A 72089-nucleotide genomic window follows, 5' to 3' on the forward strand; every position below is an offset into this window, starting at 1 on the left:
CACTAGCCTTTAGTATGAAGGTTTAAAAGACCACATTATTGAAAACAATAATGTTGTAGTAATTGATTAAAGAGTACACCTTATAAAAAGATGTGAATAATGACCCAAAAAAGGTACAATGTGGAAGGAAGTGGGCTAAACATTTTTGTTAGTTTTTAAAAATTATTTTGAAAAGTATGGAAACAGAGACAACAAGTAAAAAGTAGAAAGATCACAGTTCAGCATGAAGATTTATTTTATTTATTTGATGATAGCAACAGCAGAGTGGCGGGGCAGAGTGGGGAGAGATCTTCCATCCTCTGGTTCACTCGCCAAATGGCTGCAACAGCTGGGGGTGGGCCAGACCAGAGCCAAGAGCCTGGAACTCTGACTAGTCTTCAATGTAAGAGGCAGGAGCTCAAGTAGTTGAGCCTTCTTGCATTGCCTTTCCAGGAGCATTATCTGGGAACTGGACTGGGAGCAGAGCAGCCAAGACTTGATCCAGCTCTCAGATACGGGATGTTATCACCACAGGTGGTGGCTTAACATACTGTGCCACAACTCTGGCCTAGAATACGCTTTCTTCTCCAAAGCACATGTGATACACTAGGCTATATCACATGTTGGGCCACAAAACAAGTTTCAAAAAATTTTTTAAAAATTTAAATCATATCAAGTAACATTGCCAACCAAAATGGCATGAAATTTGAAAAAAGAGGAGGAATTTTGGAAAATTTACAAATACATGGAAATTAAGCATATCCTCCTCAAGCATAACCAATAGGTAAATGAAGAAATTAAAAGAGAAAGTAAAAATCTCTTGATACAAAAAAATATGGAAATACCATACATGAAAACTTATAGGATTCAGCAAATACAGTTCTAAGAAGAGAGTATATGACAATAAATGTCTACATCGGGGCTGGCTCTGTGGTGCAGCGGGTTAACGCCCTGGCCAGAAGCTCCAGCATCCCATATGGAGACCTGGCTGCTTCACTTCCAATCCAGCTCTCTGCTGTGGCCTGGGAAAGCAGTGGAAGATGGCCCAAGTCCTTAGGCCCCTGCACCCACGTGGGAGACCCAGAAGAAGCTCCTGGCTCCTGGCTTCAGATGGGTGCAGCTGCGGCCATTGGAGTCAATTGGGGAGTGAACCATCAGATAGAAGATCTCGCTCTCTCTCTCTTCCTCTCTCTCTCTCTCTGCCTCTCCTCTCTCTGTGTAACTCTGATGTTCAAATAAATAAATAAGTCTTTAAAAAAAAAGTCTACATCAGAAAAGAAGAACAATCTCAAGTAAACAATCTAACTTCATACCTTTAAGAACTAGAAAAACAAATTGGGTTGGGCATTGTGGATCAGAGGATAAAGCTGCCACACTTGCAATGCTGGCACCCCATAGCAGAGCACTGATTCAAGTCATAGCTACTCTTCTTTTGATACAGCTCTCTACTAAAGTATCTGGAAAAGCACTGGTAAATGGCCCAATTACTTGGGCCTCTGCCACCCACATGGGATACCCAGATAGAGTTGTAGGTGCCTGGCTTCAGTCTGTCCTGCCCCAACAATTTGTAACCAATTTGGGAATAAATTGGAGAATGGAAGATGTTTTTATCTCTCTGTCTCCCTCTCTCTGTCATTCTGTTTTTCAGATAAATAAAATATACATTTAAAAAAACTACAAAATAAACAGTATGCACATCCCTGGAAACCATCAATGGAGCAAAGAGACAACCTATAGAATGCAAGAAATTATTTGCAAACTATACATATGATGATGGACTAATGTTCAAAAATATATACAAGAACTGAAACAACTCAATAGCAAGAAACAACCCAATTAAAACAAATAACCCATTTTAAAAATAGTCAAAAGACCTAAGTAAATATTCCTCAGAAGAAAAAAATGTAAAAGGCAAACAAATAAAAATGTTTAACATAATTATTGAATAGAGAGATGCAAATTAAAATCACAATGAGATAATTCACACCAACTAGAATGGCTAAAAATATGTTAGTGACAATGTGGAGAAATGAGAACCCTGTGTACTGCTGGTGGATATTAATTGTAAATTATTACAGATATTATGGCAAACAGTATGAAGTTTCCTTAAAAAAATTTAGAAATAGAACTGCTATATGATCCCAAAATTTCACTATTGCATGTATTTCCTAAGGAAATGAAGTCCGTATATCAAAGAAAGATATTCAACTCCCATTCAATTGACTGGGATGAGACCAACAGACTGGGACCATAAAGAATTGCCAAAATGGATTTAGAGTTCATGGTTAGCCAAGTCAAACACAACGGCGCTCTCTTGTTTCAACTCTAAGCTCTCAGTATTTGGAAAGACCTGGATTGATCATGGGAATTGATCGCAGGGATGTGCTTGATAATAACCACCCAGTGCCAAGTTTGAGAGAAACTGATTAGATCCTCTCTCTTCCCTATGTAGTATAGCCAAATTTTGGGGTTCTGCTTCCTCCATTGTGAGTCTACATTGCCTTTTTTATTTGTTTGCTCTTTTACTGTGTTATGGGGTTCATATTACATTAATTGATAGGAGAAAAGCCAAGGAATAAATGCTCTTTTGTAGCATTATTCACAATGGAATCAACATAAATGTCCGTCAATAGGTGACTGGATAAAGAAATTGTGGTACATTTTCACAGTGTAATACTGTTCAGTCTTAAAAAGGAACAATGTAGATGAATGTAGAGGGTATTGTTATAAATGAAGTAAGCCATACACACGAAAACAAATATCACATCATCTCACTTATATGTAGAATCTTAAAAAAAAATGTTGAACTCACAGACATAGAAAGTAGAATAATGGTGGCCGGTGCCGTGGCTCACTAGGCTAATCCTCCTCCTGCCGCGCCGGCACCCCAGGTTCTAGTCCCGGTCAGGGCGCCAGATTCTGTCCCAGTTGCTCCTCTTCCAGTCCAGCTCTCTGCTGTGGTCCAAGAGTGCAGTGGAGGATGGCCCAAGTCCTTGGGCCCTGCACCCACACGGGAGACCAGGAGGAAGCACCTGGATCCTGGCTTCAGATTGGTGCAGCGTGCCAGCCGAAACGCACCGGCCTTAGCGGCGTCTTGGGAAATAAACCAACAGAACAAGGAAGACCTTTCTCTCTGTCTCTCTCACTGTCTAACTCTTCCTGTCAAAAGAAAGAGAGAAAGAAAGAAAGAGAGAAAGAGAGAAAGAGAGAGAGAGAGAGAGAGAGAGAGAGAGAGAGAAAGAGAGAAAGAGAGAAAGAGAGAGAGAGAGAGAGAGAAAGAAAGAAAGAAAGAAAGCAGAATAATGGTTAGCAGTGGCTGGGTGGTTGGGCGTTCAGGGAGATGTTGGTCAAAGAATGTAAGATTCCTATGTGATAGAAGGAATAAGCAAGATGTGTTTTATGACATGGTGACTGTAGTTAATAATAGTGTATTATATTTTGAAAATCTCTTTCAGAGTAGGTTCTAAGTTCCTCATTGCAAAAGATGTTAAGGATGTGAGGTAATAACTATGTTTAATTAACTCCACTGAGTTACCCTCCATGTGTACATAATTCAAGACATCATCTTGTATACAACAAACATGTACAATTATTAATTATCAATTAATAAAATTAAATTTTTAAAACCTCTGTGAGGTTTTTGGAAAAAGAAAAGCAAAAGTATCATCAGTTAATAGCATGAACCACTTCAAAGAAGTCTTTGATTTTTATAGATAAGTCCTAGGGAATAGAGACCAGTAGAACAGATGCTTAGCCAAGCTACACCCAATCTTCTAAGTGAAAAAAAAAAAAAAAATCACACATACAAAGGAAAAACAATGACTCATCCAAATACAACATGGTGTCTTGCTCCCAGGAATTTCAGTGATAGATAGATCCAAAAAATCTTGTGAAAGAAAAATAGATTTCCAAGACAGTTGCTCAATGGGGACAGATCAACAGCGCAGTCACAGGCCTAACTTGCCCCCACGGGGTCCCCCTGGGCAGAATTAATGGAGAACAGCAGAAGCTTTTCAGATTAAGCCAGAGTCCTGTGATTGAGCTGGAATGGAACCATAAAGAAGCTGGAACAGAAGCTGTTTGTTCATTTGCCAACACTTACCTCAGCATGAAACTGCCAAATAAAAATATGCCAACAAAATTTTTAGAAAATTATCCTTAGCTGTACAATAGTAAGAACTGAATGCAGATTAAAATGTATATATTTATAGTGTCCTTTTCTGAATGCAGTGTATTGAATCTTAATGTCTGAAAATAGTTAATATCTTTCACGAGTTTTGAATCATCAACTCCAAGAAAAAACTTTAAATCAGATCACAAAGAGCTGTTGAGGCCATTTCCCACATATGCATAGCAATGCTGGAAAAATGTGAATGTGAAAAGGAAAGAACAGCAATTTGCAGGACCTAAATCCGGAAAATATCAGGGTAAAAATGCACCTTCACTTACATTTCAACTAAATGCCTTCTTAAAGGAATGGTGAAGTTTGGTTACTTGGTTCTTGGCCATAAAACAAAATGGAGTTTTCCACATAAATTTATCTTAAAAAGAGGTCTCTTGGGATAGTGACTCAGAACTGGGTGCAGAAGGGATTTCAGGAGAGGTGCCTTCTTTACAACATTACAAGAAATATCTACAAGTTAATCAAGTGAAACTTTTCCTTGATAATCTATGCAACCAACACTGCATTGGCAAATCATCGGTGCTTAAATTTACAGACTTCAAGCAAGGGAAGTTTGTTGACAGGTACAACACAGAGCATCGTAATAGGAAAACACCCTTGAAAGCAATTTTTCATCATGTTCTCAATATTCTCTTTCCCGCCCTATGCATAGAGCCCCAAACTGCCAGCTCTACAGTGATGACACACAATCAATTAGCTTCAAACACTAAGGACACTAGACAGGGGCTGTCTTCAGACATAACTACGTTATCTGTCTGCTGTGTGTCTCTTTACTCATGCTATATCGTGTCCATGTACTTTGCTGTCCCTTTCGAGCACACTTGCTTATGTGTGTATTGGCAGTGAGTGAATGAGACTTGATCTGGGAATTCCTCCAAGCAGCTTCTTTGTTGATTTTGACCAGTGCTACCCAACACAACCTCTAATTTTAAAGCAGACCAGAAAAAGGCAGTATGTCCTGGGCAGTCGAATTTCTTTGTTATTTCAGCACATTATGTTCTTTTTTCATATTTTTTTTGTCCTTCACTCTTATTAAACTTAATTATGTAACACTATATCTGATTCTTTTAATTCTATGTATATACAAAAAAAAATTGAAAGTTGAGGGAAGAGGTCAGACGCACAAAAGTGTGATATCTCCATTCAGAGCCAAATTCCTAAAGGGTTAGCCCATTAAATGGCCAAGGAAAATAAGACACAATTGGTGCTAACTTCATTTTCAAAAGTTCCCACAAGTAGGTTTATAAGTGCCTAGAGGGATGAGTTAGCCTCAATTGTGCCTTGTTTAATTTGGCCATTTAAAGGACTAAACCTTTTCTAACTTGGCTCTGACTGTAGATATCACACCTCTATATGTCTGAACTTGATTCTTAATTTGGCTTTTTCAATGTGCATTAAATGTTTCTGATTTGGTATCACTCTAAAAGAATTTGTGAGGTTTCTACTTACTAATGTCTGGACCAGTTGGGGTCAGGTGGGCTGGTGAGTTTCCACTATTAAATTATTTCACACTCCCTCACTCCCACCTAGTGGCTACAACTTCAGAGTTCATCTTCTGTATGGGAGGCCAAAATATTCTTTTGAAGCCCTAAAGAAGATAAATCTATGTGTTTCAATTATGACAAGAGAAAATTTTTGTATTGCATAGTTGAATAGATGCATTCTTCTGCCAAGAGATTCTGATTAGCACTTTTAACTCAAGAAAAAATTGAGAGAAATTGCCTAATCTAGTAGATAGAATTCAGACATTAAAATCATTATTGCTGAAAGTTTGTGCATTTATTAAATGGATCCTGTACTACTTATCATAGAATCACCTAGCATATGATTTAATATAAAGAAATACAACTGGAATAAATTTGAATTCCTTCAGGGAAATTCATTGTATTTGTTTCTGTCCTCTCTCCCCAAAACTTAAATCTATTCTATAGAGATACAAGATAACCTGAATCAGAATAAGTGAGAAAGGAGAAAACTCACATGAAGGTTCATAAATGGAATAAGAGTGGATGGACTATGAGACTCAGACAGCTGTGTCCATGTCCTAAGCTACTGGTTTTATAATCAGCAGTAAGTCATTCAATATTACTGAGCCTCCATTTTCTTCTATGTAAAATGGAAATTCTAATACTACCTCACTGATTTTGAGGATATCACATGAGATTATGGATATATAAGTACTCTGTAGAGTGCAAACCCAACAAGATGTTTCCATTAACATTATAAAAGAATTAACAAATAATTAAATGCTAAATTATGGTGGGCTATAACTATAAGAGTCCCAAGAAAGAAGATATTTGTATGACTTGGAGATTAGAAAGTGTTCTTTGGAACAAGTGCAATTTGAGGTGAACCTTAAAGGATCTACTCCATTTGAGAAAGTATAAGGAAATAAAGTCATCCGTGTAGGAGGCAAAGGAAAGGAATTCAGGGAGGGAAAAGGCTGGTGATGCAAAAACATACAGGTAGAGCACACTGTGTATGGTGGAAGAGTACTGGCCGTAAGAAAAATAGGGATGAGAGGCCACGCCAAGAAGTAACAAATTATACCTGGAAGTTTGGAGAAGCCCGTTCCAGAGTAAATGTTTGTGCCCCACCACTGCACTTCATTAAGTTGAAGTCCTAAAACCCAGTGTGATGGTATTTCAGAAGAAATTAGGGTTAGATGAGAATGAGACTCTGGTCTGATAGGATAAGTGCCCTTATAAGAAAAAACACCAGAGATCTTTCAATGAATGCATTGTCCTCTCTTTTTTCCATATCCATCTCCCTCCCCCACTCCATGCCCCTCTCCTTCACCCCCGCCCCTCATTAAGCATACATAAAGAAGTCATTCTAGCACATAGCAAGATGGTGGCACTTACAAGCCAAGAGAAGAAATCTCAGAGTGAAACCAGCCCTGCTGTCACCTTGATCTTGAACTTTCCAATCCCTAGAACTGTGAGAATAAATTTCTGTTGTTTAGGCCATCCAGTCAATGGTATTTTGTTACAGCAGCAACCAGAGATAAGACAAACCCCATATACAAAAAGTCTCAAAGTCTGGCAGAGAGATTAGGATGAATGCAGTGGGTTCTGGGGAAAAGAGACAAAGAGAAAGAGGTATCCTGGGGTGGTGTCCTGGTAATCATATGCAGAGTGGCATGAAAAGGAATGAAGCAGAAAGCAGAGAAGTAGGCTAGGAAGCTGTTTCAACAGTCTTTGTGTAGTGTAATGAAAGCAATGATTGAAGACAACAATGAGACTGGAAATGAGAAAGCAAAACTGGTGGACATTTCTAAAATACAAGTTCCTGGTGATTAGGGATAAAGAAGAAGGAAGAACCAACTTGACTCCTAATTTTAGCTTTCACTGCTTGTCTGTTTTAAAAAATGGATGAGGGACTTGGAACAAGCCAGCTGAATTGTTCAAACTAGGAAACTCATGAACTAGTATTATGATCATGTGCTTCATTATTAATATTGAGCATCAAGTTGTTACTCATGGGTTGGCCAAAGATTGGGAGATGAGAAGAACTGTGTTCACTTTTGGCTGAATTTCATGTCCTATCTCTAAATTCAGTTTCCAAGAGAGTTGCCATACCATTGCTTTCACATCTAACACGATAAGAATAAATAACAAAACACTACCTCGTTTTTCTCTTATAAGTTTTTTTGTGAAGAGGGGAGAGAGCATTTGTGAATAATTGGAGAATTTCAAAGATACCACCATGCAAACTTAAGGATTACTAGGTGAGACATAAGAGGGCTTTTCAAAGAATTCATGGAAAATGAGTATTATGAAAAACAACTCATGACTTTTTAAATATTTGTACCACAAGAAATATATTTTAATTCCATTTTCCTTGAACTTTCTTGAAGCACTCTTCTATAACTGTTACTATTAAGTACCCAGGGCCAGTGGTACAGTAACTTTTAGAAATTAAAACTTTTCGGGGCCGGCACTGTGGCACAGGGGCCTGCCCAGAAGCGCCAGCATCCCATATGGGCGCTGGTTCGAGACCCGGCTGCTCCACTTCTAATCCAGCTCTCTGCTTTCCACTGGGAAAGCAGTGGGATATGGTCCAAGTGCTTGGGCCCCTGCACCCTCATGGGAGACCTGGAAGAAGCTCCTGGCTCCTGGCTTCGGATCAGCACAGCTCCAGCCATTGCGGCCAATTGGGGAATGAACCTCTCTCTTTCTCCCTGCCTCTCCTCTCTGTGCAACTCTGACTTTCAAATAAATAAATAAATCTTTAAAAAAAAGAAAGAAATTAAAACTTCAGGAGCAAGCATTTGGCCTGCTGCTTCAGACACTCACATCACATCAGCATATCTAGGTTTGAGTCAGGGCTCTAATTTCCAATTCCAGCTTCCTGCAAATGTAGACCCTGGGAGACAGTAGGTGACAGCTCAAGTAGTCAGGTCCATGCCACCCATGTGGGACACCTGGACTGAGTTCCAGATTACCAGCTTAGGCCTGGCCCATCCCCAGCCATTGAAGGTATTTGGAGCAGGAAATAGCAAACGGGAGAACTCTATCTCTCCTTTTCCCTCTCTTTACCTCTCTCTTTCTCCCCCCCATCTCCCTCTCTTTCTCCATCTCCCTCTCCCCCTCTCTTTTTTTTCCTCTCTCTCTCTCCTCTTTCCCTCTGCCCCTCTCTCTGCTCTGCCCTCTCTCCCTCTCCCTCCCAGGAGGAGGAGGGGGAAGAAAGGAAGAGAAAGAGAAAAGGAGAGTCAGAACAAGAATTCGTTCCCATTTAACCCAGGATGTGCAAGTTTGTCGGGCCACAGATCCCTGTGCTTACATAACACTTCTCAGAAATAATGTTCTGTGAAATGCATTTGGGGAGATTTTGCATGGAAATCTCGATGCTGTCATTGAGTTAATATGCTACTTGTCCCCGGTAATGTATTTGTAATTTAAGTTGAACTTCTTACAAATATACCTTAACCAGGGAAACAGTCCCTGGAGGCAGCATCTTCTACAAATGGCAATCCCTTGGCGGGGAGAAGAGAGGCCCACAGAATGTCTTCAGGAAATGAGTCAGCTCGCACAGACACCCTCTGTGCCCAGGCCCACGGTGAACACCCACCAGGGATTCGGGAGTCTCAGGGGAAGAGCTTTCTTTAACTGTATTTTTCTACATAAAAGCATATGGTTATGAAATCCCTGAGGAGAAAATTGAAATGATACGTTTTATCACACAGTTTCCTTTCCTGCAGCATTTATCACAGAAGGCATTATCACTCAGAATCCCTTTGAATTGCGTTTGATTTTGTAATTTTATTTATTCATGGTTTCCTGATGTCAAGGCGTTGTGAGAGTTTAAAATGTGATTTCAGATCCACCTAATTGTGTTTGAAAAGATCTAGGAAAGCAAGCCCTACTCTGAGGACTTTCTCTGCTCTCGGTGCCCTGGGAAAGGGCTCTCCCACAGCTTTCCAGGGAGCCCCATCGCACTCCTCTTTAAAACTTACTCAAACTGAGCCTAATAAGTACTGATCTACATTCCTTTGAACATCTATCTCCCTTCATCTGTGCTCACCAACATCTGTTGCAATAATACCGCTTCCAGTGTTTTCTTTATGATCAATGCTGAAATAACCAAAACCCCTACTACTCATTACTTTCGCTTCTCCTCCTACATTTTGTTGTCCACCTCCTCAACCTCTCAGATACCACTGCATCAGTTGATAAGCTATGGAATAAACAGAGGCTAACTTTCTTCTAATAAAGTCTCATCTACAGTCACACTAGGACAGGGAACTGACAATAGACTCTTGAGGCTCATGGCTTTTTTTTATTTAAAGATTTATTTATTTATATGAAAGTCAGAGTAACACAAAACGAGGAGAGGCAGAGAGAGAGAGAGAGGTCTTCCATCCAATGGTTCACTCCCCAATTGGCTGCAAAGGCCAGAGCTGTGCCGATCCGAAGCCAAGAGCCAGGAGCTTCTTCCAGGTCACCCACGTGGGTGCAGGGGCCCAAGGACTTGAGCCATCCTCTACTGCTATCCCAGGCCATAGCAGAGAGCTGAATCAGAAGTGGAGCAGCCAGGTCTCGAACCTATACGCATATGGGATGCCGGTGCTTCAGGCCAGGGCGTTAACCCACTGTGCCACAGCGCCAACCCCAGCTCGTGGCTTTTCTACCAGCTTCCTTCTTAGTCATCTAACATTCATTCACTCATCAAAACCTGAAGGCTTGCTTTGCCTGTGATGAGGTATGATGATTAATTTTACTGCCATCTTGATTGACCAGAGGGATGCCCAGCTTGCTGGGAAAACTTTGTCACTGGGTGTGTCTGTGAGGGTGATCCAGGAAGAGCATTCTAGATTCAGCATGTGGCTCAGTAAAGAAAATCTGCTCTCACCAGAGTGGGTGCACTTCAATCCTTTGAGGTCCTGGATAGGACAAAATGGTGGAGCAAGGTCAAATTCTGTTTGAGCTGGGAGCTCCCCCCTCAGACATCAACACTCCTGGTTCTCAGGCATTTGGACTTGGACTTGAACTTACACCATCAGACCACCTGGGCCTCTGGCTTTCAGACTCAGACTGAACCACACCTCACCAGTTCCTAAGGTTCTCAACTTTGCAGATGGCACATCGCTGGACTTTGTGGCCTCCATGACCATGTGAGCCAATTATCAGAATAAATTTCTCCTATTTATGATATATACCCTACCATGTCTGCTTCTCTGAAGAACTCAGAGTAATACAGATAGAGACTTGAAAATGACAACTCAGCTTTTTCTCACAAACTTCCAGTATAGGTGGCTCCTGTATCACAAACAAAACATGAGGAATAACACAGGTGTAAAGCAACAGGGCGAGCAATGTCCCACTGATATTTTACTGAATACAATCACTTTTAATTGACATATTCACTTTCTCAAAGCATGATTTAGCCCCTGCTGTGTGCCAGGCAATATACCTGGGGCTAGGCATGAACAGATGTGAGGACAGCCCTGCCATTGAGGGGCTCACATACGGTCCAGCAAAGGGATAGAAAAATTAACAAGCAGCTACAGGAGAGTGGGACAAGCACTTTGACAGAAGAAGCATTTCAGAAAGGCTGTAACAAGGCAGAAATCCCAGCGTTGGGGATTTGCAGCCTAAGAAGGAGATGCAGAGATTGAGTTTTGAAGTTGAAAAATCCAGCATGGGGATAAAGGAGTAACAGCATTTAAGTCAGAGAGTGCACAGGAAAATTAAAGAGGCTCAGAAGTGAGAGGGAAAGCGCTAAGTTCAGGGAGCTGGGACTACTTTGCCAGGGTTGGAGCATTAGTTACACAAGAGTTGTCAGGGACAATGATAGAAGAGGTGACAGTCCAGCCACAGAGTCTGGTATTTCCTACAAAGGAATTAAGACTTTACCCTTAGGTAATGGAAAGGCATGGCAGCATTCGGGACAAGGAAATCACATGAGCTAACTGAACATGTCAAAGATCATTGCAGGATGAATTGAGTAATCACTAGGAGGAAAGCAGAGCTAACCCGACTGAATAGAACTAGAGAGGAGGCAGCAGTTTGGCCTGGTGATCAAGATGCCATAGCCTGTCCTGGAGTGACTGGATTCAATGCCCAACCCGAGCTCCTGATTCCAGCTTCCTGATAATGCAGACCCTGGAAGGCAGCAGTCACAGCTCAGCTGGTGGGGTTCCTTCCACCCACATGGGAGATCTGGACTGAGTCTCCTGGGCCACAAGGGGAGTGAACAGCAGATGGGAGCCTGATTTCTCTTTCTTTCTCTCTGCCTCTCATAAAAGTAATTACTAGTTTTTTTTTTAAAAAAAAGCTGACCACCTACAAACAAATAGTAATAGTGTCTACCTGTGATTGTTACAATGATGATTATTTGATAACAAAAAAAAAAAAAAGCAGAGGATGGAGCTGACATTGTGACATAGCTGGTAAAGCCAGTGCCTGTGACTCCAGTATCCCATATGGGTGCCAGTTTGAGTCCCAGCTGCTCTACTTCCAATCCAGCTCTCTGCTAATGCACCTAGGAAAGCGTCAGAAGATGGATCAAGTACTTGGGCCCCTACACCCATATAGGAGACCCAGAAGAAGCTCCTGGCTCCTGGCTTCTGCCTAGTCTAGCCCTGACTCTTATAGCCACTTGCGGAGTGAACAAGTGGCTGGAAGTTTCTCTTGCTCTCTCTCTCTCTCTCTCTCAGGCTCTCTAACTCTGCTTTCCAAATGAGTAAAATTAATCTTTAAAGAAAAAAAAAAAAAAACAGAAGGTTGGTGTCCCAGCTCCTCTTCTTATTCAAATTTCCACTAATGTGCACCATAGAAGGCAGCTGAAGATGGCTCAAGCAGGTGGGTCCCCACTATCCACACAGGAAAACCAGACTGAGTTCCAGACTCTGACTTTGGCCTGGCCCAGACCCAGATATTGCAAGAATGTAAATCAGAAGATAGATCTGTGTGTGTGTGTGTGTGTGTGTTTCTCTTCCAAACAAATAAAATATTAAAGGTAACAGTATAATGCTTCTCTTTAAAAGGAATAAAATAAAAATAATTTTAAAAGAAGCAATGAGAAAGCAAGGGAAGCCGTGAGAAACCAGGGGTGACTTCCAAACTCCTGGCTTCAGAGAAGGAGGCCAGGAAGGTTGCATTCATTGACATAGAATATGTTTGAAGAGGATTGAGTTTTGTGATTGAGTTTGAACTGAACAAATTCTGATTTCTTAAAAGATATTAACACAGATTCCCATTAGGGCATCAAGGCTATAGGTATAGGCTAGAGATTAACATGAATATCTTCTGCATTTCCATGGACAATGGTGGGAGATCATGAAAAGGTGAACTTACAGAGGGAGGGGTGAAACCTGAGACAAAAATGATGCCAGATCTCTAAAGAACCCTAGCATCCGTCAGCTAGGTAGAAAGGAAGAGCCAAAAGCCACCGTGATGCAGTCCGGAAGACAGCCAAAGAACCAGAGAGAAAACAGTGCTGGCAGAGTGGCACTCACAAAGCCACCCGAGCAGAAGGGCAGAGTAGAGACTTCTGGTTTCTGCAGTGGTCCCTAGGGGACAAGGGCATGAATTCAGAGACCTAGTATACTCTGCTGTCCTCAGTGCTGGGTATCTCCTTTGCTCTGCTTTTCTGCTGCTTTCGTGATAAACCAAAGAGAAAATAAATTGATTCATCAGTGTTATGCATCCTCAAACTGGGAATCCGTGCTCTTTCCAGCCTGTTTAATCACCACTTTACTTTTTTAAAAAAATATTTATTTATTTGAAGAGTTACACACACACACACACACAAAGAGAGAGAGAGAGAGACAGATACAGAGACAGAGACAGAGACAGAGAGGTCTTCCATCCGCCGGTTTACTCCCCATTTGGTCGCATATGCCGGAGCTGTGCCCATCCAAAGCCAGGAGCCAGGAGCTTCTCCTAGGTCTTCCACATGGGTGCAGGAGCCCAAGGACTTGGGCCATCTTCTGCTGCTTTCCCAGGCCACAACAGAGAGCTGAATTGGAAGTGGAGCAGCCGGGTCTCAAACTGGCAGCCATATGGGATGCCGGCACTTCAGGGCAGGGTGCTAACCTGCTGCACCACAGCGCCAGCCCTACCACTTTTCGTTCAGACTAAGGAAAAGGAGGCAGAGATTGGACTAAGCAGTCCAGGTAATAATAGTGGCTGCCAGGAGTAAACTCCCCCTTGACTTCAAATCCAATCATTCTCTACAATATTCCACTGGTTCAGATGACATCCCCATTTGCACTTTTGTCCTTTCAAATATGTTCTTCCAAATGGATCTTATAAAACTGGAGACTGTTTTTGAAATTTGACCTTGCAGCCCTCACATAAATGGTAATCTCATTGCACATTCTGAAAAGCAGCTTATGAAAAACAGAACAGCAAGGATTTTCCATTGTTCGTACTGCGTGGATGCTGAGCACTTCTGTCCTATTTACCCTTCTGCTATTTGGAAAAAAAACAAAAACAGTGAAGAATGAATGAATGAAAACTTAAACAGTTTTCTATCAGATCTTACAATAGCAGTAATCAATTACATTGATCATATTTTAACTTGAAAGTAATTTGAGCATGAAAAAAATTAACACAAGTGCATGTATAGGAATATTCTACAAATTACATATAAGTAGAAATTCGTGACCATGTAGCATATCTAGAAAAAGTCTCCCCAAGCCCTAAAATACCACTGATTTCAAAGTTGATGTCATAGTTTGTGAGTCAGGATCACTATGTAATCTTGAGTAATGTGTTCTGTGAGAAAGGGATGCTGTGTAAAACTCGGTCAGATTAAGAAGGCTACTTTTGTTTAATCTAGGAAAATTATTTTAAGCATCAGAATACATCCCCAGTGATTTACATTATTATACGAGGAAAAAAACTGGGTCAGCACTCATTATCAAGTGGCATTTCCACAAGTAGCAAGGGAATACGCTGTTTCCTATCAGACATTACATCCAGAGTCCGGGTAGTTTCTTTCCTGAATCTGAGCCTAAAATACTACTTCATTTCCTAGCCTTTCCCCATCCGTTCTAAGGATCCGAGTTTCAATAGTGATTGTGAGCAGTAGACAAACTGCTCCAATTCCCCATGCTGTAAAACTTACTTTAAAAGGCAACTTGTAAATTCGGCAGCTTGCTTCACTTGCTTCCTGTCAACCAATAATGGTCAACTATCCTCGTTCTTAGGGACAGACCGAGAAAAACTATCACAGCCAAAAATAATTTTCTATTTTTTAACTATAATATTTTACTTTTGGCACAACCTTGCTTCCATTTCTTCCTCTCTGGAGGATCATTACAGAATTTCATACTCTGGACTTGAATTATCAGCTTTAGTTTTTGCTTTAGGGCCATAAATGTAAGTTACTGAGAGCATTAGTTCTTTGTTCCACTGGCATCTTTCTTCAAAGAACTCCAAGCAATACTCTTTAGTGTTTTATCTCTTGAGTCCTCACAGACGTCCTGGAAAGTGGAAATATCATGATTCAACCACTGGTAAAAACTTGAAGCTATTTCTTTCATGTGAACAATTCTACCCAGTAAAGCAACATGCCTGCCTATGTATTACTTCATAATTTACTAAGAATTATAGTTTACACAGAGGCTGGCACTGTGGCGTGCTGGTGGGACCACCACCTGAAATGCCAGCATCCCATACGGGTACTGATTTGAGTCCCAGCTGCTCCACTTCCGATGCAGCTCTCTGCCATGGCCTGGGAGGGCAGTGGAGGATGACCTAAGTCCTTGGACCCCTGCTCCCATGTGGGAGACCCAGAAGAAGCTCCTGGCTCCTTGCTCTGGGTCAGCCCAGCTCCAGCCATTGCAGCATTTGGGGAGTGAACCAAGGGATGGAAGCTTTTGCTTTTGCTTTCTCTCTCTCTCTCTCTCTCTCTCTCTCTCTCTGCCTCTGTGTAATTCTACCTTTCAAACAGATAAGTATACCTTTTTTAAAGAATTATAATTTATTCATGATATTTAGGCTTTATGAGAGCAGCTACTTTCTATTGTTTGCTGGATGGATGGATAGATAGATGAACAGATGGTTGGATCAATGGGTAGTTATATTCCATAATCTTGTGTATCTTATCCTTCCTTCCATTTTTTTTTACTTCCAACAAAGATAGGTAAATGGAAAACAGGTGAATGGGAGGTGAGTGGATAGGTGGAGGGTATATGAATATGAAAATGTATGAATGGGTGGTAAGTGAATGGAATAATGGATGGGTGTAAAGGAAAATAGATGAGAAAATATAAGACTGGCCCTGCTGGTCTTGACCAAATACACCATGTTATGCTACAAATAGGTCCAGAAGAATTTTAAATGGCATCTAGTAGGAGCTTTAGCCAACAGAAAGTCCATAGAGACAAAAGGAAGAACTAGGTTGGATTGGAAGTGAGTAGTGTTGGCTGGAAGAAGACTTGAGGCTTCTTGGTTGCCCAAGTTTAATATTAAATCAAAAATGCAGGGGCAGGCATTAAGGGACAGAGGGTTAAGCTGCCACTTGGCACACTCTCATGGAGTGCTGGTTTGAATTCTAGCAACTCTGCTTCCCATCAGCTTTCTGCTAATGCCAGCTGGGAGACAGTAGGTGATGGCTCATGTGCCACTCACACAGGACACGTGGACTGAGTTCCGTAGTCCTGGCTCAGCCGGACCCCGCCCAGGCTGTTGCAGGGCAGTTGTGGAGTGGATCAGTGATGGAAGATCACTCTCTCTCTCTCCTTCTCTTTCTCTCTCCCTCTCCCCCTCTCTCTGCCTTTCAAGTAGATGAAAAACAAATAAATCTTCTAAAAATTAATAAATAAGTAAAAACACCTGCTTTTGTATTACTCTAGTTCTACAAAAGGACCTCAGGGTTTGTTGCAGGATGATGTAGGAGAAAACAAGGGACAAATCAAAGGAAGTTGCTCTCTCGGTCCCATGCATGGTTGAACCAGAATAACTATGCTGGTAACACTTCTATATATTGTTTTATTGAAGAGACAAATAAAAATGAAGAATGAATGAACACTTCAATAAATTTCAGTCAGACCTTAGAATAGCATTGATCAATAGCATTGATCACTTTTTAACTTCACAGTAACCTGAAGGAGAAAAAAAATCAATCAGGTGACCATTTATAAATGTCCTGCAAATAATATGCAAACAGAATTTTCACAACCATAAAGCACCCATAAAACTCAAGGAATTTTTCAACGCAGTTTCTAAAGCAGGAGGAATAATGCTGTGCCTACTTAACAGAATTGTTAAAAGAATCAAATGACTTACTGCAAGTGAAAAGGCTTTGAGAATTATGAGGAGTTGTATAAGTATAAAGACAAAATGATAAGAACTAAGAATCTGTCTGCAATTCAGGAAAGAGCCAATTCATCTTAATTATGCTTTTCTTTTCCCTTTCTTCCTTCGTCATCCATCCATCCCACCCTGCGTTTTGCAGGTTCAATCTGTCTGTAGAATCATGGTTTTGGTATCCTTATCCTTACTTACATTCCTTTTATTTCTGACAAAGACTTACACTGTGAATATTAGAATAAGGAAAGAAGAATATGTGTGTAAGGATGAGGGTTAAGAAACACAAAACATGGTCAGACAGACTTGATTTTGATTTCTTAGGCCAATCTACTGGGACGGAGTGGGAGCAGTGCTAACCAATCCTTGATGCCTGAAATATACAGGTCATTTGAGGGTTCTTGGGAACTCTTAGAAACAAGTCATTGGGTCTTTGCAATACAAGCTTTACCTTAAATCAGATGAACTGGGTTTCTAACAGCCTCATTTTCCCCAATAGCAATTTGAGTCCTCTGGGAAGCCAAAAATCCAATTACTTTTTAAGAATTTTCTTGATCAGAGATTTTATGATATATTTTTTATATATTAGTACTATTTTGGTTATCCACTGCTACATAGCAAGTTACCTTACTTACTTTAAAAAAAAAAAAAAAACAAAAAAAAACAGTAATCATTTACTGCCTCTTACAATTTAGTGACCAATCGACCAGGGGATTCTTGTGATGGTCTCTCCTGGAGTCTTTACTGAGGCTGTAATTGGATGTCACCTAAGGCTGGAGTCATCTGGAAGCTTAATGGGAACTAGGAGACCAGGCCTCTGTTCCTCTGTCTAAAGGCTCAGGCTTTGCACATGGTCTCTCCAGCAAAATAAGCCAGACTTCCTACCATGGTGCAGGTGTCTCAAAAAGCTTCTATACCAAGAGGGAGGGAGCACAAACTGACAACCTCTTAAGAGATAGACCCAGAAACAACACAGTGTCTCTCCTATTGCATCCCATAGTTCACATGAGCCACAGACCAACCCTGGAACAATGAAGGAACAAAATGTACAAATATATAAATGTCCTAAGGCAGAGTTCACAGGGAACCATATTTGGAAACTCAAAGATTCTAGAGAGTATAACTTGAAAAATATTCCTGTTAACCAAATACATTCATATACAATCATTCTTCATAACAATAAGAATCAACATTATGTGCCTGGAGGTTTTGTTTCCAGTGACACTTTCGGTGCATACTACACAGAAATCTCTGCCTGTAACTAAGACTTAAAACACTATGCAATCTCAAACTAATTTCATAGCCTTGAAATTTTATTTGCTGCCAAGAAATAAGTGAAAATGTAAACACACATGTGATTCAATGCCATTGCTGAATACAGTCTCTTCTTTAATTTGACTGATATTAGGTCATTTGGTTTCCAATAGTTTACTGAAGTAGACCATGTTGCTTTACATGTGTTTGTCAGTCCTGGGCGATCCCACTGCCCATCCTTATTAGTTATCTTATCGTTTTCATTTAAGGTAGCGAAATTAAAAATCCTTATTTTGGTTTCTGTGAACAGTGCTGCTTTGAATATGGTAGAACAAGTATCCCTTCGGTACAATGAGTCATGCCTTTGGGGGTATAAACCCACTAGTGTGATTGCTGGATCATACAGCAGTTCCGTTTCTAGTTTTCAAAGACATCTCTGTACTACTTTCTATAGTGGCTGCAATAATGTACATCCCCCCCCCCCCCGAGCTGTGTGTGTGTGTGTGTGTGTGTGTACACCTGTGCATACTTTATGGCCATTTGTATTTCTTCTCTTTGACAAGTATCTACTCGTGTCCTTTGGCCATTTCTTAACTGGATTGTTTGTGGGGTTTTTTGTTGTTGTTGCTGATATATTTTTTTTTGACAGGCAGAGTGGACAGTGAGAGAGAGAGACAGAGAGAAAGGTCTTCCTTTGACGTTGGTTCACCCTCAATGGCCACCGCAGCCGGCACACCGCACTGACCTGCTGGCAGGAACCAGGTATTTCTCCTGGTCTCCCATGGGGTGCAGGGCCCAAGCACTTGGGCCATCCTCCACTGCAGTCCCGGGCCACAGCAGAGAGCTGGCCTGGAAGAGGGGCAACTGGGACAGAATCCGGCGCCCCGACCGGGACTAGAACCCGGTGTGTCAGCGTCACAAGGCAGAGGATTAGCCTAGTGAACCGCGGTGCCGGCGATGATATATTCTGAATATTAATCCTTTGAGGGATAAGTAGTATGCAAATATTTTCTCCCATTCTGTCAGACGTCTCTTCACTCTACTGCTTGTTTCTTTTGCTGTGCAGAAGCTTCTGATTTTTGTATAATTCCATTTGTCTAATTTTGCTTTTCTTGCCTGTGCTTTTGGAGTTTTATTCATATATGACATTCCTAATGGTATTTCAGCAAAATATTGCTTTTAGTAAACCCAAATTACAAGCCAAATCACTTTTTTAAAAAAGATTTGTTTATTTATTCGAAAGTCAGAGTTACACAGAGAGAGAAGGAGAGGCAGAGAGAGAAGAGGTCTTCCATCTGCTCATTCACTGCCCAGTTGGCCGCAAGGGCCAGAGCTGCGCCCATCCGAAGCCAGGAGCTTCTTCCAGGTCTCCCACATGGTTGCAGGGGTCCAAGGACTTGTGCTGTCTTCTACTGCTTTCCCAGGCCATAGCAGAGAGCTGGATTAGAAGTGGAGCAGCCGGGACTCAAACTGGCACCCATTTGGGATGCTGGCACTGCAGGCAGCAGCTTTACCCACTACGCCACAGTGCCGGCTCTGCCAAATCACTTTTTAAGAATGTTATATTTAAGATTATAGTTTTCAAAATAATATATTATGTAACTTAAAGAGAAGAAAGAAGAAAAAGTGTTTCCCACCTTGGCTGCTGTTTTGGGATGGCATCTAAAAGAACAACTTGAAAATGGCCACTGCAGAATGTCAGGGTCCTTCATTCACTACCCCCATCCTCATCTCAGTACTCCCTCTGCTCCAGACACAATGACCAATGGCTCCTGCTTTTAAATATTTTATAATCTGCCAAGGAGGCAGACAGACAAGCAAGAAAAATATGATGATTGGTGCCACAGTGAGATATATATGTATGGAGAGGACATCCTGGAAAGCCACTCTCAGCCTGCACCAGGATATCAGGAAGACATGAACAGAAATAAGTGAAGCCGGAACAACACTGGAAGGGGGAGTGATTTCCCGTTCTCATTAGCAGTGCAGGAGACTACTGGAGAGCATGGAAGGCACAGATGGATGGATGCAGGGATGTGAGACTCTCTCATGTTCAGAGATACACGGACTCAAGAACTGGAGAGGAGAAAAGCAGATGTGGCGCAAAATGAAGAGACACTTGGGGTGGGGCAGACAACGAAAGTCTGTAGTTCCCTTGCAAAGGTATTTGGATTCTGTATGCTAAGGAATTGTGAGAAGAGACATTACCATATTCACTTGTTGGGAGGTGAGAGGAAGGCCCAGTTCAGGCTACTGATTCACAAAAAACTGCACTGAAATCAGCAGAATCTGCAGACCTGTGTTTTTTTCTCCACGGAGAGTCTGGCCAGCCATTAACTACTACAATGGCCATATTATCAGCACAGACACCTTAATGATAAAAACCCAAACAACCTAATGAAAAATCCATCCGAATGTCACTCTACTATCATCAGCATTGAACACTTGAGGGGTAAGAAAAACAAAGGAAATGACTCTTGTTTGAACAATAATGACATCCTAAATAGGAGGAAACTTTAAACAGCTTGTGGAAAAATAGAATTAAAAGATAAGTTTGTTTGCAAAAAGTTTAGAATCCATGCAGGGTTTTTTTTCCTAATGTACATTATTTTCCATGAACTTTCTGAAGAGGCCTTATAATCCGAGTCTCTGAGTCTGGGTACAGAGCTGCACATAAATATGGCATATTTTCCTAGTCTGCCAATTGTGCCCAGAATTGAATAGCAAAAATAAACATGTACATAATTTTCAAAATTGATATAATATTCCAAGATTTCAAAAATGATCTTCTCTAAATGTATCCCACATTGAAGTACCAATACAAGTTCCTGCTAGTCTGCTTCCAATCCAGCTCTCTACTCATGTGCCTGGGAAGGCAGCAGATAATGGCCCAAATACTTGGGTCCCTACTACCCACATGGGAGACCTGGATGGAGTTTCTGGCTCTTGGCTTCAGCCTGGCCCAGATCTGGATGTTGTGGCCATTTGGGGAATAAACCAGCAGATCTGTGTGTGTGTGTGTTTGTGTGTGTACGCACACACGTGTGTCCCTTTGTAACTCTGCCTTTTGAATAAGTAAACAATTTTTAAATGGTCTTCTAAACATTATGCTATAACCTGCAATTCAAAGTCTTCTCCCACTCCTCACTCCACCTGCAAGGGACAAGGTCATTTATTCTTCTGTGTAGTTGTGGGGACAGAAATGGAAAAGTCTGAGAACACAAGTGCCTTATCAATTAGGTAAGGAGAAGGATAATCCCTTTAGGAAGAAACATATTCTAGGGCCACATCTCTATTGTATATTTTGCTACAGTTCAGTGCTAGTCAGTAGTTAAGTTACCAGCAAACATTTACAGGCATGAATAGTAGCACACTGGCTTTTTTTTCCTCCACTGTTTAGCTTCTTTCAACAGCCCTGCCTATTTCACAAGGTTATTTTAAGGATTAAATGAGGAAATGAAAGCACTTTGTAAACTGTAAAGTGCTACCCTGATGTAATGTTTCATTAACAAATTAATTTGCAAATGCTTTGGACAAGGTGCCTTTTGAATGACAGTTTTCATTCTTATATGAATTAGGGGCAAATGCTCTAGTGTGGTCTATGGCGCAAAATGAAGAGCCCTGGCGTTCCCTGATGTCACGGCACAGATGTGCCGAATTCCGACTGTCTGCATCAGTCAGTAGCCATCAGGCAGCGTGCATAGGCCCATCTGGTTCTCATACTGCCTGGACGAGGTGCTGAAGTGGAGGATTTTTATTTAGCTGAATTTGAGCAAATCCTCCTGAGCTTTCACCAAATGATTGAAGACAGTGCAAACTGTCCTCAGCATGGTCCCTGTTCTGCGATGTCTTCTGTCAGCAAACCCTGAGCTATCATACAAGACAAAGACTAAAGTGCTGGATGTTGGAACACTGATCCCAGAGTTCTTGAGTGATTTCACTGAATTGTCACTGGCCCATTCAACTGTAAAGTTATACATGAGACGTTCAGAGGTGAACCAAACATAAACCAGACCTACCCAATTTTTAATGTTCTCAGCTGTGTATTTGTAGGAAATATATTTCTTGGAGGCTTGCCACTTCTTTGTTGAATGCCATGGCTGGGATTTCTACTTAATAGTGGAAGGCAGGGGGGCTGCGGTGACAGAAATGCTAAAGCTAAACACAGAAGCCTGGCTGGAAAAAAGCAAACTTTCTCTCAAGGAGACACACAATTACCTCCGTGTGTTAAGAGAAGAAAGTTATTATTTAGCGGAGTAATGCAAAATAGTTGACATTACTCCCTTCTAACTAAGATCACAGTATGCTCTCCTTATTAGGCTATTCTATAGGATCAGAAAAGAGAGGAAGACGATGGCATATTGTGGAAGTAGGAGACACACTGACATGTGAAAGGACTAATCTCACCTCTTGGACATCTAGGGTTTTTTGCCAGAGTTATCCAAACTCACTGAATCCAGGGATGCGAAAATAAATGAAGACAGCCTTACCCTGAAATCAGATCACTAAAGTACGTGTACCAAGAAGGGTAATAGGCAAAAAACGAGATGTTCCTTATCCATCTTACATTAGTATAATTTCCACTAAAAGATGGATCCCAGCCAGTAGCTGAGGGAACCAATGTGGTCCTATAAGCATGATACCGAAAAAAACGTTTCTTTCACTTTAGGTAGGATGGCATGAAGATGGAAACTGTGAGATCCAATTGTTGGAAATGCTGTAGCCTCCAATTTACCTAATCTTAAATCTGATATCAAATACCTGGCGACCCACCCAAAGCAGGCAGAGGCACTAGCCCTGGAATTACGGATCCACGTGAGCAGCCCAGGACTTGCTTTGACACTGTAGCTTTTCAACCTTATTTTGAACATGTCAGCTCCTAAACTGGGGAACTTCCTTAATTCACTTCTTTGCAGTGGTTTTCACATGCATGCTCTTGCCTGGTCCTGACCAAGATGAATATTTGTGGTTACGGTGGGGCTGCTCTGAGACCCAGCCTTGTGCTCACTGTACACAGTTTGTGCAGCGCTGGTATTACACTGAGCTTTGCACAATGCTGACACATTGAGAAGCTTAGAGGGTTCAAGAGAGGGCTGGTGTTTCTTTGTGGTCTAAACAAAATAGCCTCCTAAGAGAACAGACACTTTCATTGCTCACTAAGACTACATCTACCTCTAAGACTCTTGATCTGATTTTATCATGACTGTTGTTGTGGAGAAGACGAATATCCATGACTTTTTGTAGGATATTCTATTGTACACAAAAGCAGTGCACATATATTTAATGCTTACAAAAACCTGTGAAATAGATGTCAATATTAGAGGTGATGGGGCCGGCAGTGCCGTGCCAGCATCCCATGTGGGTGCCGGTTTGAGTCCTGGCTGCTCCACTTCCAATCCAGCTCTCTGCTATGGCCTGGGAAAGCAGAAGATGGCCTACGTCCTTGGGCCCCTGCACCCGCATGGGAGACATGGAAGAAGCTCCTGGCTCCTGGCTTCGGATCTGCACAACTCTGGCCAATGCGGATAGAAGACCTTTCTCTCTCTCTATGCCTCCACTTCTGTAAATCTGCCTTTCAAATAAGTAGATAAGTCTTTAAAAATATATTAGAGGTGATATCACTTGTTCAAGAACATACCCAGTAAATGAAAAAACTGGATTAAGACTCAGATTTTCCGGTTTTTTTCTGATATGCACATCTTGCCTTTTACTGCCATTTTTCTGTGGGTGACAGAGGTGCTGGAATATAAGAACGGCTTTCAGTCTCTGGGATGTCAGTGAAGACCTTCAATTGCCTTCCTATAAAGTGGTTGCTGACTTAGTCTTTCTCATCAATGAGCTCACTTCCATTGTGTCCCCCTTTCTTATCACTCCCAACAGCACAGGAGCAGGCCAGCAAGCACTGTGGTCTCTGGTCCATAGATTTCTCACTCCATAAAGTAGTTGCTTCTCATACATTTCACAACCTAGGCACTAGTATTGTACATTAGGAAAGAAAATGAGCTGATCAAGTTTTCTCACATGATCATAAATACAAAATAGGAAGCCCCAACTGAACAACAAGGGGCCTGCTTATCAAGCTGACATCTTGCCAGCTACAGAACATTGCTCAGCATGACTCACACAGTACGAATCCCTCCAAGTCCATCGTTTCATAAGAAAAGGTGAAGAACCAAGATACTTCCTGTCCTTCCCAGTCTTATCTCTAAGAACAGAGATAAGTAAGGCAGTACAAGGAGAATCTGCACCTATGTTCTTCAAGATTCCCTGCAGAGTGACAATTTCCCAGCTGTCATCAATCAGCATTAGCCAAGGAACAAAGGATGAACCACACTGGATTGGAAGCCATTAGGCCTAAGGTCTTCTGAGACCAATCCACGGTAGACAGGCAAATCCAATCATTGTTCCTGTACAATCTCAGATGCTTGCAAGTCTCAGAAGTGCTGCCAGTGAGCCACATTCTCTTAATATCCAGGATCTGTCACTTCATCTTCTGCTTATGAGGAGAACTCCAAACAACTGGAGAACAGAGATGAACAAATCAACAAATGACCTCCTCAGAAACATTTAAACCTGACTTTGACACCTTTCTCACAGTAGACTTCCTCTATGGGGGCACCCACAAGTCCTACGCTATGGTGCCTTCATTGTAGGGAACTATGCAATTGACCCCATGAGAATGCCACACACCTCAGAAAAGATGCGTTAGAAAATACTGACCATGGTACTGGAGAGTGTTGACCACTGTACATTAACAACTGGCTCCTCTGGGAAATGATGAGTCTGCTACTCCATGATCAATGCCTTTGTCTCTGTTTGGAGCATCGTTACTTCTTCAAGCTACATGAGCACTTACATCTACTCATCTACTTCACCCAAGTATTTTGTCAAACTATTGAACTAAGTGTCCATTTGATACTTAAGAACCCTCTTATCTCAGCGTTGGTAATTCAGTTGTAAACATCAGCACTATCTCCACATTCACTTTATACCTGTCCATAAACCATAATGAGAAAAAAGCCTTGCCTTGGAAATGCACAAATGCACTAAGCTGGAGTGAAGTAGTTGCTCAATAAATTACTGTTGAGTAAAAATAAAATGAACTTCTCAGGCAGAACTGAGGCCCTAGCAATGATGGTAAAGAGGCCTAAGGAAGCCTTTCCACCATCACAAGTATTTAGGGATGTGCTCTGCATGGCAGAGAGGAGCTGCCCAACACAGGCTGAGACGGGGCAGCTGTTCGTGCGAGAACACCCTTCAGACCCACAAAGCGTGTTTCATGGAAAATATCTTCTTCTAGTCCTCGCTCCTCAGTGAGGCAGGTCTTTTGGGAAGTATTTACATAATCTTGTCTGACTCTGAGGTCCCCTTCAGTTATTTGCTTTCCTAACAGTAACTGTACCCCAGGGAACACCATATATTTCATTTTCTGTAGAAAGACTGGGAAAGTACACACCCCGTAGGGAAAAAAATCGGAGCTGGGTGAAGGTCGAGGAGGCAGGCGAGTGTTCTCAGCATCTCAGCGTGAAGTCTCCTTGTTATTCTTTCCCGTTCTCTCCCCAGGTTTAATGTTCTATGATATTATGAGGAACAACAAAAGGCTTTTACATAAATTATCCACAGGCTGAGGTGGCCTGAGGAAGATGGAATGAATGTTCTTGGCTCTCGAGTTTCGCCAGAAGGAGGCCTAAGCCCTGTGCACATCTCGGCAAAGATCATCTATAAGTCACTGTTCTCTCTGAAGCACTCCTCGTGCAGAAATAAAGTGGCCCCTGGACTCCTCCCCAAACCAGAGCAACACGAACACCTCATAAACACCTGATTGGACTCTTAAATCAAGTCTGCTTGAACCTTGGGAAGACCTGGAGCTCGAACCCAATGTAGGTTCAGGAGCTGGCTCTGACTTTACAGCAGGGAAAGGACGAGATTAAGGCAATATTCATATTTTTTTTCATGACCTTGAAAACTATCTAGCACAATATAGCCGAAATAATAGAATGAATGAATGGACTGGATTCAAAATATACTGATCCAGGAAGTAACAACTACTGTATATGTTCAGAACACAACATGAAAAGACAGACCTGGGGCTGGCACTGTGGCACAGCAGGTAGTCACTACCTGTGACAGTAGCATCCCATATGGGTGCTAGTTTGAGAGACCTAGATGAAGCTCCTGGCTTCAGCCTGGCACATCTCCAACCACTGAAGCCATCTTGGGTGTGAACCAGAGAATTGAAGAGCTCTCTCTCCTTCCCTCCCTCTCTCTCTCCTTCTCTGTGTGTGTGTGTGTGTGTGTGTGTGTGTCTCCATCTGCCTCTTCATCTCTCTCTCTGAAATTCTTTCAAATAAGTAAATCTTAAAAAAAAATCCTTTAGGTAGCACAACTTGATGAAGACTGGAGTGAGAGAAGTTGCTGTTGGAAGGCATTGTGTCACATACCACCCCTGCTACCACCTCCAGTCCACAATTGCATGGCAAAATACTGTGTTTCAGTAAGACACCTGGGAGACAGCCTCATGGGTTAGAATCCACTAATCTCTTCATGAGAAGCACTGTTCCTATTGGATTGCCTGTGCCACATGACCAGGAGTCCAGTGCATCCTGCACCACTTACTGGTTCCCTTTTTCGTCAAGCAACCACCAGAGCCAAGGTAAATGGCAGGGTCTTGGTACATCAGGTAAAGTGAGATAGAGGCAACAATAAGAAAGGCAACTGGGAAACTCAAGGCTACAGGGATAGTGTCTTCTTTCACTTGGAAGATTTCCAGAGAACATTTTATAATATATGGCATGGGCAAGCGGAGTGGATTACTGCAAGGAAAACCAGACCTGCCCCACTTTCTATTTTGGGTCTTCCCTTTGCAGAACTCCAGCTCATTCTCAGAATAAGGTGTAGGAGTGACTGACCCCTCATGAAATATCCAAGATGTCTCCTTCAACAGTATGCCCCTAATTGCAAGTTGGAGTCAGGCCTACAAAAAGACACAATAGGAACAGGAGTTGCTCAGTGGTGCTGTCCTCAAGGCCCCGAGGTAGCCGTAAGATGTTGAGAAAACCCTTCCTCTTCTCTGTTGCCTTGGATGTGGAGACTCAGGCAAGAGGGGATGTCTTACCTGGAAGCTGGCAATGTCCCTGAGACCACAGAGGAAAACCAAAGGCCAAATCCCAGTTAGGTTGGTCTCTTGATGCAAGCAGGTAATAAAGAACTGGGAAGAGAGTACAAGAACCAAATTTGTGATGTAAGGCATTCAAGTGAACTAGTCCTATCAGAGTCAACAGGTTGAATGTGGAATGGTCTTTCACACTGTAGCAGCTACCTAGAATGGGCAGGTCAAATCCTGGTAGGAGGTTCAGGATCATACAGCTACGGGAAAGCTAAAGCACAGAACTTCCTAAGTTTTGTGATGAGTCACTTCTCAAACTCAGAGGTTATTATGATCAAGTAATCAATAGTAGGAAAAATGACATATTGATTTTGCCATATATTTCTATTTATCACAATATGTATATCAGTATACACTGCCTGCATGCTTTATTAAGATATGGTGTAAAGTAATGACCTTAATATTTGTAAAACTATCGTTCCTTTGCATTTAAATAGTATACCAAAACAAGCAAAAAGAAAATTGCAAAACACATTTTCTCCACTCCTGGCTTCTTAGTGATTCATTCCTTCCTAACCTGCCTCTCAAAGTTCTCATAACTCTGTTAAGACTTTAGTCTTCCATCTAAATGTTAGGATTTCTCTCCTCTCCGGGAGTTAGTCTTCCGGGACCACAAATGCAATACTAACTGGCTCAATAGTCACACAGTCATGCACAAAAATTGACTGAAATATATTCAGTAGATGTGAAGTCATGTTACGATTTAATCCTTTCCGGTTTCTCTGCCAGATGCTTCATGTGGCAAAGCTGGACACAAGAGGCTCAATACAAGTGAGATGTGATTTCTGGTAAGCCAGGCAAGTTGAAAGACGTGACAAAGAGTTTTACCTTGTGCAACCAAGAATATGGATAAAGTAGTAGTTTTCTGCTAATGTTATACAAAAGCATAATTTTTAAAAAGCTCTTTGCTTTTTAAAGTCCAAAAGAAAACGCTGATGCAAATGAATATTTTGCTTCTGATCAGTTTGGCACTCTAACTTTTAGGGAAATGTAAACTCCATAGATTAATCATATATAATTTATCAATAGGTCAAGAAATATTTATTGTGCATTTTTGCATTTAATCACTCTACTATATCTGTTTATGGAATAAGCCCAGTAAAAAGTTACATCACCATTTTTGAACCTTCAGGTAGAAAATGTATTTAAAAATGCACACAAACATAACTAGCAAAAAAGCAATACAAAAAAATCACAAAGGAAAAGATGGACTTGGGTGCATAAAAACGTAAGCCTACTTCTCAAAATATAAACTGATCAGCTGATAAACAAAAAAGTAAAAAACATTGTTTATATCTCATAGTTATATCACATGAAAAAAAGTCTTGATATCTGATGAAGTTGCATAATACAAGACAACAGGAGCAGGCATTTTGTATAGCAGTTTATGTGTCTCTTGGGACACTCACAAGCCACATTGGAATGCCTGGGTCAAGTCATGGCTCTGCTTCCGATTCCAGCTTCCTGCCAATGTGCATCATAGAATGCAGCTGGTGATGGTTCCAGCACTAGGCTCCCTGCCACCCATGTGGGAAACCTGGATTAAGTTCCGGTCTCCTGGCTTCAGCTTGTCCTTGCCCTGGCCCCTATGGACATTTGAGAAGTGAACCAATGGATGGAAGATCTCTCTGTGCCTCGCTCGCTCGCTCTCTCTCTCCCTCCCTCCCTCCCTCTTCCTCCCTCTCCCTCTCTTTCTCTCTCCCCTCTCTGCCTTTCAAATAAAAGGAAAATAAATAAAAAAGACCTCAGTAGACAGTCTATGAACCTAACATTTATACACAATGACATGTAATAGCTTATGTATTTTGAAAAACTTCATCTCAGTGAAAAAATTGTAATATGATTTTAAGAAACAACTTAAAGAGTGAGCATTTAGCATAGGAGTAAAGATATCTTCATCCCATACTGGAAATCCGGGTTCAGTTCCTAACTGGTTCCTGACTCCTGCTTCCTGCTAGTGCAGGCCCTGGGACAGAGCAGCGGTGGTTCAAGGAATCAGGTTTCTGTCACCCATGTGGGAGACTCAGATGGGGCTTTCTGCTCTCAGCTTGGTCCCAGTCATGGCAGCCATGTGGAGAATGAGTCAGGACATACAGTATGTCTGTCTGTCTGTCTCTCTCTTTCTCTGTCTCTCCCTCTCCCTCTCCCACTAACAAATACATAAATAAATAAGTGAATAAATATATAAGTTGCTTTTTTTAAAAAAATTAAATTGCCTGTTTAACCAAGGCATATTTGATAACAAAATTACAACATGTTTTTACACAACTCTTAGAAGTAAAGAAAAGAAGAAAATTATCCCTCTTCCCTCCAAGTACAGCAACAAAGTGGGAGGGTAAATCCACATCAATAAATAACAAAAAGAGAGAATCTCTTTGGAGAAAATCACTCTTTAATTAATAGGATTGGAGAACTGCAGCTGTAGATGAGGGCAGATCATAGCCTGAGGATCTGCTCCATCTCCTGAGAGATGAGGAACAATTCTGGCTGTGGGAAGCTAGAGAAAAACACAAGGGATGTGGAAAAGGTTTTGCTTCACACTAAGTGAGACATTCAGCCACATTCCTTCAGCTGACATGGTTGTACCTTCAAACAGCTCTCCTCTCCAGCGGCCATCAGGACATCCTGAGAGGGCCAGGCCAGCATCCCAGCAAAGCAATTCTGCAGACTGCCAGCAGTAGGAGGCCTCTGCTGATGGGATGTCACATGCTGGACTTCAAGATGCACTGCATATTCTTCAAAAATTCCCCCAATGGAATTTCTAAAAAATATCGCATGACCACTCTGTCTTGACATCTATGTTATTCATTAAGCTCAAACCTCTGTGCCTGAGCATCCATGCTGAGGGTAGAGTTGACAGGTCTCCTGAAAACTGTGGAGCCTAATGAGTGTTCTCACATGACGAGAAAACCATTGCTGTTCCTGAGAAGTGAGCCAAGCTCTAACCACAGACAGGGCCAAGAGTCTCCATAAAGCATTGCTGTGCCTCACAAAACCAAATGAACATCCAGGAACCCAGACTTCTCCTGCTCACAACATTTCATTCTAGTCAACCTCATAAGTGGATGTAAATACCAACTTACCTCTCTCCAAGAAAAATGTCAGCAATACGCCCACACCACACCTCCTTAGAAGCAAGATTAAGCGCCCTCTGAATAAGCTAGAAAGTCAACATTTTAATGGGACAAACACTTGTTACATTATTTTTGTGGCCCAATTACATATTGTGGAATGTATAGTAAGCTTGGTTTTAGGATACTAATCTGTGGCCCTTCTGGCCATAATTAGGGTTATTTTCTATCTTTCCAGGGCACTCCCAGTTCACAATAATAAAAGTTAAATACATACTAGGCTTTCTGTCTTCTAAAGAAGAGAAGCTATCCAATTCACTCAAAGGTAGTCTAAGCTCTTTAAAAGAAACTAACTTAAAAGGAACCAGAGAGCATTATTTTTTAAGACACCTCAAACAATCTTTTCATTTGCATCAGGCAGGAGTCTCTGGCCTGCTTGAATATGACTTTAATTTATGTTTATGCAGTTTAGTACAAAACCAAAACCTTCAAAATCAAACTTGAGAAAAAGTCAATAAAAGGCCATGTCCAATAAGCAAATGAGGCTGCAATTTGAAAGCATAAAATGTATACTAAACTTTTTTAAGTATACTAACTTTTAAAAGAGGTTAAACCACACTTTGGGTTTATTCTAGATAAACACTTTGTTGAGAATGGAATCCCACCATTGAAGCATTAACTCAAAATGGATCATAGACCTACATAAAGAAGTGAATATTACAAAGCTTTAAAAGCAAGTGAGCAAATATTTATGACATTAAGTTCGGCAAAGAGCTCTCAGATATGACACCAATTAAACTATAAAATAACTTTCATCACATTAAAATCATTGGCACTTCAAACAACATCATTCAGAAAATGAAATGAGGGGCCAGCGCTGTGGCATAGCAGGTAAAGCTGACACCTGCAGTGCCAGCATCCTATATGGGCACCGGTTTGAGTCCCAGTGGCTCCACTTCCAATCCAGCTATGTACTTTGGCCTGAGAAAGCAGTAGAAGAAGGTCCAAGTCCTTGGGGCCCTGCACCCACATGGAAAAGCCAGAAGAAGCTCCTGGCTCCTGGCTTCAGATCAGCGCAGCTCGGGCTGTTGCAGCCATTTGGGGAGTGAACTAGTGAAACATCTCTCTCTGCCTCTGCCTCTTTGTAACTCTCTGCCTTTCAAATAAATAAATAAATCTTTACCAAAAAAAATGAGATGACAAACCATGTACCAGGAAAAAGTACATGCAAATCATACAGACCACAAAGGATTTGTATCCAGTATATAATAAGAACTTACACAACTGAAATACAAGATGACATATCCATAGATATAGAGATAAATGCATAGCCAAATAAAATGCTGAAATCATTTTACACATAGTGAAAAATTAGTAGTATCTATGGGGACAATAATCAATTGCATAAAACCAACAACAGTTTTCAGTTTCCTGAAAAGGAATTTTCAACCGTGTTCTGATCAGCTGTCTCTAAGGTATCTTTTGTCTCCAAGAGGTTATAAAAATCTTGGCTAAAGGAAAATACAGGCAGAGATAACCCATATGGGCAAGCAGATCAGACACCTGCTAAATTTCAAAGCCTCTCACAACTTAACACTACACAATTTTGTGAGTCTTTTCATGGTAGTGATGTTTAAGGACTGAATACGTCCAAATGAAATTCACTGATTATTGAACATTTTCCCAAAGTCTTCCTAATGTTATATACATTTTTCCGGTCTCTGGAAGTTTATTCAGTTCTGGTTTAGCTAAGAATTATAAATCCAGTTGAGAATAAGGCTTGACAACGCAGTTTCCTCAAAAGAACTTCTGAGGGTTATTTACACCACCAGAAACCTGCTGCCGGGCTTCTGTGAGCCCGAGGAGCCTGCCGCAGAATCAAGTTAACATCCACTGACTCCAGTCCACCCGGCCTGTGTAGGCCTGAAGGGATGGAACCACCTGACCCTTCTAGCCCAACTTTCACCCCTCCATTAGAAATGAACTACTTGGGGCCGGCGCCGTGGCTCACTTGGTTAACCCTCCACCTGCGGCGCTGGCATCCCATATGGGTGCCAGTTCTAATCCAGGTTGCTCCTCTTCCAGTCCAGCTCTCTGCTGTGGCCCAGGAAGGCAGTGAAGGATGGCCCAAATGCTTGGGCCGCTGCACCTGCATGGGAGACCAGGAGGAAGCACCTGGCTCCTGGCTTTGGATCAGCGCAGCATCGGCCGCAGCAGCCATTTGGGGGGTGAACCAACAGAAGGAAGACTTTCCTTTCTTTCTCCCTTTCTCTCTCTCTCTCTCTCTCTCTCTCTCTAACTCTGTCTGTCTAATAAGAAAGAAAAAAAGAACTACTTTAGACGACCAGGGTTTTTTACTCCTTAAAGCAGGTGAGCTGTTGTCCCTGTTTAAAGTATGGTTGTCTTTGTTGGCTGGGCCTGAGGAAAGAACTAGCACCAGAATGCAACAAAACCTCCACCAGATACCTTCATCAGATACCAGTTCACAGCAAGATGAGGCTCAGAGCTGCCTGGCTTAGTGTGCATTTGGCCCTTGGCAACTTAAAGCAATGGATTAGATATACTAAGGCCTTGCCGTCCCTATTATGATATATAAAGACCAACACAAAACACACTAGTGGTCATTTAGGGTGTAACATTCATATTTCATTTTTTATTTACAATAAAACCTGGCCAGTGATCTCAAGTCCTTCGTTCGTGTAATAAGCACAGATGTTTCAAGTGGAGATTCCACCGTCCTCACCACACCCACTCCATCAATGCTAGATGAGATGGTGTTGGTAAGATGGACAATTACGAGATCTTATCACAGAGTGCTGTAAATTATACTGACAGGGTGGACCACTCCCAGTAACATATAGGAGGTACAGTTTGTTGCTAATGGAGCATAGCACTTTGTGCACGTTGCTAACATTACTTCAAACCCTTCTGCAGTAGAGAAGGTGATGTCTAAGGACTATTCAACACAACTTACAACAGGGGCCAACTCTGCTGAAGACTGATTAAACAACACATGACTTTGTGGTAATCAAATCAGCTCCAGCAAGAATACGAGATCCTGAATCAGAAAGTCTGCAGAGCTTCCATAACAGAGAGTGAAAATTAGAGGCAGGTTCCGGAAACTTCTGTTTCCTAAGGGAGATAAGAGGCTCTTTTTAAAAATCTATCTTTATCTGGAGATAAAGCAGAACATGCTGACATAGATAATTTGACACAAGCATTTCAATGTTTCTGTATTTATGAAGCTGCATAAAAACGGACATGACAAAATGTTAAAAGCACCATTTTCTTTTACTCCATAATGTAAATAACAGAAATTGAGCTGTACTCCATCCCTGACCTCAATCCTCACCACGGGAGACAGATTCAGTAATAGACTAAGACTCAAAGATGGAGTGATGATGTCTGTTTTGCACATTACTTAGAATATTTTTATAGCATAGAACGTTGAGGTTTTTTTTTTTTAAGGAGGTTGTTTAAAGTATTTCCAAACAGCCACAACACAAGCTTATATAACTAACCACAGAACACAACCCACATCAAGCCTATCAGAGACTGGATTTCAGGATGAGACAGTAAATCAATATTCACACAACAACATTTTTCCTACTTCCACCCTGGACAAGGAACAGGACATTTGAATATGGTGGAAGATCTTGAATCAGCACTAAAGACTAAAGACTGGACTATTCAATATCATTTGCTATGTGCTAAAATGGCTTATCTGAGAAGGCACGGGATTCTGATATTGAAGGTGATTAAGGAAGTCAGCAGCATGTTAAATATTAAGCGCTTCTTGGAATGTGAGCACTGTGCCAGAGGTTATAGCATCTTGGGGAATGAATCTTCAGAGGACCTCAAGGCCTTTGGTTCTGACGCTCAGCTGAAGCACACAAATATCAAAGCATCTATGGACTCCAGAACTGACATTGAGAGAAAACAGGACTGTGTAAGGCTGCTTCTCAGTCCTCTAGATGTTGTCTGTGCAGACTCCAGCACCATCAGCTCCTAGTAAAATTCAGCTCAATTCATCAACTTGGCCACCTTCAAGTGAAGACTCTTCTTTAGCTTTGCACCTGTTCTTATTTGAAAATTTGTCTCTCCCATGTCCGTAATATCATCAGATTTCTCTAACTCTCCCTACTGCTGCCACGAATGCCTGGTTTATCTATCTATTCTATAAATACCTATCCAGTAGCTACTATGTACCAGGGACACTTTCAGGCACTAAAATGGTGAATTAGTGAACAGCAGGCCTTGGGATTCCTTGTCAACCATTGCAGCTATAAATTCAGTAATATTGCATTTTTCCTTTTTCAAGTCTATGCTGTGTCTTCTCTGTAACACAGAGCCAAACATTTTGCCTGTCACTGATACTATGCTCATATCCCTTTAGCCTTCAAGGATTTCTACCCCTATACCCTCTGATTGTCCCTGACCAAACAATAATGTTCACACTTATTAGTTTGCATTTCAGGAATTCTTATTCTAACTACAAACTTGTAATCCCATTGCTAAACCTCTGTATATCATGTCCAAGTTGCTACCCTCCTCAGAAATGCCCACTCCACTATTATCTCTATAAAATCCATGACAGAATAATATATTATTTATAATTGGTCCTCATGACATTACATGTGTGTTCAGTTGTGACTCTACATGTAGAAAACTGTCTCCTTTTATTCTTTCTTATCCACTTCCTCTTCCTCCTCCTCCTCCTCATTCTTCTCTCTCCAAAACACCTGGAAAGCACAGTTCCCTATAAAATATGCCTAGTACCTCTAAAATTAATCGTTTAAAATATTAGCATTGATTCCAAAATACTTGACTTTGAATTTGTATTTTATGTTTGTACCTGAAACACATTATAACATTTCTGGTAACTTAAGTGTTTGTGTTCATTGCTGTACTCTATATTAGTTTAGATGATTTCTCTCAAATAAGATTATTCAATAAAGGGCCTTTGGTATTCTCTGCTTGGTAAGAAACAGGCACAGAAGGATGCCACTTTCAAATTCTACCTCTTCTGTGGAAGCCGATGACTTCCAAAATGAAAGAAACTAGTAAGCTCAGGCTTATCATCTTGGTTTGGTTTGGTGTTAGATTCTTTGACTTAGGAAGAGGAGGGTTAGAGAGATTCTTGAGAGCCAAGTTGTTCTTTTATGTGTTTTTATTGGATAGAGTACTGGATCTGGGAAACTCAGTTTAAGGCATGGATGACCCCTTAGGACTTGGTCATGCATCCCTGAGAAACCACTCCATACCCCTGTGACACACAGCTCTTTTCACAGGTGAAATGATGGAGTTGGGCTAGAAGGCTCTCTGTTATTCATGTTATTCATGGTAACTATACAACTTACCTGTAAAATGACCTAAGCAAAAATGGTGTACCAAGATCACATTCTCCATGCCTCCAACTTTTATCTACCGACGTTCTAAGAGTTGGAAGATATTTTGGAATCCAGAATGTTTCAATGGGGGTGACCAGCACCAACAAAAACAGCAGTATAAAAAAGGGTTTTATTCCACTGCTAAACTTTGATGCAACTCTAAGATCCATCAATGATAAATAGTGGGAGCTCTAATAAATGAGCAATGGTTTATATTGCAGTAACTCCTGGATAACATTAAAATGCAAAGAAAAACTAAATATATTCAGAATCACAGATATTTCCAGGACATCACATTACTGCCATTTAAATCAACCCACATGTAAATGGACATCGGGGAGATGAAATATCACTTAATGCTTTCATCTAGTTATTAAGTAGCATTAAAAAAGTGGACAAGATAAAGGAGGGAGGCAGATGCCATAGATTACAACCCTTGCTTTAAACTGCAGTTGGAGTTTAGAGGTAAAAGGGGAAAGAATTAAGTACCTGTAAAAGGATGAATGTGTTGAGAAGATATAATAAATGGGACCAGTCTCCTGTAAATGGCATTCTACAACTGGGAATTTGTTAAGTGCCCACAATGTGTTGGGCACAAACCTCCCAACCTCAGTTAAAAGAATGCACAAGACATTGGTTTGAACATTCTGTGAGCTTGCAGCCAAGTTGATAAGAAAACACACTCATGCTCAACCCACAATGGAGACCATGAACTCCTATAAGAGGGTTGGGGAGAAAATAAGCACACAGACTGGGGATTTTGAGTTTCCCAGAGAAAAGGGTAAGTCAAGGAGTCCATGTCAGAATCATGTCTCTAGCTTCTCAGTGACCTGGGTTACCTGGGTTACCTACAAAAGAAGCCCAAGCAGTTTTATATTGCAATGGAAGCACATGACTCTATAAAGGCGAGTAAATGAACCTTTTGCCCAATAAAAAAACAACAACGTCATGCTTGGTATAAAGAAGATGCTGGTAACAAAGGCAGTAAGGGTAGCAATTTTGCCAGGAAGAATTCCAAGTTCAGAGAGCTTCATCCTAACAAGGACTTCCGTCTCTTCCTACTGTCACAAAGCAGTCTCAATTAGAAATGTGCTCTGTGGGTATTAGGGGCAATTTCCATCCTAGGGACAAACTGCCCTCAATTAGCACAAAAGGAACTTCTGTCATGCATCAAGCTTACAGCTTAATTCACCAGTCACTAAAAGCTCTGAAAGAACAGCATCTAAAACACAAGCAGATTCCATTAACAGCTGGGTCATACACATACAAGTGAATTAATCTCTGTAGATTTTTCCCCTGTGTAGAGTCTGAAAGAACGAGAGCAACATTCGTTTTGGAACCATTCTCCAACTCTGCCCCTCTTTATCCACGCCCCTGATTATTAGAATGTCCCCGTCCCCGGTCCCCTCTTCCAATCCCACCACACTGCCAAGGCCAGATTCTCACTGGTGCTACACATCTCTCTAAAGCAGAACTCTGACTATGCCTCCATCCTGCTCTAAAGCCTTACAAGATTCCCGGCCAGGTCCTGTTGAGTCTAAATTCCCTCTCTAGATTTCCTGTCTTATTTCCTGCTATTTTTTTTTTTTTGACAGGCAGAGTGGACAGTGAGAGAGAGAGAGACAGAGAGAAAGGCCTTCCTTTGCCGTTGGTTCACCCTCCAATGGCCGCCATGGCCGGCGCACCGCGCTGATCCAAAGGCAGGAGCCAGGTGCTTCTCCTGGTCTCCCATGGGGTGCAGGGCCCAAGCACCTGGGCCATCCTCCACTGCACTCCCAGGCCACAGCAGAGAGCTGGCCTGGAAGAGGGGCAACCGGGACAGAATCCGGCACCCCGACCGGGACTAGAACCCGGTGTGCCGGCACCGCAAGGCAGAGGATTAGCCTAGTGAGCCGCAGCGCCGGCCTATTTCCTGCTATTATCCTAGCATGAGATCCTGCAAACTGGGTTCCCAAGTATTTAGCACAAATCTCCATGTATTGTTCTTTACCATGACTAGCTCCCTCCCTCCGGCTGACAGCTCAACCCCACCAAGGTTTTAGAGATACACCCACAAATTCTCTAAGATCTCCCTCTTTGAGGGAGAGGACTCAATTTCCCTCCTGTTGAATGTGGAATCGACTTAATAGCTCACTTCCCAATGAATAAAGTGAAGCAGAGTGATGAAAATATTGTCAAAACTGCTTCATAGCAAGGTGCTGCCTTTCTCTGTCTCCCCTCCCCACTCCCTCCTCTTGAATCGCCAGCTCTGGGGGCTGCCGCGTTCCGAGGACACTCAGGCACTCCTGTGGACAGGCCCACATGGTAAACACAGAGGCCTCCTGCCAGAGCCAGAGCCATGAGAGTGGTCCATCTGCACGAAGCTCCTGCCACCCCTTTCTGTCCTTCAGATGACTGCAGCCCTGGGCCAGCTGCTTGGCTGCAACCTCATGAAACACCATGAGGAGGATCCCCCACTGAGCTGCTTCTGTGTCCTGACAGAAACTGCGACACAATCACTGCTTGTTGTTTTGAGCCACCCTTTGCGGGGGGGCAGAGATTTCATTTGTTATGCAGCAATAACTAATAATACAATACCAAATCAACAACTCCAAGAATACTAAAGAAAGTTCACGGATGGGTTCGGCGCTGTGGCGCAGTGAGTTAAAGCCCTGGCTGAAGCACCGGCATCCCATATGGGTGCTGCTTCTAGACTCAGCTGCTCCTCTTCCTTTCCAGCTCTCTGCTATGACCTGGGAAGGCAGTTGAAGATGGCCCAAGTCCTTGGACCCCTGCACCCACGTGGGAGGCCTAGAAGAAGCTCCTGGCTTCAGATGGGTGCAGCTCTGGCTGTTGTGGCTAATTGGAGAATGAACCATCAGATGGAAGACTTTCTCTCTCTCTCTCTCTCTCTCTCTCTCTCTCTGCCTCTCCTCTCTCTGTGTAACTCTGACTCTCAAGAAAAAAATAAATAAATCTTTAAGAAAAATTGTACAGGTCCTGTATCAGAATGCTGGATTCAAGTTCCAGCTCCACTCCTGGTGCCAGCTTCCTGGTAATGGAGACCCTAGCAGGCAGCAGCGAAAGATTAAATGGCTGGGTCCCTACCACCCACATGAGATCTCGACTCAGTTCCTCCTGATTTGAGGGCATTTGGAAACTGAAACAATCGATGGATCATTCCCTCTCTTTCTCTGCCTCTCAAATACTTTTTTTAAAGATTTACTTATTTATTTGAAAGCTAGAGTTACAGAGAGGCAGAGGCAGAGAGAGAAAGAGAGAGAGGTCTTCCATCCGCTGGTCCACTCCCAAGTGACCACAACAGCCAGAGCTGTGCTGTCCAAAGCCAGGAGCCAGAAGCTTCTTGCTGGTCTCCCACGCAGGTGCAGGAGCCCACGGACTTGGGTCATCTTCCACTGCTTTCCCAGGCCATAACAGAGGGCTGGATCTGAAGTGCAGCAGCCAGGACTTGAACTGGGGCACACCTGGGATGCCGGCACTATAGGTGGCAGGCCTACCTGCTACACCACAGCACCAGCCTGGTTCTCAAATACTTTTTAAAACAGTATCTCCTCCACAAATCTCTCCTGCCCACCTGGAAAGAAACAGTGCCCCAAATCATGTAAGTTTGTTTGTGTGCCTCTTGTCTAGAATTCCATCCCTCCATCATAGTGACTTGCACGGCCTCTGCAATTTTCTTGCTTATTAGAGGTTAAGCTCCTCAGGGAAGTGATCCCAAATTTTTCCTCTTATTATCTCATCAGAGAAGATAAGTGCTTAAAAAAGATATGGTAAGAATTTGTTGGGAGAATGAGCAGCCAGAGTCTAAATTAAAGTTTGTTTCCTTGATTGAAATTTCTATTTGAAGTTCGGTGTTTTTCTGCGATATTGTGTTAGTAAGGAGTCCTATGCAACCGAAGAAGAAACAATATAAAAAGTATGCAACCCCTTCATAATTATATAAAAGGAGAAAACTTCTCAGGGTAAAATAATTAATGCACCCAAATTTACCAAACAGAATAAGAGAAATAAAAATACTATCATTTTGGAGTTAGTCCTTGTCCACACTGATACAGAATTGGAATCAGGGCCATGGAGATAAAGAAATGATTACACTTTTGACCAAATAATGAAGTCCTTGACAATATTTCTCTCCAGTATAGGCAGCAGCTTTTCGCTGACATCATCCACTCAACCATTTCCGCCCTCCATCCTGAGGCCTTCCCTGTGTGTGCAATATTAACCAAGCATCAACAGCAACATATGAAAAGTGAATAACCATTTTTGATTATTTATATCTAAAATCCAGGCTTCCCGTTTCCTCTGAGTAATGGAAAATGTGAAAACTGATTATGAATTGAGCATGCAATGTTCAGAGCACTTGGCTTCTTAAAACGAATGCACAAAAATCATTATGCCTTGCTGGAGCTCCCCAGACATACTGTGCAAAGGGACAGGTTCCTCCTGCCAGTTCTTATCTTTACCATTGCTAAGAGAAAATGCTGGCAGAGCCCTTCTCTCTGCCTCTTTGACGTGTTTCTAAAATGCCTATTATCAACCAACGTTCAGTAGTCAGCGAAACTCCGATTCAGGTGATATTAGTCCAAGCAAACTGTGCATATCTCTTATGTAATCAGATTTGATCCTTGATCTGAGGCAACCACAATAAACCTATGAAACATGCTGTACAGGGATAATTGTTTTCACAGTAAATCCGTATCCATCTACAGATTATTATACACTGTAAAACTTATTTATGTGTTTACTCTTTGCATTCAGGTAAGCCATCAAATTAGCTGCCTGCCCTTTGCTAAGCAACAATGACAATAAAAGAACAGTGAGTTCCTGAGTTCCAGTCATTCATAGCTCACTTTCAAATGTTAAGATAATGTTTCCAGGTTCAAAATTTTAATCATGCAAAAAAGTGGCACATTCTTAGTTTCCAAAGTAATTCTTTAGGTTTCCGACTGCTACTGCTGTCACTCTTTGCTCGTAAAAGGGGGCTAACATTTTGAGACTGGAAACTCTGAGAAGTATTATTCACGCGGTCAAGAGTGAGATTACAGAGCACCTCTGCATTATTTTCTACACTAGATAAATGAAATAAAGATTTAGGCAATAATTCAGGGAATCTAATCAATGTGAGCCTTCAATATAGGTGATTCAGGACAGTATAATTTTAGTCGTTGGTAGTAAAAGTGTTCAGCCTGGATTTTCAGGATAAATAACTCTATATTTCTCTTTGTCAATGTGCATGAAGCTTTAGGGAACATAGGGGGAAAACTTTTTTTTTTTTCATTAGAAAAACCTGCCATTCAAATTGCCACCCTTATAGCAGCCTATTCTACCCAAACCAAACTAATGGATTCTAATGCACTGTTGTTATTAATTTTCCTTATGAGCACTGAAACTAGGCTCTTCTGCTTCTGGCTTTTTGGTTATTTTAATCAACATCAGCCAAGCCCTGCTGAATTGTATCTGGCAGAAGAACAGCATCAGAGAACACGGCCATAGATTAAAGCAACACTTGTCATAATCCAATGTCCCTGAAATGGCAATGCAAAGAAATAGGGTGATGGGAAAGCCCGCACAAGCCATTGTTCAGAGTGAAGGCAAGAGGAAAAAGGATACCACAGAGGAAGGCCGTCCAAAGTCAGTGAGGTCATTTGGCCATCCTATGGGTATCTGGAAACACGGCAGGAAAGCAAGCAGGTGCACCTAATATGTGGAGTACCAGATAGTATCTAGTTGTAATTCTGAGAGGTTGTGCTTTTTTTTTGTAAATGGCTTTTACAAAAGCAACTGAAGGTAAACCTACAATGTTTTCAGTTTGATATAAAAATTCAGTTCTCACATTGGTCTTTTGATTGCTGCCCACAGCAATGACAGTCACTATCAAAAGGACACTTGATACCCTGGCTTGAAAAACACTGTCACCATTCAGTCTGCATCTTGTGCCATTTTTGACAACATATTATGCAGTCATTTAGTTTTAATGAACCCCTACTCAGAGGGCAAGAATTATGACATAAGAAATATTTACTTAAAGAAAACTACCATCTCAGGTACTTTCTTCATTCTGGTATTGCTCGGTCTTGGAAAGAGTAACCAGCAAGTGTGCAGTCATCAGCAACATTCAAGTCAGCCCTAATCCAGTAACAAATCAACAACTCTCACTCTCGCTTTCTCTCTCCCTCTCTCTTTCTCTCTCTCTCTCTCTCTCTCTCTCACACACACACACACACACACACACACATACTCTCTCTCTCCAAGTCTCCAACACACACCAAACATCTTACTGGTACCACTTTTACATATGTATCCAAACCATTTCCCAAACAAGAATTGGCTCTCAGGGTCAAAATAGTGGTACAGCTGGCTATGCCACAGCTTTTGACACCATCATCCCATATCAGAGCACCTATTCAAGTACTGGCTGCCCTGCTTCCCATCCACCTAACGCACCTAGGAAAGCAGAGGAAGATGGGGCCGGCGCTGTGGTATAATGAGTAAGGCAGGCTTGGGAGATTCTCCATCCTCAGTCCTCCATCTAGAGGCTCTCATCATGCCACCCCTGTCTAGATACTGTCCAGATACGAAGAAAATCATTTGGCCTTAATTTTTACATCCATTTTCAATTTATTTTATTTTGCTGTAAAGTTTTAGAAACCTTCTTAAATCCGTCTGCCACAAGCTGGGAAGCACGTGAGTGATCAGTCACAGCTCTCTCCTGCACAGATCTTAAACTTTAGACTAACAGGGAAAACAGGAACCGTACAGCTGTCCCACAAAATGTGATAGAGTAAGTACTATGAAGTAGCTACAAAGTGCTATTAAGGTTCAAAAAGAAAGAAAAAAATCACTGGCATTGGTGCAGGAATGAGAAAACAAGAACGGCAGTGCATAGCATTGTGTCATGTCTTGAGTTTCTATAATAAGGTTCTATGAGAGCAGGATTGCTGAGGGTAGGAATAGACCAGGTAGAAAGAGTATAAATAATGGAATGGGAGGGGCCCAGCACTGTGGCATAGTGGGTAAAGCCACCACCTGCAGTGCTGGCATCCCATATGGGCACCAGTTCGAGTCCCAGCTGCTCCACTTATGATGCAGCTCTCTGCTATGTCCTGGGAAAGCACTGGAAGATGGCCCAAATCCTTGGGCCCCTGCACCTGCATGGGAGACCTGGAAGAAGCTCCTGACTCCTGGCTTTGGTACAGCTCCAGCCCTTACGGCCAATTGGGGAGTGAACCAGCAAATGAAAGATCTCTCTCTCTCTCTCTCTCTCTCTCTCTCTCTCTGACTCTCCTTCTCTCTGTGTGTAACTCTTTCAAATAAATAATCTTGTAAAAAATTATGGAATGGGAGTTTGGAGGAAGCTAGTAAAATTGCAGTAAAACTGTAATTCAAACCAGTAGATACTATTTAAGCATAAGACTTGACCTGTCTAAAAACCATAGACTTCTTGTATGCCTGTTGTATCTGGGGAGATAAGACTGAGAAAGGAAACTATCTGGCCACAGCAGTTGTGTGTATGTGAGCGTCTCTACAATTTTTTTAAATATTTATTTATTTGAAAGTCAGAGTTACAGAAAGAGAGAGGGAGAGAGAGGTCTTCCATCCGATAGTTCACTCCCCAGATGGCCGCAATGGCAGGAGCTGCGCTGATCGGAAGCCAGGAGCCAAGAGATTCTTCCGGGTCTCCCATGTGGGTGCAGGGGCCCAAGGACCTGGGCCATCTTCTACTGCTTTCCCAGGCCATAGCAGAGAGCTGGATCAGAAGTAGAGCATCCAGGTCTCGAACTGGTGCCCATATGGGATGCTGACACTTCAGGCCAGGGCATTAACCCACTGTGCCACAGCGCCGGCCCCAAGTGTCTCTACAATTTTATTGAAAATGTGCATAACTACTAAGTGATTGCTTATAAACTGTGGAGACTAAATAGTCTGCCACTGCACACACTTACACAAAGACAGCTTTCTGCTCGGATAGAGAGGAATTCCAGCAGGAGCTGTGAGGAGACCCACCATGGAGCAAAGATTCAAATTGCAGGTATGAGAATCAGGAGACAGAATAGCTGTGGATCCACTCTCCTGCAAAATCTCACAAGTTCATGTTTGGCAGATGTGATTTGAGATCACACTTCTTAACTCACATCAGGCTGGATTTGCAGACCAAGTGCTGGAGGGAACGAGAGGCTGGGAGGAACAATTACTGTGATGAAGCTGATGAGCCATCTTGTCTGCTGGATTCAGCGACAGAGTCTCTCTTTTCCCCACTCTAAGTCTCAATCAGTTTGATTGATGCCCAGAACTGCTCCTCTCCCTCCTCCCTGGGGAGGGGAGGGAGGATGAAGTGCAATATTGCAGAGTGAAAAGTGGTTTTATACACATCATCTTAATTTTCAATGATAGAGAAAGAAGAAGAAGAATTATAAGTCGCAGAGAAAGGTTCAAGGTTAATTTGATTGGCAATATATGAAATGCCACTTACCTCAGGCCATTTCAAATTGCCCCTCATTCTCTCCACAGTGAATGAAATGATTCTTTCCAAAGACGGGGATCAACTGATAATGGCTGCTATTACATATTCATACACCACTTTACATGCAGTAGCTTACTTGGCAGGAATTCTTACGAGTCTCTTCGCAGATGCCCTGTCAAAGAGGTGAGGCTGAAATTGAGAGAGCTCTCATGGGCACTTCTGTGGGCAGATGAACAGAGACGGGACAGTCTGTCAGGGGGCCCAGAAGAGACCAGGCCTGTGGCGGGCAGGCAATCTGTGCCCCCACTTTTGCCCTGACCGCCTATCCCCCTTCACTAGCAACTACAGGGGTACACATTCCATGGTACTCTACCCATTACTTTAAGACACACTCATAACCCAGAGTTTTAGCAGAGTATTTCTTAGTACTAGTAGGAAGGTAAATAAAATATTATTTTGTGCCTTAAAAAAGTGAATAATTCTCTATGCTAAAGATTATTTATTTATCCTAGAAAAAGAAGGTTTTTTTAAGAAAAAAATTTAAAAAGTAAAACAGGAAAAATTATATCATAAGTTTCTATGTGCAGTTGCGTTTCCAAGTTGGAGAATGAAGCCAATGAAACTGGGGTTACATCAATTCAACCAACACTCTTAGCTGTCTGTTATGCAATAGGCACAAGTCTGACATGTTTCATACCAGTATAAGCCAGTTTAGATGACACAATAAAAGACACATCCTAATACAACTTTCCTAGATGGAAACCAAGGGAAGAAGAAAGAAAACGTGGATAGCTGGGTGCATGCCCATCCCACCTTGCAAAAGGAACATAAAGCCCAAGGATTATTTGCATGGAATCATTAACTTCACATTTTTAAGCCACCCCCCCAACACACATACACACACACACACACACACACACACCCTCCCTCCAGTTGTTTCGTGACATGGCCAATTGCTGAATTGCTATTCATGGTGAACTCTCTTCCTTCAAGGTCGGCAACAGTCCTTAGAGTGATGACAGTGCTCAAGGTAGCACACAATTCAGATAGACCTTGAAATGTTGACCTACCATAGTTTAGTGTAATTAAAAGGTGTGCCTATTCCTGAGCCAAGTATTTGAAACCTAATGTCTCTGAACTTACTCAGAACATCTGTCCATGAATTTTCTTCACAGGCCCATAGTTCAGAGAAATTTTTTATAAAGCACTAAAAATCTGCATGAAATTAATGACACCAAATACGCTTGAACTGATTTTGAAAATTCACTACTAATAACATCTTCTGATCTAAAATTAAGAAGCAAAAGTCTTTCTACTTATACACTGTTGAAGGATACAAGGTGAATTCCAATAATGCTGCCCTCTTCATGGCTTTGAAATGTTGTGATGTTTCTCGGAGAATTTTCCCTTAGAGCTGTTCTGACCACATTCTTCGTGAGGATTTTTATTACTAATGGGATTGGTGCTCCCCAATATATAATGGAGAGAAAAAGAACACTAGGGAAAGAAGGCAAGACACATTTTCAGTGAAAGCACTCTAGAATAATCTCACCACCCTTCTACCAAAGAGCATCTATTTTGACTGTCTTACAAGGGCCTTGCTTAAGGAACAAGAAGCAAAAATTCTTACTCTAAGAAAACAGTTGATTCATCCAAATTCAGCAGTAAATCAAATTGTAATGGTTGAACAAGGAAATATGCTTAAGATCAGGAATGCATCTCAGTAAACTGAATTAATTTTGAAAAGCACCTGTGTAGGGGTGTGTGCTTTAAAACATAGGAACATCTAAAATACATGTTACTCGCAACGTAAAGACCAAACGTTCTGAGAGACCTAGGTTCTGAGAGAAAAGCTGGCCCAGCTGGCAACACTGGTGATCTGCTCATGTATCCCTCTGAGCTGGGGACCATAAAGGAAGGAGAGTAACAGTTACCAATAATTCCATGATCTCCAAGGCATGAGCTCAATTGCAGCAATATTGTTATCTCTCTGGCTGTTCTCCAAACTTTAAAATGTTACTGGTCTATAAAACAAAGAGCATAGTGCCTCTGCTCCAAGGTTGTTGTCAGCACTGTGCCTGGCATGCAGTACCCCCCACAAATGAATGTGATGCTTATTATTGTCATATATTACTGTTTACTCTTTAATATTGATCCATGAATTGATTTCATTGATAACTATGTATATTTAAACACAATCCTTTGTTTTCTGTAACAGAAAAGCATGCATTACAAATCCTCCTATGTTCTAAGCAGTGAGCTGGGCTGACAGATTGATCTGAGCCATTGACAGCGTGTACAAGGTTAGCCGTGGCTACACAGGGGCAGATACTGCATGATCCCATTTATATGAGGTATCCAAAACAGTGAAACTCATAGAAATGGAAAGTAGAATGGCAGTTACCAAAGACTGCGGGTAAGGGAAACGCAGATGTGCTGTTGAACAGGTCTAAAGTTGAACGCCTGCTGTTGAACAGGTACAAAGATGAACAAGTTTTAGGAAGCTGTTGTACAACATGGTGCCTATTGTTAACAACACTGTGTTGCACACTTAAAATTTTGTCAAGAGGATAGATGTTATGTGCAGTGCTCTAACCACAACAAAATAAATTCTTTGTTTTGTAAATAAAGATGAACTGATGGAGTTCTGGGACGGAGGCACAGATGAGGCAGTGTCAACTCACTACTCAGAGGTCCTGCCAGGGCACCCTCTGCACAAAGATGGATCTTGGGCAACTGTAGATAAATAAAGCCTTTAATTCACTAGCCTTGGTGAGGGCACTTTCCAAGGTCCCAGGTGTACTTCAAATAAAAGAAACCAGAACAGGAATGTACGCAGTCAATTTGGGAGAACCCAGAAGCACCTGAAAGTCAAGAAAATAAAAATGCAGACTCACATAATGGAAGGAGAGCCTCGGGCAACTCTAAGCCATTAAGACCCATGATTATTCTGTTGCCAAAGATCTCACAAGGTGAAAGCCTTGGACCTCCAGTGCTGGGTTTCAGCTCTGGGACCAGCATCCACAATCTCTTTCTGCGCCAGCTCTGCTCCCAGGCTGTCCTGTGAGATGTGTCTGTCTCAAATGCATACAAGGGTACTCCAAACCAGGTCATGGAAAACTAGAATTGAAAAATAGGTTTAGGGATTGGTGTCCCACTCCTGATTCCTGTTTTCTGCTAGTGTGAATCTTGGGAAGCAGTAGATCATGGCCCAAGTAACTGGGCTCCAGCCACCAATTTGAATGTTTAGCACACATTTTTAAACTCCATCCTTCATCCACATTACTGCCAGCTTTTCCTATTAGATCCTGCTTTTGTAAGTACTCCAATAAAAAAGAAGAGGTCCATAGTGATATCAAAGCAGAAACTGCTTATGAAACAGAAACAGCACCTGCAAGGTGAGGAATGAAATTTACTTTTGAATTCCAGGACTCTGGAAGTACTAGGCAGATACTTAAACACTTTACATGTGTCATTATCTCATTTAATCTTTAGGACAATCTTACCAGGGGCTGGGATCATCACACCCACTTTACAGATGAGAAACTGGAAGTAGGAGGAATTAAGCAACTTGACAAAGGTCAAATAGCTAAGAAGAGGCAAAAATTCAGAATCAAATCTGCCTATATCCAGAATATAAACTCCTAAGCATTGTACCGTGTGCAGAAAACTTTATGTGCTTTTTTTATGTGCATGCTTTTGTTCACAATACTTTTCAATGTTAAAGTAGCCAAATGAAATCTACACACAATGGAATAAAGGTTTTGGCAATTTTAAGTCCCTTTAAACTTTTTTTTTTCTTCTAATATACCCCCTTGCTTTTACCTGGTTTCCATTTAGTCACAGTTAGAATGCAATAAAAGGGATAACAACACAAATGATAGTAAAATACTCATAACGCATGCAGCCATAGCAAAAACCCATAGGAAAACAGAAAAACTTGAAAGCCAGGGCTAAAGCCTCTGCTTGTGGTGGCTGCTGCCTGCCCAGCACCCTGGCTTCACAGCAATCATCCATACACAGCAGAACCGTGTGTTTCTGCCCACAATGAAAATTTCCATCTCTAAAAGGTTATTATGGGCCTCATAGAACAATCTGTGTAAGGTCATATTTGCATAAGTCAAGTGTTCCACAGCCTGTACAGCGTCTTTACCTAATGCAGGATTAAATCACTGTTGTGGACTATAATTAACCCTCCAGCTTGCCCTAAATGCCAGCCAGCATTCACTTAAAGAAGAGCGGGTAGAATATGGAAGCCATGAGCAGAGACTGCAGTCAACCTCCCAGCATTCAGGAGTCACCAGGGCTCAGAAACCACTCAAGAGCGAGAGGCCTCTGCGATCTTCTGTTTAATGACAGTACTTGCTCAGGACTCTGCCACTTCTTACGCTTTTTTCAGTCCCAGCCCTGGCACCTTCATGGTTATTTTTTTCAGATTTAGATAAATGTGGAAGTGTATGTGGTGCACTGGTGATTCCTCCACCTGCACTTTACAAAGTAGGTAGAAGTAGGTAGACCTACAAACTGCATAGGGCAGGTGGTCTTCATAATACTCAGCACAGCTTAATCCTTGCAACAATTATATTATAGAATGTTCTAGGAATTACCAAGCATATGTACGCATTTTGTCTCAGTGTAGAAATGAACCCTCTGCTAAAAGGTGGGGAATTATTTAAACTGCTGGCACTGTAGATTTTTATCGCTTGACATGGTTTTACAGATCATCAGTCCACATCTGACTACAAATGAGAAAACTGGGTAACAGGAATGTTAAATAATGTGGTAATGTTATTGGTATCCAAGCCAAAACTGAACAACAGATCAACTAATTCCTATACCACCTCCCTTCCCACCACACTGTGTGGAGGTATGCAGCTGAACTAGACCTTTCAATGGGTCCATCATTCTTTCATGCTTTTGGGATCTGCTCATAACTGCACATATTACCTAGTGAATACATAGCAGCTCAAAGCGAAGCTATTTGCTTGTTCTCCAAATACTTCTAAGTACCTCTAAGGGACCTTTACCACAGATTCTCAAAAATCCTCCTGCTTTCCTCCATAGCATTTACCACAATTTTGTGATATTTATTTATTCAAATGCATTTATTTAATGCATTTGTTTGTTGAATGCCTTTCTCCCTTGTGAAAATATAAATTCCATGAAGACAGTGGCTTGCTCTGTCTTGTTACAACGCTGGTGCTGCTAGACTCAGCACAATGTCTAGAACATAAGCAAAACTTGAAAGAGTAAATAAATGAGTGAATCTCACTACCCAGAAATTTTCAATATTATATTTTTATCATGGGCTTTCACCATGCATTTACTTGTCTGATTCCTTTGACAAGACTAGGAGCTCCTTGATAGTGCTATCTGTGCCTTGTAGTGTTGGAAATACCTAGCTTATTATGCCTTATCAATACGAAGAAGGCAGTTAGTAAGCATTTGTCAGATACATAAATAGATGCATTCATCTGCAATATAATGATCCCGTACATACAATTGCTGTTCAAATATCTCTCTTTTTTTTTTTTTTTTTTTTTTTTGACAGGCAGAGTGGACAGTGAGAGAGAGAGACAGAGAGAAAGGTCTTCCTTTGCCGTCGGTTCACCCTCCAATGGCCACCGCAGCCGGCGCGCTGCGGCCGGCGCACTGCGCTGATCCGATGGCAGGAGCCAGGTGCTTTTCCTGGTCTCCCGTGGGGTGCAGGGCCCAAACACTTGGGCCATCCTCCACTGCACTCCCGGGCCACAGCAGAGAGCTGGCCTGGAAGAGGGGCAACCGGGACAGAATCCGGCGCCCTGACCGGGACTAGAACCCAGGGTGCCAGCGCCGCACGGCGGAGAATTAGCCTAGTGAGCCACGGCGCCGGCTCGAATATCTCTTTACTGCTTAACCAATTAATTGATTGGTTGGTTGGTTGGTTGAATGTTTGATTGATAGAACTCCATAACAATCAGACATTTTCAGGGCTATTTTAGGGTGTCACCCACTATTACAAGATCCTAGTGTTTTCAAAAGAACTAAAGAAATCTATCTGAAATATGATTCTTCTGGGCTTTATTCTTCCTTACTCTCTTTTACTCTCCACTAGTCACATCAGGAATATATCTACTTTGTGGAATAAGTTCATACTTTGGTTCAGGACATCGTGCAGAAGGAAACCATTTGGGAGCAGGTTAAAGCAGACTCCCTCTATACATGTCACTTCAAGTTCATTGATTCATAACTTTAAAAACCAAAAAGGGGCCAAAGTTCAGGGTAACCACTTATGACTGTGAGCATCACAGCATGTAATAAAATAGTCACAGAGCTACTGTTTATTGGATCTGAGAAGGTCACTCTGAGAATGACTCAAGGCTAAGTGCCTAAGTGTATCATGGGCAGTGCCTTGGGCTTATCTGCACCTTTTAAGAACATCTTTGCAAAGCAGATGACAGCTGTGGAAAACAGAACGTGCACACACACACTCACATTCACCTTCCACTAACATTTTGGCTTTACTTTTGAGATACTACAAAATACTATTGTACAAAATGGAAGCATAACAGAGACACTTTTCTACACAGCTGAGGAATGAAACGCAAGAGGAGTTAGTCTTTGGCATTTCAACCATATTCCAGGTGGAATGAAAAGACCATAGTTGGGCTGGCATTGTGGCATAGCGGGTGAAGCAGCTGCCTGCCATGCCAGCCTCCCATGTGGATGCCGGTTCAAGTCCTGGCTGCTCCACTTCCAAACCAGCACCTTGCTAATGCACCTGGGAGGGCAGTGGAAGATGGCCCAGGTGCTTGGGCCCCTGCACCCATGTGGAAGAAATTCCTGGCTCCTGGCTTTGGCCTGGCCCAGTCTTGTTCATTGTGGCCATTTGGGGTAAACCAGTAGATGGAAGGACTCTCTTTTTCTCTCTCTGCCTTTCAAATAAATACAATGAATCTTTTAAAAAATAAAAGAGTACGTTCTATTATCAATTGCCGTGTCGTATGTGTGTCTGTGTGTGTATGTGTGCATATTAGGGTTAGTATTCTCAGCTGTGAAACTTGTGAATATGTCACAGCAGGAAAATCTTGGCCTAGGAGGAGTCTGAGCATAAAAGGTTCTCTCACTTGGCTCTGCCTCCCAATTTATCCCACAGTAAATAAGTGATTGAGGCCTGAAGCGAGAGGGTATGTTGGGAGGAGGGGATGAGAACCAAGAGAGCTGTTTCACACAAAGCACTTGCAAACGCTTTCTCTTCCCTCTACTCAAGCAAAAAGTCTTAAAAAATAAAGATGGGTGTCGCTCCCCCTCTTCATGGAGGAACGACACTAAACCCTGCCTAGGCTTCATATCCGAGTCACGGCACCATTATGTCGCTCCCCGTCTTCGTGGAGGAACGACACAGGACCCTGCGTTGTTCTTTCGTCTGCTCGGCCCTCCCCGGGTTTGCTGCTGGTTCTTCCCGGGTTGGCTACTATCCCTTCCACCTCCGTGGAAGGGCGGTTCCCCCTGCCACATTCCCCACTTCCGCAGGGGAGCGGCACACCGCCGGCCGGCTCTCTCGGGGGCTGCACAGGTGTTCCCTTAGATGTTCCCCTTAGATGTTCCTGGTGCATGCCGTCTCTCTCCTCCTTTATAGTCCTCCTCTGCCAATCCCAACTCGGCTGCCCACACGCCGAGTATGCTGCTCTCCTCCAATCAGGAGCAAGTCCTACAGTTTATTGGCTGAACTGGAGGCAGCTGTGTAGAAGCTGTTTTCTTCTCTCCCAGCGCCATATTGTGGGAGAGCAGATGCATAGAATAAGTCTTAATTCCAGTAACTTAGTCTAGTCCGGGTTGCTCCCCACAATGGGCATGAAAGAGACAGAACGAGAGAGCAGTAGCCATTGGACTTCATGGTAAAATGCAAGGCAGCACCACTCACCTGCAGGCTCCATTGCTTCCCACCCTGCAAGAGATATCTGCAAACTACAGTGAAACCCTGTTAAAGTCGAGGGCTTGGGTGAGCATCTGCCGGTGACAGACAGGCTTGTAAGCACAGCTGGGTGTTCCTGAAGTATCTGAAGTCCCACATGAGCCTTTGGGACAAGTGCAATTTGGTCATTACTGTTAAAATACCCCCATTTGTACCCAAAACTCAAAGAGGCCTGAGGACTCACAGAAGATAGATTTGCCTTTAAAATACATAAAAAATGACCATCTAATATATGTGAATTGTCTATAATCCACACAATCAGGTTCAGATTGCATTTTAATTTTTTTTTTTTTTTTGACAGGCAGAGTAGACAGTGAGAGAGAGAGACAGAGAGAAAGGTCTTCCTTTTTGCCGTTGGTTCACCCTCCAATGGCTGCCGCTGGCGCGCTGCGGCCAGCGCACCGTGCTGATCCGATGGCAGGAGCCAGGTGCTTCTCCTGGTTCCCATGGCGTGCAGGGCCCAAGCACTTGGGCCATCCTCCACTGCACTCCCTGGCCACAGCAGAGAGCTGGCCTGGAAGAGGGGCAACCGGGACAGAATCTGGCGCCCCGACCGGGACTAGAACCTGGTGTGCCAGCGCCGCAAGGCGGAGGATTAGCCTAGTGAGCTGTGGCGCCGGCCTCAGATTGCATTTTAACAAAATTAATTGGCTCCCTGCTACATACAGTATGCTGAGCATTGTGTGGGATTTAAAAGATGTTTTAAACATGCTTCTTTCATATATTGGAAACCATGTATTACTGAATATATATGTGCATGCATTCATATAAAAGATTTCCTCTTTAACTTTTACTTAGATTAATTAGATTTCTGGAAACGCTAGACATGCAAGTCATTACCATCAACCAAATAAGTCAGTTTAAAGGCCTGTACATTGCAAGGAAAATTGTCAAGAAGTTTACGGACTTCACTCCAAAGAGAAAGAAATGGAGTCACCCTCGTGTCAGAGGCTGTGGGCTTAAGTAGGATGTATAAAGTTATGGATTTTAAGTTTAATGACCTGTATTCCAACAGCCAAAAAAGTGACAACTGACAGAAGGGACAAAATCAAAGAAAGAAAACACTGCAACTGCTCTGTGTCCTTAATTGGGTGAATAGGTCAAGGCACCTCCATGTCCTCAAAGGAGCAAACATGTCAAAACATAGCACAATATCTAACATACAACCATTTCTCTGAGCCAGGGGAAGGAAGCAGGTGGTAAGTCTTCCGGTGACCCCATGATGCGTAGCTACACTAAACAGGATTCTCATGGTTTTTAAAAATGTGTTCAAGCAACAATTTCAAGGCTAAATTACTGGATTATCTCCCACAAAACTTTAGTCTGATGACCTAGAATATCAGGGCAGGGTTACATAGCAAGTTGGAGATAAAGCCAAAATGAGACTCCAGGTTCTGATGCCTGTTAGATGAAAAGGAATGAGATTTAGAGAACTTAATGGACGTAAACAATATTCTCATCTCCAGCCTCACATTTTGTGGGTAAAATCATTGTGATCTGTTGAGGTAAGAGACCTGCTGTAGGCCATAATTCAGTGACAAGTAGAATTTGGATAAGAATAAAGGTCAAAAAGATTCTAGCTTGCATTCTTTTCATCAAAGCATATTCTCTCTTTTCTAAAATAAGTCAAGAGGACTTATTCCCCACAAACTAAAAGCCCATTCACTCTCTATTCCACAGTGGGCACACTACTGGAAGTAGCCACTACTTCGCCTGACTTCACTCAGGTAAGAGTAGAATAAGGGACGTGGCTGGACTAACCCAATCTAAGCAAATACACAGTTTCACTACCTGAAGTAGGTATTTTAAGCAACTGCTGCCACATATGTTTCAGTTTGAGAGACTTAATGAAGGGAAAGTGCATCTTACCATGCATCGCTGTGAACAAGATAATCAAAGGGAAATCTAGATAGGCTAACGCACATAACACCTTTTCAACTTTTCAAACATTTATGAAGACCTACTATGTGTGACCCTTCTGCCTACATTTCAAGTATGCTAAACCCTTATATTTAAATAGCTCAGAGTCTCCAAAGGGTGACCTCAAGTCTCTTAACAGTGCCTGTGAAATTTAATAATTGGAAGGCTAACACCAAATCTCATTTATTGCTGCTTTAAATGAAATAGATCACAGTTAATAAAAAGCCTGCAAATTAAAGTAACCCAGCAGTCTTAACTAGCAATTAAAATGACTCTTTTCTTCCCTATAAAAGGTGAAACCATATGCTAGAGCCGATTTTTTGTCACGTACAAGATAAATGAGCAATTTGGCCCAGCAGGGAATAATTCCAGTTCATATGCAGGATCAGTCTCAGCATCAGAATTTCATTCTCTCAATGTCAGTATCCATGATACCAATTATCTGAAGACACGCTGGCTCAAGAGTCATCCCTGTACAAACCCAAGCACATGGAATGTGTTCTCCTCACTCTTCCCCAAAGTACCCAGAGCAAAAAAGAGGGAACCAAGAATCCAATATTTTTATGGGTGTGTTAAGAACCTAAATTCCAACAAAAGCCTAAGCTGAGGCTCACCCTGCTCCCCAAGACTATGACAGAAGTATCAGGAAACCAGGAATCAGGTTGGGGAAGAACGAGGCAAGACCTCATATAATTTAGGCCAATGCCATCTTATTTGGCCAGAGGATTCCCAAGAACATGTGGAAAGGGTAAAATGGGATCTGAGAGGGCTAGCCACCTTCTAGGAGGAAATGAATTACTGATCCAGGAGGCTGGACATCATGCACACAACATAATAATATATTTCTCAATACCTTGCAGACTCAGCTGTTTGGAACACCTTTTCCCAAATGCCTTGACTTGCCTCAATGTCTTCATTTGTCAGGCTGCAAAGGGGAGTAGAAATAGTGACAGTGGCACGCTTAATGAAAAGAGAAAATTATTACTGATATGGGAAGACAGAGGAAAATATAGGCAGAAGGAAGAAAAACATTAAATAGATCGCACATGTAGGCCGGTTGGTTGGTAGGCAGATGCACAGATACAAACATGTATTTATGTCTAAGTGGAAATAGGAACAGTCTGGGTACATGGTTGGACGAGTGGTCAGTGTGAAAGGAGAAGCAATTACACACTTTTGAAAATACCTATTTGTACTGATCATTGAACTTGGAGCTTCTTGCATCATCTCATGCAGTCATCTGTGATGGATGTGGCTGAGCTACCTGTTTTACATATAAGGAAACTGTCATCAGAATCAATACATATTATATTATCAGAGTTAGAGTCAGAGTCTAGCTCTGTGTAGCGATCAAATCCTCAGGTTTTCCACGACCCTGCACTGCTTCTCTTTGAAGGTCACAACTAAAAATCTGAAGGTACCACTTCGGGAATGGAATGCAAATCATATAAATTGTCAGTGCACCAGTATAAAAGAGACCCTCAAATCTACTCATGTGCTTGACTCATGCATTCTACTGAACACCAGAAAAAGACAAAAGCAAATAAGAAATGTGTCTTCACCCCCTGTGCTTGTGGACAAGCAGGCTAGGGAGGCGCACATTGCTCTCCAGTGCTGATCTCCACCACCTCCATCCTTGACTCTCCCCATGGGCCCCATATCTTCACCTCCCAGGCATTTTTTAACCCCAGTAGTTCTCACAGTTTATGGTACACACAGATTACCCAGGACTTTGTTAAAATACAGATTCTCATGCAGAAGACACAGGACCTGAGATTTAGCCTTCTAACAAGCTCCCATGATATCAATGCTGACTACACCTTAGCTAACTAAACGGCACTCTCTACCCCCATTGTCAGAGAAAAGCAAATCTTGTTAGACATAAAAGGATATTCAACATCATTCTCTGGGCACGAAAGGGATTTAAGACAAATAATAAAAAATTTCATCTGGACACAGGGTTTATAGACTCTGTGCGTATTTAAGGGACAAATGTAAGTTCTAGAACTCGCTCTCCAAAACCTTTCCAAATAACCCAGAAGTGGTTTTATGTTAGTAAAAGAAAAAATGGCACAATGAAGAAGAGATGTCATGTTGATGCTATTTAAATATATATTTACTTCTTATTCATGATCTTTCACCCATTTAATTTTCTCTGAGCGATTACTCAGGTCACTTTTAAATGGGTTTCAGTGTTTCTGGGGCTGCAGCTCATTATAAAAATGTTCACAGCAGATAGAATCTTGCTTCGGCACAGCACTATTTCCAAGCTGGCAGACACAGAACTCAGTATGCGGATATTGTTCCATAAACATTAATTTAGTATTATGTGGAAGGTTGATTGATTAATAAATACATAAGCCAGGAAACCTAATTTAACTCTTAATTCACTTTTTTTTTATTTCAGAGAGGGAAAAATTAATCTGGAAGTGTTGATTGATGGTGAGTTTTAGTCTCGTCTAGACAGCAATGGAAATGACTATGAACCTGGGACTTTGCAAACTGCATCATTTGCAAAATAAACCCGATCAACAAATTTCATCACACAGTGATTGATGGTCAGAAAGGAATGGCTCCAGGGATCATTGAGGAGACGAATATATAATCATCAGAGGAAGCGGCTCACCATGCAGAGTGGATAAGAGGAAAGAATTAGTAAATATTTTCAGCTCACTGGTGGACACAGTTGAAAGAAAATACACTTGAAATTTTAAAAATTAATGAGCATTAAAGCACTCCAGTAGGCAAGCAAATTAGAATTAGTACATTGCATTCTCAAAAAGGTACACATTATAGATGCAACATAGCTTCTGTGGTCCCACTGCAAAGACCACACAATGTGAAGAACCAACCTATACTCTTGCAATGATTAAAAGGTCACATTCAGAACAAAATGTTCTATATCCAGTGTTGAATTTTTCCTGAAAACAAAGGATGTATAGTCATTGTTCTCGTTTTGAAGAGTAGCAATTAAGCCGAGCAGGGCAATTGCTCATAAATTAGACCTTTCTCTCATTCCTGCAATTCTGTTTGTCTTTCCCAGGATGTATTTACTCAATGACGGCCAAGGTCAAGTTGTAAGCACTAAACCTCAGAAAGCTTACATGAGAATCATCAATGTTGCTAGTATTTACTGTGTTTCCATGAAAGTAAATTATGAAAAGAAAGAAGGTAACATTTGAGGACCTACACTACGAATGTTAAATATTCTACCAGATTCTGATCAAAAGCTCACACCAATCTTTTGTTTTATTAATCCCATTTTGCAAATGAGAAAAACTAAGAATGTTAGCAAGACTTGTCAGTGCTGTAACAGCTAGTAAGTGTCAGACTCTTCATATCAAACTCCAAAGCAAGCTCTTTCTACATCATGTGTCACAACAACGTGCAGAGCTTATTAGAACACGTTGCTGGGCTCTGTGCACAGATTTTCTGGTCCAGCCAGTCCATTAGTTTCTTATTGCTGTTGCAACTAATCACTGCAGATATAGTGGCTTAAAGATGCACAGCATGTTTGTCTCACAGTTCTGCATGTCAGAGGGCCCAGAACAGCACATCTCTACTGGGTCGTTGGCTTGGAGACTCTCAAGGCTGAAATTAAGGTGTCAGTGGGGCTATGTGCTTTCTGAGGGATTTTAGGAAGAATCTGCCTCTGAACTCATGTAGATTGCTGCTTTAGTTCAGTTCCTTGGGAGTATAAGGCTTAGGTCCCCATTTCCTTGCTGTCTGTTTGTCAATGGCTAGTCTTACTCCTAGAGGCTGCCACATTCTGACTCTTGTTTTCCATAAGGCTATTTCCATCAAGCCTGTTCCTGTCACACTTGGGAGCTCCTTGACTACATCTCTGACTCCACCCAGAACACGTTCTCCACTTCTATGGATTTACTGTGATTAAATGGGGCCCCCCAAATAGGAATAATCTTCCTATCTTAAAAGTCCATAAACTTTAATTACCTGCAAAGTACTGTTCCGTGTAATATATCCATAGGATCTAAGGATAAGGAAATGATGTATTTGAGAGGCTATTCTATCAAAGAGAACCCAACCTCAGTCCCTGGTATTTGAACTTCTAACAAGTTATTAGTTGATGCCATTGATGCTGCCTAGCAACCATATTTTGAGAATGCCTGCCCTGGCTTTTTCTCCCTCAAATGTGGTCCATGGTATTAGCATCAACTAGGAGCTGGTTAGAAATAGAGAACCTCGGGCCTCGTCACAGGTTTATTAGAATAAGAAGGCACAGTTTAACAAGATCCCCAGGTAAAACATACACATTAAAGTTGGAGAACCACTGCTCTACATTAGGTAATAACAGGGAGGAAGAACAAAGGAAATTATATTTTATTTATGCTCAAAGATTTTTGGAAAGTTACAGCTCCCACTTTGTCCAGTAGTTTCCAACCAACACCTGCCTCCTGGCAGGGAAAAGAGAATTTACCTACAAAGTTGCACTTATCAATTAATTCCTACAGGCTCTCTGAGCGGCTTAAATCACCCATGGCCATTCCCAATTTTAATGAAAAAAGGGGGAAAATATTCCTATAGATTCAATCATCAATAATTACAAGTTGAATTATATTCACTGGGCCATCTTAATAGGGATACCCCTCCTTTGATCCTGTCCAGATTTGATGGAAGGAAGTTAAGTTACGAATGCCACTCATGGCTTCTGGAAGGAGCTACAGCACTGGCATCGACCACAACCAGACTGAGTGGCTACCATCAGGTGTAGCATACTCTGCATTTACTTCACGTTAATGTGATTTCCTTAGACCTAGGAGGAGATTCAGCACAATCTAAGGGTCCCAGAGGAAGGTGAAATAGCATTAGCACTTTTGTTGAAGAAGCCATTGCTTTTCTGTGAGTTACCGTTAGAGGAGAGAGTCTGCAGTTAGAACATATGGAGAAAGACTGCACAATGATGCACACAGCCTGTGACCAAATACACAGCTGATTCCCATCTCTGCTGCAGAAATCCCTAAATGTAATTACTGAAACCTAATCATTAGATATCTGGAGAAAAGTGGGATATGTTTCAAGATGTAGACATTAACTGAAAATTAATTATCTCTAACTCTCCTGCTTTTTCTTAATTGAAGGTGAGATAAGGAGAATAAAATGAATATGGAAGTTTGAGAGCAACAAGAACCTAACAAGTATAGTAAAATATTATGAAGCAAACTCCATTGGTAAAAACCAAACCAACACACTTTTGCCTCTCTCTCAGGCCCCCCATTCTGCCCCTCCCAGCCCCATCACCCAGTTGTTCTTTTTTTTGAGCACACACAGCTACCTCCTGGTAATGAAGGTCCATGAAGCTTCCTGAAATCCACTGGTAATTCTTGAATGAGCACAAAGAATCACAGAAGCCATCTCTTGTTTCCAGCAGGTTCTCCCTACACTTGCTTTTGTTCTTTGATCAGATTAGGAGACTGTAGGCTCATTTCCAATACTTAACCCAATCCTCAAAAACATTACTAAATAGTAATAAAAGTGCCGTGTATTCATAGGGGGTGTCATCAGCCCAGAAGAGTTTTATGAGGCACCTGAAAATACTGGCGAATTATACCAGTGGAAGTGATAAGGCACCAGCCATTCAGGCAAGGAAGGTGTGGGACAAAAGCCAAAGAGATGATAACCACCCAAGAAACTTGAAGAGAAAAATAATTCCCACTTCCCTGATCAATACCATTCCCCTACCTCTCTTCTGGAAATGATTTTCTTCAATAAGCATTTACAAAAGTGAGAGAGAGAGAGAGAATATATCACTGTTTCCTGAAATCCGAAGAGTGTTTATCTTCTAAAACACCTGGCAAAATAGTCTAACTTTCAGCTCATCACTGGCATGCCAGAGTTCTTTTTGGTCTGTGTTTATTGGGGTGGAGGGAGAAAGGGGAAAGAGCCCAGATCCAAGGTGGGGGCTCTGTGAGGTCACTAGAACAGCACCTTTCTCTGTACCCTTGACCTGGTGGAGAGGAGCCAGGGGATGGCCTGCAGCTACTAACCCTCAGATCAGTTTTTCCCTGTAACTGAGCCCTAGGAAATACTCTAGTTCCTTTCTGATAAACAGTCTGTGGTGTGGCTCTGTTTGCATTTGTTTGGAATACTACTATTTTCAAGATGTTGTTACTGATTAGTCTCATCAAATTCCAGAGTGAACTCTCCTGCAGAGGACAATAGCTCTGCTGTTTTTCATCTAAGCCCCATCAGGAAAGGCTTTTTCTAATTCTTATCATGAGTTTTCTTCCGGTCTCTGCAGCTTTTAACCAGTCTAGATCCACTTCTTCCCTTTCACACCATTCAGTCCTGTGCCCTTAGCAGGAGGTGAAAGGGACAAAGCAAGAGGAGAGGGAACCACAGTGGCCTAATATGGGTCACAAATGATGAAGTGAGGGCACGGGTGAGTTGGCACAGATGTGGGGCTGGGTATGGGGAGGAGGCCACCCACAGGAAGCAGGGAACTGTAGCAGTGACAGGAGATCTCTGTGCGCAGAAGGATCAGATACACGAAGACATGAAGGGTGAGGGGAGCCATGTTTCTCACTGAGAAGAGGGCTACAAATGGGCAAAGGGAGAAAACTAAACACTGTAAAATGAACACTGGAGTGTGGGATTGGAATTGGGGTGCCGGTGTTAACATGTTTTCCACACCTGAATAGGTAATATATTATGTTGGTACTTATATTGCATGTGTATATACATACACACACACACATTTATATATATATATAGTGCCAAGCGGATTGAGAAAGCCTATAAGGAGTAACATCCCAGAATCAATGAGCACAAGCAGTACCCATGTCCTGTCTTCTAGATACCATTCTCCATTAAAAGAAACCAGGGATCCTCAAGGAAATTGCTGATTCTAGGATGTAGGATGGGGAATTTTGACAGCAATGACGTTTTCAAAGAAAAGAGTCATTTCAAAGAAGATAAACCAGCTTGAAGGAACTCTTACCAGCCAAATTAGTGACAATTTCAGCATCAAAATGAATAATGATAATAATGCATTGCAACCCATTAGACAGAAAGAAAAACATGAATTCAACTGAAATAAATATATGAAGGTTTCGTAAGAAATGGGTTGCTTCCATTATTTCAAAGTTCTCACCAGAAAATACTTTCTTCTTTACAAATGACAAAATAACTGCAGTGTAGAAGGTAGCAACATCAACTAATTAACATGCGTATTAGTGTTTGAACAATATTAATCATTCACCACTCGATAGGATAAAAGGAAGACAGCAACACTTCCATGATATCTTCCTCAACATTGAATAGCCTGAATCTAATTATAAGAAAACATGAGACAAGCACACATAGACAAATACAGTACAAGTAATTGTCTCCATTCTTCAAGAGTCAGGGGTATGAAAGGCTCAAAAATGATTCCACAGGGGCCAACCTTGGGGTATAATTGGTTAAGCTTCCAGGTGTTACCCCAGCACACCATGCTGGAGTGCTGCTTGAGTCCTGGCTGATCCGCTACTGAACCAGCTCTTCATGAGCCTGAGAAAGCAGTGGATTATAGGTCAAGTGTGCGGGCCCCTGCCACCCATGCAGATCTAGAAGGAATTTCAGGCTTCAGTCTGGACCAGTTCTGATTGCTGAGCCATGTAGGGAATGAACCAGTGGATGGAAGATATCTCTCTCTCTCTCTCTCTCTCTCTCTCTCTCTCTTACTCTGCTTTCAAATAAATAAATAAATCCTTTTTAAAAATGTTTCCACAATGAAGGACAGAAACAAGAGCAAGACAACCGGAAGATAAGATATGAATCTGGGGCCAGCGCTGTGGTGTAGCAGGCTAGGTCAACATCTGTAGTGCCAGCATCCCATACAGGCGCTAGTTCATGTCCCGGCTGCTCCTCTTCTGATCCAACTCCCTGCTGATGGCCTGGGAAAGCAGTGAAGGATGGCTCAGGTGCTTAGGGCTCTGCCACCCACATGGGATACTTGGATGAATCTACTGACTCCTGGCTTTGGCCTGGCCCAGACCCAGCTAATGTGGCCGTTTGAAGAAACAACAGATAGAAGATTCTCTCTCTCTCTCTCTCTCTCTCTCTCTCTCTCTCTCTCTCCAACTCTGACTTTCAAATAAAGAGATAAATAAATCTTTATTCAAAAAGAGAGAGAGAGAGAGAGAAGCATTTTATCAGTACAGGCCTCACAAGGAGCATAGCCTGTGGGACTGTTAAGACCTAATTGACGAGCCGGCGCCACGGCTCACTAGGCTAATCCTCCGCCTTGCGGTGCCGGCACACCGGGTTCTAGTCCTGGTCGGGGCGCCAGATTCTGTCCCGTTGCCCCTCTTCCAGGCCAGCTCTCTGCTGTGGCCCAGGAGTGCATTGGAGGATGTTCCAAGTGCTTGGGCCCTGCACCCCATGGGAGACCAGGAGAAGCACCTGGCTCCTGGCTCCTGCCATCGGATCAGCACGGTGCGCCGGCCGTAGTGCGCCGGCCGCAGCGGCCATTAGAGGATGAACCAACAGCAAAGGAAGACCTTTCTCTCTGTCTCTCTCACTGTCCACTCTGCCTGTCAAAAAAAAAAAAAAAAAAAAAAAAAAAAAAGACCTAATTGACCAGAAAAAGCCAACCCTGTGAAGGCTGCAGAGAGGGTGCATCCAAGTAGAGGGGGATGCAAAGGCCCTGAGGTTGGAGTGAGTTTTGTGATTTCAAGAAACAGGAGCCAGCACTGAGCCATAGTAAGTAAATCCTCCTCCTGTGGCACTGGTATCCCATATGGGTGCCAGTCCTGTCTTGGTTGTGCCTCTTCGGATCCAGCTCGCTGCTTATGGCCTGGGAAAGCAGTAGAGGCCAAGTTCTTCGGCCCCTGCACTCATGTGAGAAACCGGGAAGAAGTTTCTGGCTCCTGGCTTCAGATCAGCCCAGCTCTGGCTATTGCAGCCATTTGGAGAGTGAGCCAGTGGATGAAGACCTTTCTCTCTGTCTCTCCCTCTCTCTGTCTTCAACTCTACCTCTCAAACAAATAAAGATCTTTTTTAAAAAAAAAAAAAAGATATGAATCTGAACTAGGTCACTGTTTTCCAACAGGCATTGTTAGAACAACTGGCACATTTCAGTAGGTTCTGATGATTAGATGGCAGTAATGGACTGATGTTAATCTCCTGACCTTGAAGGTCATATTTGGGAATTATGAGCACTAAATGATTCAGAAAGAAAAAAGAGGAGAGGAAGAAGTAAAAACATGAGGAGGAAAATAACTAGTTTTTCTTTCAACTGTTCTTGCAATTCTGTGTGAGTTTGAGGTTGTTTTAAAATAAGTGAAATTATATAAAAGAAACAATAAATAATTCAAATCTCAATACTTCTCTCTGTTGGTGATTTCCCTCATTGTCAATTTTGCAGTCTACAACTGTTGCACTTATGCAGTAGCTTTCTGCATTAGTGATTTGTTGCTGCATGCATGACAAATCACCCACATCATGAAGGCTTAAAACGTCAACCATCTACTTGTCTAACTCTGAATTCTATGGGTCAGGAATTTTGTATGGATCAGCAGAGCAGTTCTTCTGGAATACTGGACTGGGCTTATTCATGCTTGCAGTCAGCTGTCAGTCCCACTGGGTGCCTCAATTCTGGGACTTAGCTGGCTAAATCTGGAACCACAGAGGCAACCAGGCCATGGATCGGTTATCCAGTAGCTAGGTTGGTCTTGTTCCCAGGGCTGCTCAGGGTCACCAGAGCAAAAAGACTGACTCTAGTGCACATGTTCTGAATGCTCAATCCTCTGCTCGCTCACATTTTGCACTACCCCATTGGCCAAGTCATCAAATTGCATGAATGTTGAGGTTATCAGGCAATCAGCCTCCCACACTCCAAGGACTTTATTTCAAACTCTGATCTCTCACCCTACTTCCAACTGCCTGCTAAACATCTCTATGCGGTGTCCTACCGAACCCCAAGTTTCCATGGATGATGACATTTATCATAATAGGCAGTGTGTCTTAATGGATCTAGAAAACTAGGTTTCTAGCCTGTTGTTTCAATTCTACTTATTGTGAGATTCTGATCAAGTTACTTAACATCTCTGAGAATGACTTCCTTCTAATTATGATAAAGTAATAATAAATATTTCATGGAGTTTTGGGGAATTAAACAAGATAATGTACTTTCAGCAATTAACAAATAGGCATTTAATGAATTTTTTATATTCTATACCACTTCCCTAGGAAAATCTATTCCCTTTCAAAAAAATTTTTTCTTGATATGCCCCCAGTCATCCAGACTGGTGGAAACAATGTGGTTATTTCCAAATTTTCCTTTTCACTTATCCATCCATATGCAACCTGCCAGCCTAATGCATTGAGGTAAAGAATTATGTTAAAGCCCTTGGCAAACTGCCTATCGTGTCATAGTCCTTTCATTTTTAAAGGGCTTTGTAATAATCAAATTCCGTTAATTCCATTTCTTCTATTTGATTCAGCAAACGTTAAGTATCTGTGGATAAGCTCATCACCTTTTGGGCCTCTTGCCAACGTCTATGTACTTCTTCCTCTGTCTACAGTGTTGAAACTGTCAGCACCAACAACCAGGTGAGACAGGACACAAACCTGAGGTTCCTCTTTAACGTTGTTTTCCTTTCACTCAGATAATTCATCATGAAGTCACAATGATTTTTCCTAGGAATATAACTCCATGCTTAAGAGCTGTACTGCTTAGATTCAAGTTTCATCCCTACCACGTACTAGCTGTGTGACCATAAAAATGGTACTACCTTGCTGAGTTGTTGAAGAACTTAGTGAGATGTATGGAAGGCACTAGACTGTGCCTAGTACCCAAAAAGTGCTTTGATCAGTTAGCTGTTACCGGCCCTCTAACCCTTCCTTTTCTCTCCATCTCGCTTGCTTGCCACCTCAGTCCAGGCTCTTGCCATCCTTTGTGGGTACAAGGGGCATCATCATTCTAGCTTAGAGTCTCTAGCATCACCCCTTCTATTCAATCACCCACCTCTGCCCAAGAAGTTCGGGTAAACAGAAAAGCCTAGTGCACTATCACCACCCCCTTCTGAAGTCCCCTCACCCACAGCTATCTTCTCAAACTATTTGAACTGAAGACCAAGTCGTTTCCTGATCAAACCTTAGTAACAAAACGTAATTTTGTAAAATACCATAAAAAATCTAATTATTGGAAAGTTTTAATACAAAAGCAAGCACATACAATGTAACAGCCAAAGGCTTCAGTTGTTAGATGTAACGGGCATATTGCTGTCAAATCACTGTGGAAGTTCTAGACACGAGTTCCCTGTTTCTGTGCCATCTCTCCATGGCCCCAAGACAGTCCATTGCTGAACTGTGAGCTACCCCTTGAGAAGCCTGATTAGGGGCTCTTTTCCCAGCACTCCCACTTTTCCTTCAAAGTTTATATCTATAGGGGGTATATATCTGTAGCAGTTAAGACGCGGTTGAAACGGCCACGTCCCGTATCAGAGTACCTGGGTTTGATATCCTACTCAAGCTCCTGACTCCAGCTTCCTATTAATGCAGACCATGGGAGGCAGCAGTTATGGCTCAAGTGACTGTGTTCCTGCCATACTTGTGGGAGATCTAGACTAAGATTCCAACTCCCAGCTTTGACCTGACCCATGCTGGCATTTGAGGAGTGGATGAAAGATCTCCCCCCTTTCTCTCTATCTATCTGCCTCTCAATAAATAAATATAAAAATTTTTAAATGTTTATATTTATATATTTATTTACTTGGTATTCTCTCAACAGACAAGCTATCTATTTCTTCCCACATGCTATACCCTTTTCCTTTTCCCATTTTTGCAGCCAGAAGACCCCGAAGGCTTCCGGCACGTTGTCTGGTATTATGGCTGCCTGCCAGGCTCGTTCTGTCCCTCACACAGTTGCTGGTTGTCACCACTTTCTCCAACACTTTTTCTGTTTGGCTTCCAGTTCTCCAGTGGCTATGGGCCTTCCCTGTCTTAACAGCTCCAGGTTGTTAAGTCCTGCAACCTCCATTAATATTATTGCAGCACAGGTGGTAATATATTAAAGGAAAATTTTCTCCCTCAGTAACTGAAGCCATTTGAGGCTTTTAGTGAAAGCCTGCATATTCCTTTCCTCTGTTCCTTCTCCTAGGGCAACTGGCAATAAACTTGAACACTGATTCAAAATATGTTAAAAGACAACAACTTGTATTCCAAAAACTACCAAATACCGACTCTGTGGTATTCCGCTGGGTGGAATAAATACAGAAAGAAAGGTACATCCCACTGAGAAAACCAAGACTTGGAGCATTTCAGGAAGATCAATATTCATAGAATAGACAGGTGGATATGGCAACTCAAAGGACAACACCTAGTCAGCGACTAGATTTTAGCCCTAAGTCTTTCCCATTTTGCATGTCTTCTGAGCAGAGATGTGGTCAGCCCTTTCTTTCTGATCAAGGATATTTGTACAGGGAACAGACGGAGTACATATGGTGTCTTATTCTGGGGCAGAGGGTAGAAATGTTTTCTAATATAATACAGATAATGTTTGCCTGCTGGGCAAAACATAAGCAAGTTTGCTTGCAGCCTATTCATTATAAAAGACTGAGTTTCCTAAACTCACTGTTCCTCAACTACATGAGCAGCATCCATGACGTCTCTGCGTGGGCCTCAGGTGGACAAGAGGAACACACATGGATCTGAAACACATGCTGCTTGCTAGGCAGAGAGCAGTAAAGTCCTTTGTCTCCTGCCCAGGAGTGTCTCCTCTTCAACCAGCATCCTGGAACTATGACAGGCTAAAGCATTACCTTGCAAACAGGTGTATCTCAGAATCTTCATAGTTCCTGATATTTAGATGAGTTCAAGTGGGTCCTGACACCTAACTGAGCTAAGACTCATAGGCATGTGTAAATTAATGATGATGGTTTTTGAGATACAAAGAAAATCATACATAGAAGGGCATGGAGGTGTCACAACATAATGCACTTAGAAAAAGTCCAGTAGAACAGGGTAGCCAGATCATCATTAACATCTGTTTTGTTTTGTCTTGGTTTTTTTTTTTTTCAGACAGTCATGAAACTAAATCAATATATTCAATTTTGGATTAAGCTTTTTTACAGTATTAGCCACAGACTGAATTAGCTAATGTAGCACTTCCCAAACTGGTATCAAAGAAAAACTCAGGTTTTTTAATAGTGTAGGGCTAACTGTTATGCCAAGAAAAATAGACTTTCCTTGTATGATTAAGTTAGTTTATTAACTGCAAGCTAAGTTCAATATTTTTTTAACTGGGGCCCTTCTGGATATTTTAATATGTCAATACGTATTTTGAAAGCTAACATGCAATCTAGCCCGGTCTAGCCCAAGCTAATCTGATCAGATAACTCTTGTGTGGGGAACCCTGATACACGTTTCCCAGAACCATTGTTCTGTTCCTGAAATGAGTAATGCCTGTCTAACTCACATAAAAGTCACTATAGAATAATAAGAAAACAAATGAAATTATAATTGAATAAAATTAATCTCTGGCTAGATGTGCTTTGAAAATATGTCTGTGGGATGAGGATTCTATGGTCCTAGACCTTGACAACCTAGAGAAAGTGCAATACTTCAGAGGTTCATGTGCGTCTGTTCTCTTCATCAATGACCTACAAAATAACAAATCATTCCATTAACTGCAGAGTTACATTTAAGTCATACACCTAATCTCTAGTTGACTAAACTGTTGTAATATCAAATATGTGATACTGAAAAACACTTACAGAGTTGTAGTACAATAGAACAAAGAAGTTTTGAGGATTGCCCTGTGTAATTCATACATTTACTTTGCCAAAGAATGCACTTAGAATTTTATTATACTCTAGGCTATTGAAAATACAGTGCAGCACACATTATTTTAATGTGGAAAGATATATTATGAAAATATATCATATGTATTTATTATGGAAACATTATACAAGTTATTTTAACTCTATAACAAAAACAAGTAGGAATCCTAGGAAGAAAAAATTGATAACAATTTTGTTGTTGGTCTTGTTATAGCTGAAACAATGGTTTAATCATTATTATAAGCACGCTCTAAAATAAAAATGTAAATAGTCTTCCCACTTTTAAGGCTTTAGGACAACTGGATATTCACATTCACATTGGTCCTTACACAAAAATCAACCTAAAATGGATAAAAGACTTAAATGTAAGACCTGAAACTATAAAACTATTGGAAGAAATTATAGGATAAAAGCTCCATGACATTGGTTTCAGTAGTGATTTCTTGAATGAGACTCCAAAAGAATAGGTGACAAAAGCAAGAATAGACAATTTGAATGTGCACCAGCCAAACATTTACTGCATAGCAAGGGAAACAATAAAGAGTGAAGAGATAGCCCACAAATTGGGAGAAAAAGTGAGGGGCTCTTTAAAAAGTCATAGAAATGTCATATTATGAAAAAACTATGCATAAATTTCAAAATTATTTGTACCAAAGTAAATTTGCTTTATTCCATTTTTCCAAGAATTTTTTTAAATATTTGCAAATCACATCTGATAAGAGGCTATTATCAAAATACATAAGGAAACTCAAATAACTATATAGCAAGAAAACAAAGGGAAGAAAGTACTGTATTCTTGGAATCACCTATGAAATTCATGAAATCTGTTCTGTATATATTAAAAAATTTAAAAGTAATAGAAAAGAAGATAAGTGAATGGCCAAAAGACATATGAAAAAATTCCCAACCTGTCTACTCATCACACAAATAAATTCCAAACAAAACTGTAATGAGATATCACCTCACACCTGTTAGAAGGGCTAATATCAAAAAGATGAATGACAGCAAATGCCAGTGAGGATGGTGAAAAAAAGGAAATCTTGTACACTTTTGACTGAAATGTAAATTTATGTAGCCAGTATGGAAAAGAGCATGGAAGCTCCTCAAAAGACTAAAAACTGACTAATACACAATGGGATACACAATGGGATACTCTATAGACTTTACTAAGTAGTAAACTCTGCCGTTTTTGACAACATGGATGGACCTGGAGAACACTATGTGAAATGAAATAAGCCAGGCACAGAAAGAGAGATTCTGTATGATTTCTTTTATATGTATGTGGCATTTTAAAAAGCTTGTCTTTCAGAATCAAAGAGTAGAAAGTTTACCAGAATGATGAGGGAAAGAAAGATGTTCATCAAAAGGTATAGAGTTCTGTTAACTGGAGGAATAAGTTTTAGTTATTTCTTCTGTTGCATGTGACTATATTTAGTATTAATGTATACTCCAAATTTGCTGAAAAAATAAATTTTTAACATCCTTACTACAAGAAAGGTAAGTTTGGTAAAGAGATAAATGCTAATTAACTTTTCAAAATCTTATACAGTTCAAAACTCTAAAAATTATATGCCATAAATATATACAACTTTGTGAACTAAAAATCAATTAGTTAATAAAGTTACAAAACTATAAACATTAGTTTCTTAAAGGTGGAGGGAAAATTGCTATTTCCCAATTTAAAAGTTCTATGTGCCAAAAATATTTGGGAGTATTTTGAATGGAAGACATCTGGGTGCTGTCACTGTTTTGAGAACAGTGATTATAACTCATCACCACATGGTAAATCTACCATCAAATCCCTCAACTTTAGCAGTTTTTCATGCAGAAATTCAATCAATATTTATTGAGTCAATTAATCAATTTTGATCCTGTAATTGATGTGATAACTGTATCATACAATTTCAGGTACATTTACTGATTCCTGTGAAATTGTCTACCAATAATCTAGTTAGTTCTGATGCAAAACAAATCATTAGAAAAATAGAGAAAATGCAAAAGAAATGTTTCACTAATTGCAAAATTCCTAAAATTGTAAGGATTAGAGTCAAATTTAATAGTGAAGCAAACATAGAGATAATATTCTGTTTACATAGATTTTATACTTAAATTGAAAAGCAAACAGATTTATTGTTATACTTTTTCTTTAGTAAAATCATGCATAAAGTTTTACAGTATTCATTTATTTCAACTTAGAGCTTCTTATGTAAAGTAGTATTTATTTCACATAATCCTCTAGATTTTAACAAATTATTTTGTTATTTAAAATGCCATGCTGATGAATGAGAAACTTGTGCTGAAATTTAAAAAAAAGAAAAGTGCTAACTACATAGGCAAATTTCCCTTCTCTATCTCAGAATGACTATGTGTCCCTATGTTCATGGGCTTGATGCCTCTACTTGTTAATTTTGGTGTGTCCAGGAGGATCCTCACCCACAATGTCCTCTTCCCCTATTTGCATGTACAAAGAATTCTTGCTACACATAGTCCCAAGTTATTTGTGCATATTAGTCTCATATCACCTTTCATAATGAAAAAATAAATGAGTCCCAACTTCAAATAATTGATCATCTACATGGGGAGAATGGGGCAAAATTGACTGCTCTACAAAATGGGATTCAATTATTCATCCATTCATCAAGTTGCTGTTGGTTTACTCCTCAAATTTATTTGCCATATGTGAAGGTACAAGTCCTATAGAGGACACCTTGGAAACAAACATGAATAAAATATCTCAGTCCACTCTAATGCCTCTCATTCCCCAGCTGCCACCCTCATCCAGGCTCTGTGGCTCCTCCACAACTACAAAGGACACAAGGAAACCACACATATGGTTAATGAGTAGAAGGACTATAAACTCAGATCTTCATTTTCAGATCATTTGAACGTCCCTTTTTATCCTGTCCCTTTTCCTCCACACTTGCAGTGACCACCCTCAGGCATCAGTCAGCAGAGCTACACTGAAATGCTTACTGTTCCTTAAACATCAGTGCACTCCACCCTCCAGCCATTGTCTACAGCATTGCCCATGGAGAAGGCTCTACCGTCATCTATGTACTCCTAACACTTCCTCATCAAGGTCTGACTCAAATTGTCCCCACAAGACGACTTTCCTGATGCCCCTGGACAAAGCACTTCCTCTTGCCTGCCTGCTCACTTCGCATCTTGCCTCTGACTCCTACAGCCCTCATGACATCATAGTGTGCATATATTACTTTTCACATTGGACCAAAGACTTCTCAAGGACAAAGACTGTATTTTATTCTTCTTGGCCCCACCCACTCTGTCTAGCCCTGTACCTCACTATGAAGTGCTCAAGAGATGTTCAAATTTAGTTTAATGTGCGAATTTGGTTAAATTTACATTTTAAAACCTTTAGAAATTTTAATACATTTTCTATGTCTATTAATTTTAAATAACCCTGACCCCAGACAAAACACACAAGGTATCATGACTTCTCTTTTGAAAGTGTTCCTTTTGTAGTAGCATTTCAAAGACAGAAGAATCAGAAAAGACACTAGCTACAGTAATGGGTTTCACGTGGCTTTGCACATAAGTCATCCAATTATCACGTCGGATGAATCAATGCGGTGGTTTAACTGTTTAATCTTTCATGAGCACGTGCATGGACTTCATGAATGTCAGTGAAAGTCACTTCCAACAATAACACAGAAGGGTAATTTATGCAAAGGATCTTCCGGACTTGGTGTCCACTTTGATCTTCTTTTTAAAGATGGTGCTTTAGTTCTGATGTTTAAGGTGTACTCCTACATCCTCTGATCTACTCTAATTAGCCATTTGATCATATAAGGCCTTACCTCATGCTTTGGGAGTGAACTTGTTGTGTCTATGTTACCCAGAGCTGGACCTTACGAAACATGAGTAGTGAGCTAGATTATTAACAAGCACTTGTTCTTGTTTTGCTTTTGTCACCACAAACTAATTTACTTTGGCAGATTTTACCTGCTTAAAAAAAACACACAAACTAGAGAATGTCTTTAAAAATGAATTGCTTCTAAATAAATTTTAAATGTAATTAGAGTTATGACATATCAGGAAGGGCTGTGTCTCCTTCCACTTGGTACCAGAGACAAAGGTTAAAAATGCCCTTCTATAAAATACCACATAATTAAACAAAGCAATTTTGTAATTACCCACTACAC

The sequence above is a fragment of the Oryctolagus cuniculus genome, chromosome 9 (assembly GCF_051225735.1).
Source record: "Oryctolagus cuniculus isolate XC-2025 breed Fujian yellow rabbit chromosome 9, ASM5122573v1, whole genome shotgun sequence".
NCBI lineage: Eukaryota > Metazoa > Chordata > Mammalia > Lagomorpha > Leporidae > Oryctolagus > Oryctolagus cuniculus.